This window comes from Eulemur rufifrons, chromosome 7 (assembly GCF_041146395.1).
Source record: "Eulemur rufifrons isolate Redbay chromosome 7, OSU_ERuf_1, whole genome shotgun sequence".
NCBI classification, from domain to species: Eukaryota; Metazoa; Chordata; class Mammalia; order Primates; family Lemuridae; genus Eulemur; species Eulemur rufifrons.
The window spans coordinates 145817541-145889629 of NC_090989.1; the positions used below are offsets into that span (position 1 = coordinate 145817541).

At 45.6% G+C, this 72089-nt stretch overlaps 1 protein-coding gene and 2 pseudogenes across 1 annotated transcript; all 3 read left to right on the forward strand.

Moving 5' to 3' along the window:
- Positions 1–15556: 15556 nt before the first annotated feature.
- LOC138385817 (pyruvate kinase PKM pseudogene) lies at positions 15557–16671 on the forward strand (annotated as a pseudogene).
- Positions 16672–20596: 3925 nt separating this feature from the next.
- LOC138388875 (U6 spliceosomal RNA) lies at positions 20597–20695 on the forward strand (annotated as a pseudogene).
- A 28333-nt stretch (positions 20696–49028) lies between these two features.
- Positions 49029–53887, forward strand: CCR8 (C-C motif chemokine receptor 8). The gene is made up of 2 exons (XM_069473472.1): positions 49029–49147; positions 52535–53887. The coding sequence occupies exon 2, from the start codon at positions 52549–52551 to the stop codon at positions 53614–53616; it is 1068 nt and encodes a 355-aa protein (XP_069329573.1). The 5' UTR covers positions 49029–49147; positions 52535–52548; the 3' UTR covers positions 53617–53887.
- The last annotated feature ends 18202 nt before the right edge of the window (positions 53888–72089 follow it).

Below are 72089 nucleotides of genomic sequence, written 5' to 3' on the forward strand. Positions count from 1 at the left end.
GAGGAACCTTCAGACTGTCGTGCCTTCTCCACCAAAAGCAAGCTCACGGTGACCATGTGGTTCCCTTTGTGTGGAGAGGCTGCCACCACTCTAAGCAGTACACCCGCATCAGGGTGAGAGTCGAGGCCCAGGGCTCCACCACGCTTCTGGTGATCTACAAACACGGCCTCAGCCACCTGAGTGCCAGGATCACCGTCGCTGCCTACCTGCCCCTAAAGGTGAGCCAGGGGCCCTGCCCTTCACCACCCACCCTGCCCCCTCCTTCCCTGATGGGAATCATTCACTTGCTCTGACAAATCTGTATGAAAACCCAATTGTTAAGAATAATTTGGAATATTATTTTGGAATAACTCCATCTCCCTGTGATTTTCTGGCTGAAAGCAGGAATTGATGTAGAAGGACCAGAGCCTCCCCCACGGGGGACAGTGTTTGGTGACATCCATGTGAGCACACGAGATAGTGCTTGGCAGGCTTGGCAGGGTGCTGACCTGCCAGGCTTTCCTTACAAAGGCAGGAGTGTGGGCTCCAAAGGCTTCAAAATGTTTCCAGCAGGGGTCAGTACACAGGGGCGCTTCTGGTCCACTGCAGAGTTACCCTTTAGGGTCCCCACAGATCCCCAGAATTGGGACAGTGGCCTTTGGTGTGTTAGATTCTTGGGCCTCCCAAGACTGGGGATGGGGTGGATTCTGACACTTTACTGACATCTGTGAATCCCTCTTCCCACTGAGGAGGGAGGCGGTCGTGGCGTGTTCATGCGGAGCACACGGCCTCAGCCACCACCCCGGCCTCCCCAGGCTGAGTCCAGGTGTGACACGCAGCAGCTCTGTACTCTGCTCATGTAATTTCTCTGGCCTCACATTCCCTGCCTGTAACATGGGGTGGACAGCACCTACCCCATAGGCTTGTGCTGAGGATGAGCTGAACTAATAAATGGAATGGGCTGGAAAGCAGCCTGGGAGGGAGTGAGCGCTCGGTGTTATTTACTAAAACATGAATAAAGAGAAGTGGGCCTTCCTCCAAGGGTGACTGTGAAGGCTTCGCCCAAGGGCTGCCGCACAGTAGGCTGGCGACTACAGTGGTTACTTACTGTGTTTGAACCCTGCCTCGTCCACAAGAGGCCCAGAGAGGGTGAGCTGGTGGGGAGTTCCTGCTCCTGGAGGAGCCCCATCCTCCCAGCCTGGGCCAGGCGGCCCTTGCATTTCCCTGCCACCCAGAGCCAACTCGCAGACAGTGCTGGTCCCCATGGTCTGTAGTGTTTTTTTCTCCCTCTCTCCCTTTAGAAGCAAGCTCAGTGCCCTTAGGATCTTCCCTGTCTGCCCCTCTAGGCCTGGGCATAGTGCCTGGCACAGAGCAGACATCAACCAAGGGGGTTTTGTTTAGAATGAACGAGTGAGGAAATGTTTCCAGGGCCACTCACCCAGAGCTGACACCAAGGCCTCCTGACCTCCAGAGCAAACACAGCAACCTTTGCAGTCGTCTGCTGGTGACCAGAGGCCCAGCCCTGCCCCTCTTGCTCACCCATCCAGTTATGCAGCACTTATCTGTGAACACCTTCCTGTGCCAGTCCCTGCTCTAGGCCTGAAGATATTCCAGAGCAGAAAATACAGACACCTTTGTCCCCATGACCTGACATTCAAGCAGAGAGAGAGAGAGAGAGAGAGAGACAGAAAGAGGCTGTAAACTATGCAAAGACGTAATGTGTGTTGTCTCTGCTTGCCATGGACAAAGCAAAGCATGAAAGGGTGATGGGGGTGACAGTTTAAAATGAGGAGGTCATGATCCCCTCCCTCTGGAGCAGGTGTGAGTGTTCTGAGAGTAGAGTTGAGGTGATAGAAATCCCAAAGAGGACGGCAGGCATTCTTGGAGACAGCCTGACACACCTTCCAAAAGATGGAGCATTTCACCAGGAGCCTGGGGAGCAGGTTCTTCAGGGCCCTTGCTGGCTGCTCGGCTGGAGCAGCGGAGGCCAACGCTTGAGCTCACCGTTGTGAGCTGGGACAGAAGGGTGAAGAAAAGTAGACATGTCCCTTAGCAGGGTGGCTTCCTGAATTGGACAAATTAGAGGGAAAGATAAGTGTGGGTCTCATTTCTTTTATACTTTCTTCTTCATCAATAGCAGTTAACTTACAGGGAACAAAACCCAGAAAGACAGGGGTTTAACCAATAGAGAACTTTATTTCTCTGTCACACATGAGATTTCATACAGGGGTGGTTTGGCTGCTTTATATTCATAAGGGATCCAGGCTTCTGTGCTTCACACTGTGGGGCAGTGTGAGCTGTGCACTAGGGAAGTCCACAGGGGTCCTAGAGCTCCAGAGGGTCCCTCCAGAAATGGGTCGCTCACCCATGGGGAGGTGCAGCCCACTGCAACGGAGGGACAGGCTGGGGAGGACAGCCCTGTCTCTGGTTTGATCGTTTGGCATTTCACCAAACCTTCCCAAATCTGTGCTGTGCCCTTCTCTGGTTAGGGAAGAACTGGTCACAGATTCCGCTACACGAAGGAGGCAGAAAAGCTTCCAGGGGCCATTCCTCCTCCTGGGAGGCGGTGGACACAGGGGCCTCGCTTCTCCTGCAGTTGCCCGTCTCCCTCACCTGGATCACCAACCACCGGAACCCTCTCTCCCTTGGCAGTGCCGTGCCAGTCCTGACCCGTGTGCTGGTGCTCTACCCACTGTATCTGACATTATCACCACAACTGTGGGCCCCTGCTCCGGGCCAGCTCAGTGCCTGGAACATGGTCAGTTCTGAAGAGCATCGAATGATGTGTTCGGGACCTGCCGTACAAATCATGACATCCGAGGAGTTTCTGTAGTGTAGTGGTTATCACGTTCGCCTCACACAAATCATGACATCCAGTGCAGCTTTGAGAGTGAGGCGGCCCGTTTTACAGATAAGGAAACTGAGGCTCAGAGTGGGACTGACCTGCTCCAGGTCGCACAGGTGTTGAGAGCCAGAGTCTGCCTGGCTCTAGCTTGCGTCCTTTCGTCACATCACGGCACTCCTCTCTGTGTTCTGTGCTCCTGAGAGACGGGACCTTCCTGTGCGTGTCCCTGGGTCAAGTCCTGGGTTTTATGCTGAGTGGAATCTTCTCTCCATGTCTCACTGGCCCCACTGTCCGAGCCCTAGATGACAGAAAGTGCACGCCCGCTCAAATTTTTAGACTTTGCCTGGGCACAGGCCTGTGTCATTCATTAATGTCTTTTTGTTTCAAGGTCTGCGCCCGGCAGGGACCTCCCCCCACCCTAGTTTTGAGTGACTGAAAGTGACTGATGGGTCGTGCTATTTCAACAAATATGCATTGAGTGCTTGCTGTATACCAGACACTGGACCACTTAACTTTGTTAAAGAAATTTGTACTTTGGGGGTGATACCTTTTTGGCCAGCATAGTTTTTTACCTGGAATCAGAGAACCAAGGCTGCTGTATATGGAGCTTGGGTCCTTTGGGCTCCAGAAACCACATTTTCCTCCATCCCCTGGTCACTGCGTGCACGTGCCAGCCCTGTTAATGCTGCTTTGCAGTCCAAGAGGGCATCGATTCTTCTTTAAACACCCTGAAAGGCAGGTCCTCTGTAGAAACTGGACATTTGCAGCCCGGAGGCCCTTGTTTGTGATTTGAATAACAATCTTATTTTTCCAGGTGGCGGATTTTGACTCTCCTGGGTGGATTTTCCTGCAGTGAGGCCGGCCCACTGTGTTGGGAGTGGGAAACTTGTCATTGGGTTGGGCCACTCTGGGGAATGAGCCTTTCCTCTTCTCGTGAGCCCTAGGTCAGTCCAGCCCCCAGCTGCTCCTGAGATGGGGACCTTCCAGGGACAGGGGTCTCCTCCTTGGGACGTGGGTTTCCTGGGAGCCAGTCCCCAGTGCTGAGTCATCATAACACCTGCTCCTTGTCCCCCAGGTGTCTCCTGTGACTTCCTGTGGGTTTCCATGAGCCCCGTCCTGCACACCCAGAACAAGGAGGCTGTGGAGACCCTGCCTTTGGCAATGACTGTGACTTTCACTGTCCACTTCCATGACAACTCTGGAGACATCTTCCAATCTCACACTTTGGTCCTCAACTTTGCCACTAACAGGTTGGGTGTGAGCAATGCTCATTTCTCCTGCAAAGGCCTACTTGGGCGGTACCCAGATCTGATCGATAGAGGAGACTGGAGGTGGCACAGAGAGGCTGGTGCCACCCAAGGAAGATGGCCTGCCACACCACACCACGCTATGCAGGGCCACAGAGGGGGAGCACCACTGCCCGAGGGGGCTGCAGCCCAGCTCAGAGAAGACACATCAGCACTGGTCCCAGGAGGAAGGAGTAGGGTGAGGGCCGGGGCTCCACGGAGTGCTCCCGAGGGCCAGAAGATTGTGTCCAGGTGTTGGTGACCCTTCCAACCTGGGCTTTCCACAGGCCCTGGGACAGATGTGTTCCAGGGACAGGTTTAGGGCATTGCCTTATGGGAAGAACCGGGGTTTGGAGTCAGGCCTGCTGCTAGCCCCAGCTCTGCCCTTTGTGGGGCTGTGAGCTTGGGCAAGGCAGGTCAACTCCCAGGCCTGTTTCCACACCTGTCATGTAGGGAATGTGGCCTAGTCCCCAGGGCCTTCAACTGAGGGGGTGGTCGTGAGGCCCTTTGGCATCTGCAGAGCTCCGTACTGGCAGTAGTGGCTCTCTGTCAGCGTGGGGCCCCTCAGCACCCTGTAGCAGTCCCTCTGCCCTCTCGTGGCAGGTGCCCCTCCTAGAAACCCAGTCAGGGCTCAGGGTCAGAAGGGGGTGGAGGTGAGGGAAGCAGCCAGGGAGAGACCCCAGCCCGCTCCCACCCAGGCCGAGCTCCCGCACCAAAGCAGCCGAAGCCGACGCTGACTGAGCACGTGCCGTGCTCCAGGCGCCGTGCCAGGTGCTTCGCCCCCGCTGACGTCACTCATCCGCATGCCGGGCATGCGCACAGTGGAAATGGGCAGAGGCTGAGCTCCTTGTCCTGGTTACACAGCTAGGCGTGACCTGTGCCTTCCTAGCATGTCCGGTTCTCTGCTGGCAAGAGGGTCAAGAAGCTTTCTGTGGACCACGTTGCCCCCCGCGCCCCCCACCCCCACCCCGGGGCCTCGGCTTTCCCTGCCGGAGTGTGGGGACGATGATGCCGGCAGTTCCTGGCCGAGGGCTGCGGGCTCCGTCAGGACAGACGACTGAGGAGGTCCGGCTTGCTCTGCCTGCCCTGGGCGGGGTGGGGGTGGGGGGTCTGTCCTCTGGGGCAGCCACTTGGTAAACTCGAGTTGGAGCCACATCTGGGACCTCAGCCAGCAGAAATCTTCGCTCAGCAGAGAACCTAGACTGTGTGTCTCTCTCTGGAGTTGGGGGGTTCTTTCTGGAGACTGAGAGCCCTCTTTCTCCTGTGCCCAGAGACGACTGTGCACATTGGGAAGGGCCCCACCAACAGCATCTGGGCTGCCTGCGCAGTCAGCGTGTGCCTGACGCTGCTCCGAGTGTGGGACACAGAACACCTGGGCCCCTCCGACTTCCTCCCACTGCCAGTCCTGCAGGCCATCTTCCCAGGGCCGTCTGGAGGCTTATTGGTGGGGGGTGTCCTCCACCATGTGACCACTGTTCTGGTCAGCCTAGGAGGTGGGGAGATCCTGACCCAGGGAGATCTGTGCGTGATCGGTGCTTGCAATTGCAGGGGCCCTGGGGAGGGGCTCAGTGCCCGTCACTGCTAGAATCCGGCAGTGGAACCTAACAGGTGGCACATTTAGTGCTGTGGCTCTGCAGGTTGGGCCAGCTACTTTCAGAAGATGCTCCCCGTGACTGTGACAATAAAGCTGTGCTGTCCCAGAAAGAGCCTGTGAGAGTGGTCAGGGACAGGATGGCATGGGCTACGGTGTGTGGGGTTCAAAGGCAGAGCCTGGGGGGCTAGAGCAGAGGGTGTGGGGGGAAGTGGGGTCTGGCTTCGTGATCAGATCACGAAATGCAGTGGATTCTGGGCAGTCCAGTGCAGGTTAAGAGTGTGACTCTAGAGCCAGGCTGCCTGGGTCAAATCCCAGCTCTGCCACTGGGAGGCTGTGTGACCTCAGGAAAATTAGTGAACTTTTCTCTGCCTCTGTTTCCTTGCCTGTAAAATGGAGATAATAGTGTGTTGACTAAATGAGTTAATGTGTGAAGCACTTAGAACGGTGCTTCACACATAGCAAATGCTCAATAGATTTTATCTGCTACTGTTGCTATTCCAGGGTAAAGAGGTTGAAACTGACTAAGCTAGACTTCCTTCCTGGATTCTATTTTTAAGCAAAATGTGATACAGGTGAGGGGTGTGTTTGGAAAGGTTACCCAGCACCAGGCGGAGCTTGAGAGAAAGGGAGTAGTTGCAGGGGAACCAGCCTGCAGACTGAGGGTGGGCCTGCGCTAGGACTGTTGGATGGGGCAGGTGACCATCTGGAAGTGGGGCTTGAGGGGAGGGAGGGCTTGGGTGACCAGGTTGACGATGGACCTTCGCTGGGCGGAGGGGTGGGGGGGCGGACAACAGAGATGGGGGCTGGCATGGGGAGAAGAAGGTGAGGAGTCTGGGCCCAGGGAGTTAGAGGTGAGGCTGGCAGGCCCCCTTGGCATGCTTGAGGCAGGGTGGGAGACGGGGAGGAGCCTCCAGCCCAGAGATGGCCTTTGAACCCCTGGGAGGGGGGTGCACCCAGGCTTGTGCAGGGCAGGAGAGGGTGACCTTGGGGAGGAGGAGCTGGGAGGAGAAGGAGCAGCTGGCAGGAGGAGAAAGGAGACCCTGGTACAGGAGAGCCAGGGCTGGGGAGGCCTGGGCAAGGGAGTGGGATGCAGGCTCCCGTCAGACCTGGGGACAGATGGTGGTAGCCCATGGCAGGTGGCGGTGCTTTGGCAGCAAGAGCCCTGGGTAGGTTCGCAGATGATGGAAGCCCAGTCACCTAAGGCTCTGCATCGGCTTCAGCCCTGGGAGCTGCTGGGGCTCCAGGAGGAGTGAGACCCCGTCCCTGCTCTCCAGGGGTTCACATCCTGGTAGAAACCAGAGCTGTGGGAGGCAGGGAGTGCTGGTATCTGCTGAGTGGGAGGTGGCCTTCCAGCTGGAGGAGGTGGCCTTGGGCCTGAAGGGTGTACAGCTCTGGGCTCTGCAGAGGAGGCTGGGGGATCCAGCAGAAGGGAACACAGGCAGGCCTGCAGCGTGGGGAGGTTTGGGGGTGGGCCGGGGACCTGCTGGGGGAAATCTGGGCAGTCTGGGTCCTGGGGGGCCTTCACTACCTGGGTTGTGTGAATTCACGTTTTGGTCATGTGGACTCGTTCTGATCAAATGACAATAAAGGAACATGGATCCTTCTCTCTTTGCTGAGAGATTAATTAACCAAATTCATGAACAAAGAAGAGATTATGGCTGTCGCAGAAGCCAAAATCCACAAAATCTGCAGCCCACCCAGCTCGATGGAAGAATTCAGCTCCTTGATCTGCTGTTGGGAGAAGCAGCTTGTTCAGTGTGAGAACACTGGGCAGCGAAGTCTGACCAGCCTCAGCTCGAGCCCAGCTCTGCCATGTTCCAGCAAAACATGTTGGATTTGACCCTCAGTGTTGTCACCTGTGAAATGGGTAACACTGTCCTGGCACACAGTGGATGCTCAATCGAGCTGTCTTGGCTCCCTTCCCAGATGGCGGTCGGCATCCCTCAGAGGATCACGGCCCGTTACATCCGCCCCATCCAGACCAGCAGGAGGCCGCAGGCTCCAAAGTGATTGTCCCTGTGGGAGACAGAAGCTCTGCTGGTCTTTAAGGGACCCTGTGTGGCTCCAGGGAGCAGGGAGCTGGCTTCTTGTGCCCTTCTGATTTTGAACTCCTGGTCTCAAGTGATCCTCCCACCCTGGCCTCCCAAAGTGCTGGGACTACAGGTTCAGCCAGTGCTCCCAGCCTTGTCGGGCCCTTGTTAGGGGATTTTATCAGCTTTTCCAGTTCAAACTGACACCAAGTCTAGAGAGGGCATTTACCCACCTCCTCCACGCCTTTCAGCCTTTTAGGAATCTGAGTCCTCCACAAGCCCAGCCAGGGACAGGAATCGTCATAAAAGAGTCCAGCTCCTGAAATTGCCTGTTTCTGAACTGGAAATGGGATTTCAGCCCTAGGTCGCCATACCAAAGAAAGCCACAAGTTGCCACCGTTAATCCCAGAAACTAATGACTTAGCAGGACTAGTCACTGATTTTGACTTTTATAATTCCTCTCCCAAGTCGTGCATAGCACTTTCAACCCCATGCCCAGCCCGTGACAGCCCTGGACAGCAGCTGCCAGAAATAAATTAGTCAATATAGGCTATTTTTTAAAAACCACTTACCTGGTAGAATTCAATACCACCATTCTCGTTCTGAGGAATAACGCAGCTTTATTGTTTCATGGGAACCTCTCTCTTCCTGCCTCAGGGCAAGGGGACAGCACCCTGCTGCTGCTGAAGTGACACTCACTGTATTAGTGGAGAACCGGTGCCCACCTAGCGTGCAGAGTCAATGTGCCTTCAGCCCCTGCTGACAGGGACAGGAGACACACGTTAGTGGGCCTGGCCTGTCTGCCATGCCCCTGGATGCACGCTCTAGAACAAACACTGAAATTCTGATCTGAAACTGCCTGTGATTCAGAATGACCCCCTCCTCTGTGTAATTTATCCCTGGCTTTTATCAACTATGGCTGCATCTCCAGTCTCTGGGCAGCCCTGGGTTCCTGCGTGGAAGGCACGTGGGCGCAGGTGGCATTCTCAGCCCAGGCAGCCTCATGGGGCCTGCTCTCCTTCTGGGGTTTTGGGTCTCCTGGGCCTGGGCATGGTGGCCCACAAGTCTGGCCACACCCTCTCACTCCCTCCCCCTCTCTAGGTGAGTGCCCCGGCCCAGATGGAAGTCACAAAGACCTTGCACCCAGAGTCCCTCCTCAGCTGCCAGTGGCAGTTCCAGCAGGCCCTCTCGGATTTCCCAGCACGTGATGTTTTCACCGTGGAGCCAGACTCTGATGCTGCTCTGGGTAAGTTTGCCAGGACTTGAACGTGATAGTGGACTTAGAGAGAGTCTGTGCCTTGTGGACATCTCAGGTTTGCTGCGCCTTCAGCTCACAGTGGCCATCTGTTCAGTGTAGCAGAGGTTGTCAAGAACCCAGCCCAGGGATTGATGCCAGGGCCCTGGCCTCTGTGGCTCCAAGTGGCTGCCAGGAGGGATTGGCCTTCCCGAGCTGGGTCATGGCTGTTCTCAGCACCACCTACACATATCAGAAAGGACACAGAGTTCAGAGTAGAAAACCCCGGATCGGAGTCTTCCTCTGCTGTTCCTGCCATTCTGCCTGTGGGTGTTGAGGCTGTTCCCCTCTAAGCCTCCTCTCCTGAAATGGGTATGATTTGGCCTTGCCCTGCCTACATGAAGCAAGTGAGAGGTAGCCAAAGTGTCCTTACTAAATAGTCAAGGGCTATACCATGGCAGGAGCATAACTGCTGCATGACCGGGAGACCAGCGCAGTGGCACTGAGGCTGCACCATCGGCTGCTGTCGGAGTCCAGGAGATGCGTCCTGTGGGCACACTCAGTGCTGGGCCTACGCTCAGGGCCTGGCACAAAGTGGGTCCTCAGTTGGTGGTCCCACTGCCCTATTTAGTCCCTAATGCTTCCGCAGGAAGAGTGAAATGTTATCCCTCTGGACCAAGAGAAACCTAGGGCCAGCTAGGACGCCAATTCATTGGTGTGGCCGTGAAGGGACTCCACCCTGGCACCCAGGTTCCAGGTGTTCGGGGCTCCCCAGGCCCTGCTCAACAGTGCTCATCCAACTTCAGGCCAAGGAGGCCAGGACAAGAACCAAAATAGTGATAGTCCTTGCCTTCCTGGAACCTCCCACTGCACCTGGGTTCATAGGACATTCCGGAGTCAGCCCTGGCTCGACCTGCAGCCCAGTGTCAGGTTGTGGTATCTGCCATTTATTCTCCCTCATTCTGGGCCAGACTGGCTGGGTCCTGAGATGCAGAGCTGGCCCTGACACACTCCCTCTCACAGAAGTGCCACTCAAAGGAGAATCTTGTGACTAGAGGATTCTGAGACACTGAGGGGGGCTGCTGGTCACAGAGAGGGTGTCCTAGCTGGGCTGGGGGGCCCTGGAGGAGATGACTTTTCACCTGGGCTCTGGAGGATGCATAGGAGTTCCCTAGCTAGAAAGGGAATAATAACATCAATGTGTGGGTGGGAGAGGTGACAAGGCGGGACACCCTTGTCTCCGTAGGCCAGTACCTCTGCTCGGTCACCATGCACAGGCTGACAGACATGCAGCTGAAGCACATAAGTATTAAGAAGACAGCGCTGGTGGTCACTGCCTCTCTCCCACCAGCCACTTCTCGGCAGAACATATTGGGGCTGGGGTGCCCTTTAGCCCAGGTCTCTACACTGACCCGACTGAAATCCTTTTGAGCAACCACTACACCAGCTCCGAGGTCAAAGTCTTTGGTGCCCTGGAGGTTCTGGAGAACTTGGAGGAGAGTGGCATCCACGTGCCTCCCATCAGGCATGAGTCAGGGGCAGCGGGAAGAGCCAGGAGGGAAGGGGGGGACATGATGTGCACATTCTGGGCCACCTCTCCTTAAAATTAAGACTGCCAATTAGAAATTTTTAATAAAATGCTACACATCCGATAAAGGGCTGATAACTAGAATCTATTTAGAACTCAGGAAAATCAGCAAGAAAAAATCAAACAACCCTATCAAAAAGTGGGCAAAGGGCATGAACAGAAACTTTTCAAAAGAAGACAGAATAATGGCCAACAAACATATGAAAAAAAGGCTCAACATCTCTAATCATCAGGGAAATGCAAATCAAAACCACAATGAGATATCACTTAACTCCAGTGAGAACAGCCTTTATCAAAAAGTCCCAAAACAATACATGTTGGCGTGGATGCGGAGAGACAGGAACACTCATACACTGCTGGTGGGACTGCAAACTAGTGCAACCCCTGTGGAAAGCAATATGGAGATACCTTAAACAGATACAAGTATACCTATCATTTGATCCAGCAATCCCATTACTGGGCATCTACCCAAAAGAACAAAAGACATTCTATAAAAAAGACACCTGCACTCAAATGTTTATAGCAGCATAATTCACAGTTGCAAAGATATGTAAACAACCCAAGTGCCCATCAATACATGAGTGGATTAATAAAATATGGTATATGTATACCATGGAGTACTACTCAGCTATAAAAAACAATGGTGATCTAGCACCTCTTGTATTTTCCTGGATAGAGCTGGAACCCATTCTACTGAGTGAAGTATCCCAAGAATGGAAAAATAAGCACCGCATGTACTCACCATCAAATTCGTTTTAACTGATCAACACCTAAGTGCACATACAGGAATAACATTCATCAGGCTTCAGGCAGATGGAGTTGAGGTTGTGCTCATCAGCGTATTCTTAAATGGAGGCATTTTAAGTTTGTATGTTTTTTTTTTTCCTTCCAAGTCTTGCAAAGCTAAGTCTTTCTGGCTCATTCTCTTCTGCATGGTTGTCTAGGATTTCTGTTGTGTTTTTACTTTCTATTATCACTAAAATATCCCCCTTCTCAAGACTTTGAGCAGCTAGGAGCTCCCTTTAGTTGTCTGTAGATGATGTTACTATAGTGGTCTGGGGGAAAGGATTGTCTAATTACTTTGGGGTTTTTTTTTTTTTTTTGGTGTTTTTTTCTCCCTACAAAAGCTTAATTTTCCTCTAGTCTGGAGGCTGCTAGGAAATTTGGGGAGCAAATGGACATGAATGTCCTGTGCCTGCCCCTCCACTGCAGGGGAAGCCTCAGGAACCAGCGCCCTGGGGCCCTTGACAGCTGAGCCCTGTGGCAGGCGAGATGCTGGGAAACCGCGTGAGCTTACACAGGGCTGCTCTCCCCGCTCTGTGGGCCACTGTGAATAGACTTCAGTCCTCTGCGTTTCGTTGTTGCATAAGCTGATGAAACATCTGGTGGACTTGGCTTCGTCCCCACAGGGACGTCCCGAGTGGGGGTCCCTCTCTCTCTCCCTGTCCTGTCCTGTCCTCTCCGGGACATGCAGAATCATCCTTAGGAAACATCCTTGAGATGGTGGCAGGATCTTCTTTTCCATGTGTTTGTTTTGAGAAGCCGCTATATTCTGCCTCAGCACAGAGACCCAGTGTTATTTGTTCCTCCTTTCTGTACGCTGCTCCAGCACCTCAGCAGATCTGCGCCACTGCCTGCCCGCGTGAGCGACAGCCTCTCCAGCGGTCAGCCCACCAAGCCCAGCCCCCGGGCAGCTTCCCAGCAGGCCCCAGAGCCCAGCGTGGGCCAGCGAAGAGGGCGCTGGCACTCTAGGGCCTGCCCACCACGAAGGGGCTCCCTGAGGGCTGGGGAAGGAGAAGACCACTCAGAGAACTCTCCCAGCTCCTTGCTCCAGATCTGAGACTCTCAGAACGCAGCCCCTCTGCTCTAGGCTGAGGCGCTGTGCCACTCTCAGGGAGATCCAGAGACTCAGGCCCCAGAGCTGTCCACGTGTGGACACTGTCTGTGGAAAGTGCTGTCTGACTCTGAGGATCACATGCGAATCCACCTCAGTACCCTGGGGCCGGCCATGCAATTGATTTTTCTGAAGCTGGAAAAAGAAGAATTGTGCCTTGCTTGTTACTTGAGCTCAGCTGACAACCTGGATATAAATAGAAGCATTTCTACTTGGTTTATTTAATAAAGCTCGGTATAATTTCTTAAGAGGGGGTGTGATCACTGCTGGGATTTCATGCATCCTGCCTGGGAGCGACCAAAGCCTTGGTGACAGGGCTCCTGCGGTGCCGGGGTTTGGGGAGCAGATCTCTTCTGCTGCCCTGCAGACGTCCCTGGGACTTCCCCTCTTTCCCCAGCAGCCAGGCCACCCCTCCCACCTCATAGAGACCAACCCAGGCAGGAGCAGGTGCCTTCCCTGTAGGAGGACAAGGCAGCCCCACCTACATGTCACCTGGTGCCACCTTGATCCTCTCTCCCTCTGCAACCTCTCCTTCCTGCCAGCTTCTTCCTTGGCATCACCCAAACATGTCTGACTCTTCTCCACAAAGGAAATCCCCCTCTCTTCCCTGCTCCCTTCCCACCTGGACTGCTGTGGCTGCCACTCCCTGCTGCAGCACTGGCTCCCGCCCCGCCCTCCCAAAGCTGTTCTCCCAGGGCCACCAGCCCTCCGCTTGGCCACTGCCCTCTCCGTAAGTACCCTGCAGCCTGGACACCTGCATCTCAGCCCGCTCACCTTGCTGGTAGCTCTTCGGGTTGTCCTGTGCCGCCCTCCCTGGCTCACCTCCCCACTCACCTGCTCTCAGGCCCCCACTTGAGCCCCTAGCTGGTCTCTACTGAGCGCTCGCAGGGCATGGCCCCTGGGACGGCGGCTCCACTGGTGTCCTGAGTTACAGGTGTGGCTGTGGATGCTGAGGGAACTCAACCTGCCCAGGGTCGGTCAGCTGGCAGGAGCCTCTGCTTCCAGTCATCCCCGACATCCACTCCCCTTTTTCCTAAGGACCTGGGCCCTGACTTTGGGCTGGGCAAAAAGCAGCCAGGATGTCTACTGCATTCCCCAGGTTCATTTGCTGCTAGAGGCCAACGTGTGACAATGTTTTGGGCACAGGAGCTGAGCAGAGGTGCCCCATGCAGCTCAGGAAGGGTGTCCTAAAGGGAGGACGGTGCCATCCTCACCCCGTTCCCTATCCAGCCAGTCCCCAGGTCCCATAAACCCATCCTCTCCTTGTTTCCATGGCCCAGGGAGCCCTGTCCCAGACAAAGTCCCAGCCTCGCTGCCCTCCCTTCCAGACCCTTGGTGCACACCCAGCAAACTGCGGTTTCCCACAGGCTCTGCTCCTCTTACACTCCCTTCACCCTGCTCTGTCCCCTCCCCTGTCCCCACCCAGGCTTTGAGATCAGACAGAGCTGGGGTCAGTCTTGATCCAACTCCCACCTGTGTGCTGCTCTGGCTTCTTCTTCACTCTGGGCTTCAGTTTTCTTCTCTGTGAAATGGGCACAGCAGTGCCTGCAGTTACTGTAAAATCAGATGAGATGCTGTGTGTGCAGCCTGGGGATGTCCTCCCCTCCTGAAGGGAGTGGCTGATGTGACTCAAAGGGGAAGACAGGGCAGGAGAGGGTGAGGAGGAAGCCTCAGTTCCACCGGGCAGACTGGAAGTACCAGTATCCCGGGCCCTGGAGAATGGGGAAGAGGAGGTGACGGCGCAGAAGTGCTTGGCGGATGAGTGACAGCATGAGGACCTGTAAGCCCTTGGTGTGGCCTGCCTGCATTGAGCAGCTACCTGAGTGGCCCAAGGACCCCTGCAGGCACTGTCAGTGCATTGCTCCTGGTTTCCCTGACTGGAAAATGGGGAGCATTTATCCCACAAGGATCCATGAAGGGTAAGTGAGCTAATTGATGCAAGGTGCTGTGGCCACATACACCACTGTCACTGTCATTGCTACTGGACAACACTGGCACTTGGGCCGCACAAGGAGCCTAGATGGAGAGAGACTTGTAGAGTGATGAGGTGGAGAGACAGCAGGAGGGAGGGTGCTCCCCCAGCCCCCTGGGCCTCTGTCATCACCGCATTCCTCATACAGTGTGGCTGTCATCTGACTCTATTACCCTTCCTGGCTTAGACCACCGTGAAGGTGGGAACAGGCCTGATCCTACTATGTCCCCAGGACCCTACACACAGGAAAACCTAGAAAGTGTTCACCAATGTCAAATACTCAACACACGGCTGCTTGGCACCTAGTTAACACTCACTGTCAGCATTACCCTGAGGCAGCCCCCTCAGGAATACAAGACGGCTGCCAGGATCCGGCATCACATCACATCCAGACACGGCAACATCCAGAAGAAGAAGAGCTGCAGAGAGACAGGCTCTCCCTCTCCCTGGGTCCTTCCAAGGACTAAAGACATCTTTTTGGAAGGCTCCTCGGCAGGCAGCTCCCCCCATCCCGTGGCTGGGGTTGTCTCGTGGCCATTCCTGGCCCGTGGCTGGTGAGAGCAGTGGGGCAGTCAGGCCTGTGCACACTCATCCTTCAGGGTCTGCCGGATGTCAGGAAGCCGACTGCCTCAACTTCTTTCAGATAAAATAGGAAGGTCTCAGCAACTACCTGGTTGGTTTTTTCTCTGATGATGATGGGGTTCTCCCCCTCACCCACTTTGGATGAACCAGGGCCTGACAGAGCCGAAGTACTATCATTTACAACAACATGGATGGAACTGAAGGACATTAAGCAAAATAAGCCAGGCACAGACAGACAAATTTTACATGTTCTCACTCCTATGTGGGGGCTAAAAATTAAAGCAATTGAACACATGGAGATAAAGAGTGGAATGATGGTTACCAGAGTCTGGGAAGGGAAGCAAGGGGGTGGGGACAGAGTGGGGATGGTTAATGAGTGCAAAAATACCATTAGATAGAACGAATAAGATCTAGTATTTGATAGCACAGCAGTTACTATAGTCAACAATAATTGTAAATTTAAAAATAACTAAAAAAATGGAATTGAAATGTTTCTAGCACAAAGTAATGATAAAATTGAGGTGATGGATACCCCCCCAAAAAAGGATCACACTGGATAATTCCCACATGGAAAAGTGTGAGGAGAACTTCCCATGGCTGGACTACAAGAACATTTTCAAGTGGTAGAAGTGGGCAGCAAGATCTACGTGGATGATAGACTTATTTCTCTGGAGGTGAAGCAGAAAGGTGCTGACTTTCTGGTGACAGAGGTAGAAAATGATGACTCCTTGGGTGGAAAGAAGGGTGTGAACCTTCCGGGTACAACTGTGAACCTGGCTGCTGTGTCAGTAAAGGACATTCAGGATCTGAAGTTTGGGGTAGAGCAGGATGTAGATACCGTGTTTGCGTCTTTCATCTGTGAGGCATCTGATGTCCGTGAAGGTAGGAAGGTCCTGGGAGAGAAAGGAAAGAGCATCGTGATAATCAGCAAAATCAAGAATCATGAGGGAGACTGGGGGTTTGACAGAATCCTAGGAGTCTGCAGTGTGCTCATGGTGGCTCATGGTGATGTAGGCATTGACATTCCTGCAGAGAAGGTCTTCCTGCAGGAATAATCGCCAGAAGATGATTCTTAGGTGGTGCAATTAAGCCTGGAAGGCTGTCACTTGTGCTATACAGATGTTAGAGGGCATGATTAAGACGTCCCACCCCACCCAGGCTGAGGGCAGTGATATGGCCAATGCAGTCCTGGATGGAGCTGACTGCATCACGCTGTCTAGAGAAACAGGCAAAGGGGACTCTCCCCTGGAGGCTGTTCTCATGTAGCACCTGACTGCTGGTGAGGCAGAGGCTGCCATCCACCACTGGCAGTTACTTAAGAAGCTCCATTGCCTGGCACCTGTTACCAGCAACCCCACAGAAGCTGCTGCCATTGGCACATGGAGGCTTCCTTCAAGTGCTGCAGTGTGGCTATAATCGTCCTCACCAGGTCTGGCAGGTCTGCTCAGCAGGTGCCCAGGTAGTGCCCACGTTCCCCCATCATTGCTGTCACACGGAATCACCAGACAGCTTGCCAGGCCCACCTGGACCACGGCACCTTTCCGGTGGTATGTGAGGACCCAGGCCAGGAGGCCTGGGAAGAGGATGTGGACCCCTGGGTGAACTTGGCCATAATTTTTGGCAAGTCCTGCAGAATGCAGAATGAGGAGGTCTCAGAACTTTTCTAATCACAGTCTCAGAAGATGAGGGTGGGCAGGCTAAGACGGCCCCAAGGATTCCTGCCTCCTGGTATTCACACCCCTGTGGGATTACCTCTCCTTGAGTACGGGCAGGACTTACTACTTCCTTCCAATCAACAGAGTATAGAAAAGGTGATGGGATCCCATTTCTGTCGATTATGTCCTGTAAGGTTGTAACTTCCATCTTACTGGCAGACTCTCTCACAAGACTCTCTCCCTGCAAGGTGTGATCAAGAATGGCAGCTGGTGCATCTTGGAAACTCACACTCTGTGCTTGAAAAAAGTGTACAGGAACAGGAGAAGGTGAAAACTGCCTTGAGTCTTAACCTGAAGAAGTCAGAAGGAGATGTTTCCTGGTGGGGAGAGAATAGGGCAAGAAATGGCTAATATACCCAGTGGCATCCCTAATGTTTCAGAGCCACGAAACAAACAAAAGATTGAAAAGGATGAAGAGGTCATACTTTGAAAGAGAATCAGAAGAGAAACAGGATGAGGTGTTAAGCCAAGAGATTTCCAAGGCCAAGTGCACTCACAGACTTCTGCTCCCTGGCAGGAAAGACTAATCATAGCAACGAGTTGACATTTAACAGGTGGGGCTCCATTCTGCTGTCCAGAGGCAACTGCTAATATCACTTTGGCAGAGTGCCGTTGGTGGAGAAATATAATTAAAAAAACTAAAATCTTCTCCCAACCCAGGAAAACCTCTCCAAAAATGTAGCAAAGGAGGGAAAACGATTTTATTACTGAATAAGCATTAAACATGTCACACACAATGTGCTTAGATTGCAAAGACGGAAGGGAGATGCCACCATTGCATACATGTTCTCAGGGTACACAATAAGTAGTCCTCAACTAAGAGGGCTTGACAGCATCTTCTGTCACACAGAGTTGTCCTAATTTTATTATGAAAATTAGAGAGACCCTCTGTGTTGGTTTTACCTGGAGACGAAACAAACCTTTTTGCAAATTGGAACAAAGTGCCGCCTTGGCCACCAAAGTTAGGCTTTACCTTCTCGCAGGAACTGAGAGACAGAGGCGCTCTCTCCCTGATGTCTGCGTTTCAAGAAGGTGGCTCCCAGGTCCTTGAGGAATCATTCCTGAGTTGTGGGACTGGTGAGAGGCTTATTTAGTCATTACAGAGATTTAGATCCATCATTTTGAAGATTTGGGAGCTCTCTCCCAAGCCTGAGGATTTTTTGAAGCTTTTCTCCCAGGTTGCACCATTACTATACCATTATGGCCTGGAACTTTATCACTTCTCAACTGTCTGACTTACCCAGAAAGTTCCTTGCTTCCTGTGCAGGTCAGGACCACGTCTCAACAGCGATGCAATATTGTGCAGCACAATAGTGCAAATCACCCCAGTGCTGAAGGGCTTGTTCTATGAAAGGTATTATTTCTTCTTTTATGTTAATAAGAAACCCTCTTATTTTACACGTTGCTCACAGTTAGTTTCTTATTGATTCTATGGGACTGCCTCTTCTTGTAGACACTGATTTTGCAAACGTGGCAGTTGGTATCGACGTATGTTTTCGGTAAAACAGAAGGAGATTAGTTGCTTTCAAGGAATTCTGCTATTGTATGTGCATTTTTGTAGAAATTGTTACTGAACTTATATACTTAACTATAGTCAGGTTTCTGTAAAATTTAAATAAAGCCAACTAAAAAAAAGTTCTTCTCCTTCCCTCCGCTGCCACCTGCCTGGCCAAGACCCCAGCCGTGGGAGGAGTGGGCAGCGGCAATGACACCAGGTGAAAAAGACAGAGAAAGAAATTCTGAAACAAAAGGGAAAGGGGAGAGAAGTCTCTTCCCTTGTTTTCACCAGGGAAAATTAAGCCTCTTATTTTTATTTTTGTATTTGCCTTTACACCATCCAGTATATTATCTCTGCATTTTTTTTTTCTTTGAGACAGAGTCTCGTTCTGTGGGCTGGGCTGGAGTGCTGTGGCATCAGCCTAGCTCACAGCAACCTCAAACTGCTGGGCTCAAGCAATATTCCTGCCTCAGCCTCTTGAGTAGCTGGGACTACAGGCATGCACCACCACACCCGGCTAATTTTTTTCTGTTTTTAGTAGGGATGGAGTCTCGCTCTTGCTCAGGCTGGTCTCGAACTCCTGACCTCAAGCAATCCTCCCACCTCAGCCTCCCAGAGTGCTAGGATTACAGGCATGAGCCATTGCATCCGGCCAATCTCTGCATATTTTTTAATAAAAGTTGACAACATACTGTATCTAGACTTCTAAGTCCTAAGAATATTTTTAAATCTAACTTTACATTATGAATATTTTTACATCATTGAAAATTTTCTCATAAATGCCATTTTAATACATATGACCTCCTCATACGGAAGTGTCTAAATTTATTTAACTGCTTCCTTATTTTGGAATTGGAATTTGAGTTGACTCTAATTTTTTCTATTGTAAATAATGTTGTAAAAATACATTATAACATATATTTTTAAATGTTTCAACATTTCTTGAGATTCTTAGATGTAAAATTAATGAATCAAAGTATATACATGTTTCTAAGATTTTTGATAGTCCCTGTCAAATTGCTCTCGGAAAAGCTGCAACAGTTTTTGCTCCCACCGGAAGATCTAAGACTTTGCCAGTACTGAGTGTTGATCCAGGAGGTTCAACATCTGACTATAGGAGTTCCAGAAAGGAAAAAGAGAAAACAGAAGAAGAAAATTATCAAAGATTTTGGCTTGAAAAATATGAAATTGCTCTTTTTATAGGTCCAAAAAAGCTTAACTAACAGTACTTTCATATGCTTCAACCTACTAAATTACAGGAAAGATTTCTCAGAACTCAAAGGCAAGAGCGTTCAGCTTGAAAATGCCAAATGAATGAAATAGTATGAACAAAAGAGTCACACCAAGGCATGATATCAGGAAATTTAAGAACACTCAAGATAAAGGAAAGATCCTGGAGGAGGGGAATAGAGTCGAGAGAGGCAGAGAGAGACACAGAGAGGCAGAGAGAGGCAGAGAAATAGGTCACTTTAAAAAGATGAAGAATCCTAATGCCACCAGACTTCTCAACAGCAAAAGTTAATGCTTGAAGGCACTGGAGCAATGCCTTTAAAATTCTAAAGGAAATAATATTCATCCTAGAATTCTTTACCCAGAGAATGATCAACCAAGTGTAAGAGCAGGATAAAGATTTTTCAGACATGCAACAACTAAATAAAACTACCTCCCAGGTGTCCTTTTGTGGGAAGTTACTGCAGGGTGTGCTTCAGCACAACAGAGAGGAAACCAAGCAAGCAGGAGATGTGGAGTCTAAGAAACAGGAGCTCCATCCCAGGAGGATAGAGAAGAGAACTCCAAGGATAGTAACGGTTGCTTAAAGAGCAGAGTAGAGGGGAGGAGAAATGAGGGCTGGGGGTAGGGAGTGGTATGGCCTAGGGGAGGAAGGCGGGAAGGGACCAAAAAAAATTAGGCATTTGGAGAAATTACTAAAGTCACTAATTAGGCAGATCTACAGGAACATTTGGAAAAAAATTAATTATAGGCACAAAGAAGACTTAGCAAATACTTGAAAAGAAGATAAAGGAAAAATAAAATAAGAAAGGAAGCAGCAATATCTTTTGTGTTGTAATTATGTTGAGAGACTGAAGAAGCAGGAAGGACAAGAGAACTAAATTCTCAACCATCTCAACAGCAAGTCAACAGAAAATAAAAGTTCTGAACTGGAAAATTATAAGATAAGGATACTATTTAGAAATTTTGATGGTAAATTCCAAAGGGGGGAAAAAAGCAGCTAAAAGTGATACTGAGGATCTTTTCTGGAGTGTAAGACTAGTGTGAGAGTTGGGGACAAGAGACAGCTATATTTTGTTATAAATTTTTAGTGCTGTTTAATTTTTTGCATACATTTTTTAGAAAAAAATTAAAACATATTACAATTTAGTGCCTGCTTTGGCAGCACATATACTAAAATTGGAATGATACAGAGAAGATTAGCATGGCCACTGTGAAAAAATTTTTTAAAAAATTATTACAATTTAAAAATCCCCTACATACCACTTTTCCTACCACCCCAGAAAAAGCATGTGAACTAATCTTAATGTGTTTCATAGGTCAGATAAACCATTTTAACTTCTGCTCTGATATTTATCTGGAAATAAAACTATTTTGGTGTTCTCAATGAACCCTCTGACTCATACCTGGAGACGTGTTAGCATTTGTGACCTCAGAGATTTTTAGATCTCTTCTGTTCATGTGAATGATGTTGTGGTTCCCCTCTCCCTTCTTTGAATTTTCCACCTCCTGGCCGTTATCAGGGCCTGGAGAGAATGCTGGTTCCACACCCGAGAGTGGGCATAGTGTTTTGGTAAGAGTATTGGGACATGACTTGGTTATAAAAGGGTTGATTAGGGTGAGGGTTCTGATCTGCAGCAGGTCTACTAATGTCCCCTGAAACCAAGCATTTTCATAGAGCTTTGGTGCCACAGTAGCTGAGTTTGAGCTGATCCTGCCATTTATTAGCTTCTTTGACCTCGAACAAGTTATTTAATTGATCTAAGATTCTGCTTCCTCATTAAACAAAATGGGGACAATAATGACCTCTTCTTAGAATTGTGATGAGGACTAAATGGGACACTGTATGTGATAACGTATGTAGTGCGCTTATCTGGAGTGGTCAATAAATTAGCTATGATCAGTATGATTTTTAAGAACAATGGGGACCCTATGCAAATCATAGGTATACAGGTAGCATAAGTAGTACTGAAAATAATGTAGCACAGTAAAAAAAAAATCATAGGGTTGGTATCAGATAGATTAGAGTTCATATCTGGGGTCAGTTACTTACCCTCTGTATGATTCAAGTGAAGTGATCAGACAAAGGTGAGGTGGTCAGTGCGTCACTCTGGGGCTCATGTCAGTGAGGGCTTCACACAGCTGTGTCTAGGATGACCAGACCAGAGCACACTTGCTAAGATTTTCAACATTTTGATGAATAGAATTTGAAAATCAGCTGTCATTTTAAAGCCATATAAACAACATATACAGTGCCGTGATGTTCATAACATATAAACAGTTCCTACATTTTAATAAGAAAAAGGTAACGAAATAGAAAAATGGGCAAAGGATATGTCAGAATAAATAGAACAGAATAATACCTATATGAAAATATTCCTGATATTTAATATTCAAATAAAATAAAACAATGATATAACTGGTTGTTTCTGGCATCCAGGAGCTGTGGAGGCTAACGTCACTCCATCTTGGGTGGTAATCTGCCATCTTGGCCTTGATTAACCCCTGTCCCAGGAGCGCCTACAAGATTTATACTTTATTTACTGTTCCCCTGTAAGCCAAAATGACCTTGATGTTATCATAAACATAAATCTTGCCCTTAGGCAAATTACAGGCTATGAGGCACATAGCATTCTTGCTTTTTCCTAAAGGTTCAACTTACATTGTCCTGCACATTCCTTCTGGAGTACGTGTATCCTTCCCCTGTGGTACATAAGCCCTGGGTCTGGGGGGTAGTGGTACAGAGATCTACCTGTCTTGGGGCTGTGCAAGACCACGCTTCTGTTTGTAAGTTTCCCAATAAATCATCCTCTACCGACACACTGGATTTGTCTGCCTAGTTCTTTGGTTTCTCAGCTCCTTCTGTGTTTGGAGCTCGCTTTGCATATGTGGCCCTTTCACAAGACAGAAACCAAATTGATATCAGTGTATTTATTTTTATTTTATTTAGAGATAATCATGCATTCACATTGAGTTATAGGTAGTAATACAAGGAGATCCCTTTACCTAGTTTTTGCCAATAGAAATATCCTGCAAAACTACAGTACAATTTCACAACCAGGATATTGACATCAGTACAGTCAAGATACAGAACAATTCAATCACCATTAGGATCAGTCATGTCGTCTTTTTATAGCCACATGCAAGAATGTTATATAAGTGAAATATGTAACCTTTTGGGATTGGCTTTTATTCACTCAGTCTAATTCTCTGGAAATTCATCCCAGTTGTGATGTGTCTCAATAGTTTGTTCCTTTTCATTACTGAGTAGCGTTGGACGGTATGGATGTGCCATACATGCGCCCATTAAAGGACTATTAGGTTGTTTATAGTTTTTGGCTGTTACAAATAAAGCTAGTATGAACTTTCATGTTCAGGTTTTTGTGTGAACTTGGGTTTTTATTTCTCTGGAATAAATGCCCAGAGGAGCAATTGCTGGGTTGTGTGGTAGTTGCATGTTTAATTTTTTTAAAGAAACTACCAACCCATTTTTCAGAGTGGCTATGTCATTTTACATATCTATCAGCAGTGTATAAATGATCCAGTTTCTCTGCATGCTTACCAGTATTGTTAAATTTTAGCCATTTTGATAGGCATATAGCAGTATTTCATTGTGATTTTAGTTTGCATTTCCCTAATGACTAGTAATGTTGACTATATTTCCTTGTGCTTATTTGCTATCTATGTATTCTCTTTGTTGAAGCGTGTCTTCATGTCTTTTTGCCTACTTTCTAATTAGATTCCTTGTGTTTTTACTGTTGAGTTTTGAAAGTCCTTTATGTATTCTAGATACTAGCCCTTTGTTGGATATGTGGTTTGCAAATCGTTTCTCTCATTTGGTAGCTTGTTTTTTTCCTCCTCTTATCAGTATTTTTCACAGAGCAAAAAAGTTTTTTATTTTCATAAAGTCCAATTTATCAATTTTCATTTTTTTAATTGTGCTTTTGGTATCAAGTCTAAAAACTCCTTGCCTAAACCTTACATGTGAAGTTTTTTTTTCTCTAAGTTTTATAATTTTGAGTTTTTCATTTAGGTCTATGACAATTGAGTTAATTTTGCATAAAGTGTAAGGTTTAGGTGGGTTCATTTTTTTGCTATGGATGTCCATTGGCTCCAGCACCATTTGTTGAAAAGTTATCCTTCCACCATTAAATTTCTTTTACATCTTTGTAAAAAATTCACTGGGCATATTTATGGTATGCTATTTGTTAGTTATCTAGTCTGTTCCATTGATTTATATGCCTGTTTCTCCACTAATACCACACAATTTTGATTTCTGTAGCTCTATAATAAGTCTTCAAATCAAGTAGTTATTTTTCTTATTGTATTCTTTTTACAAATTGTTTTCACTATTCTAGTTTCTTTGCTTATCCTTATGAAGTTTAGAGTATCAAAGTTGTACAAACTTCATAAAAGGAATTGGGAAATGTTCCCTCCTATATTCTGGAAGAGAATATTTAGAATTGGTGTTAATTCTTCTTTAAACATTTGGTAGAATTCTCCAGTAAAACCAACAGGGTTTGGAGATTTCTTAATTGGAAGTTTTAAAATTATGAATTTAATTTGCTTAATAATTATAGGGCTATTTCATATCAGATGAGTTATGGTAGTATGTGCTTCCTGAAGAATTAGTCTATTTCATCTAAGTTATCAAATTTATGTGTTTAGAATTGTTTGTAGTATTAGTTTATTACCCTTTTGATGTATTCAGGGTCTGCAATGATATCCCCTGTTTCATTTATGATTTTGGTAATTTGTGTCTTCTTTTTTCCTTGGTTAGCCTAAGTAGAGGGTTGCCAACTTCATTCATCTTTTCAAAGAACTAACATTTCCCTTTGATTTTATCTATTGTTATTCTATTTTCAATGTCATCTTCTTCTGTTATTATCTTTATTATTTCCTTCCTTCTCCTTGATTTGGGTTTATTTTGCTCTTCTTTTTCTAGGTTCTTGAGATGGGAAACTAGATTACCGATCTGAGACTTTTGCTGTTTTCTAATGTAAACATTTAGTACTTTAAATTTTCCTTTTAGCACTGCTGTAGTTTCATCCCACAAATTTTGATAGTTTGTACATTCATTTTCATTCAGTTCAGTGTGTGTGTGTGTGTGTGTGTGTGTGTGTGTGCACTTAATTTCCTGTAGGGAAGGAACAATAATTTTCTCTCTACCCTTCATAAGTTCTAATTAGAATGGACTCCTGTAACAAAAGACAGATTAACAATAGAAAAGCAAATAGCAGTTTTAATAATGTGTACATTAATAGGCAGTCTGGGCTAAGTGTGCATCCCCTAGTCTCTGCCCTCCACCTCGTCTCTGTGCAACAGTCTGCAGAAGATGGACCTGAGAGCAGACGGTGTCACCAGCAGGGACAGGAGAGCAGACGGTGTCACCAGCGGGGAGGATTACGAAGGAATGAGTGACTGGGAAGTGTGGGGAAGCTATCACAGCAGTTCAAGTGAGGGCTGCTGGTGGATTCTGGATATATTTTGAGGGTAGAAGCAACAGAATGTACTAATGGATTGCCTGTGTGGTGTGAGGGAAAGAGAGGTGTGAAGGATGAATTATGAACTTGGCCTGAGCAACTGAGAGACACAGATGTTATTTATGGGGAGTCCCAAGGGGAGGACCAGGTTTGTGGGATATGACTCAAGAGTTTTCTTTGGGAAACATTATACTTTAGATCCCTCAAATGGAACTGTCGTGTAGGCAGCTACACGTGCCAATCATGAGGACTAGAGGTATGAGTGTGGGCATCCCTACCCTGTTGATGACATCAAAGCTATGGGAATGGACACCTGTATCTAGCGGGGTCAACACAGAAGAGACGAGGTACAAGGGCTGAGCCCAGGCTCTCCTGATATAGACTGAAATTAGATAAGGGATGGCAGCGTGGGAAACTACTCCTTTGACTGATTCTGTTTTCTTAGTGAAACCAGAAGCAAGGCCAGCATCTGAGAATAAGGACAGAGGATCAGGTATGAAATGGCCATGTTGGAGGCTGAGGCCAAATTGACTAGGACACCATGTAGGATCACCAGGCAGTGTGGACATCCTACTTGAGGTTTGCTGTCAGGAACTCAACACGCACCTCGTCAGGAGGGTTATGTGTGTCTCAGCCAGGGGCTGCTGTGTGGGTACAAATGTGGAGCAGGCAGAGGTTGGTTTAGCAGAGTTGAGATTTGGGTGGGTGCACATGGCGGGGAGGGAGACGGTGGGAAGTCCAAGGCTTCCCTGAATCAGTCTCCTCTCTGCTCCCTACTGATGTTGGTCCTGTTTACAATGATGGCTGAGTTTTCACTGGTACCTCCCCTGTCCCTCTGCCCCTTTTCCATCTCTCTGCCATGCCGCCTGATTCATCCCTCTGGGCCTCAGCCTTCCTCCTCCTCTTCCCCTCCTGCCTCCTCCTCCTTTAGTTTCTCATCCTGCCCACAAGCCACCTCAGCCAGAAAACCGGCACCAGCACTTCAAAGGCACAGTCATAGTGACTTTCCCTGTTTGACAGAGATTCCCACCTGCGTGCCAAGGCCTGAGCTGACTTTCTTAGAATGCAGGCCCACTGAGCCCAGACGGAGCTGCATGCAGCAGAGTCCAGCCCTCAGCAAACGGGCTCCAGGCCCGCTGTATGTTAGGCCCCCTGTGAGAGGTGAAGGCAGTCTCTGAACCACTTGTTTCACTGTATTCTGCTGTAAGGAGCTTTGTTGTCTGGCAGAGGAGGGAGCCGGCCCAGGTGAAAAGGACTGTGGGGGACACTGGGATGCCCTCCCCATGGCCCGCTTCGGGCTGAAGGACTTATTCTCCCAGCCCCGGGGAGTGCTGCCGTCAGCCCTCTCAGAAATTGCTGTGGCTGAAAACAGCCAGCTACTCAAAGGTCAAGTCACTTCCTGGGGCAGCCTGCATCCCACGACTGGTCAACACCGCATCATAAAGGCCTGGCTTCCTCCCCCAGCTCACGACATCTCAGAAGTGTCATCCCAGCCCTAGAGCTCCCTATGGGGTGAGCTGAGGCCTCTACTGAGCAACACAGCTCAACTTCTGTCTTTCCCCCGTCCCTGCTGCTGTCCCCTCCCTTCCCAGGTATTGGCCATCATAAGCTCTCTGCCCTCTAATCTCCATCTCGGAGTCCGCCTCCTGCGGAACCCAGCTTGCAAGTTGATACCAGGAGCCAGTCAAGAAAGCAGATGCTAAGAGGATATTTCATATTCTTTAGAAATTTGTTTTCTTGGCATAGCACTAAACCCACACTCGTACTCTAAAACAGTCCCTTCACTGGGCTCTTCATTTTCCACAAAACCATGATTGCATGTGTCACCTTGTGGTTTTCAAGCTCAAATCTTTCATCAAATGTAAGTTGCACCTACACTTTCTCCTCTGTGGCCCCAATCTTCATACCAAGGCCCTGTTTCTTGGATAAGTACGAGGATAGTAGCAGCTGCACCTACTTATGTCATGCTGGGGTCTGGTATTTGGGGCTGGGAGATAGAGGACAGAATGCAGGGCTGCAGAGCGGCTGGAAATTGAGGGCAGCAATGTCAGGAGCGATGCTGACACAGCAGGTGGCCAGCAGCACTCCCAGGCGCTGGGAAAATAGGTCCTTCAGGCTGAAGGGGTTGTGGGGGTGCATCCCAGTGTCCCCTGCAGTCCTTTCTACCTGGGCCAGTCTCTCTCCTCTGCCAGACAACCATGGCGGGGCAGCAAGGTGGGGAGCTGGAGGGCGCACACTGAACTCTGTGGGAAACGCCGCTCACCCTCTCGACCTACCCCTCAACATGAGGGTATTTCTTAAAACCGACAGAAGACCACATACTGTGTGATTCTGTTCATATGAAGGTCCAGAGTGGGGAAATCTACAGGGATATCAAGTATATTAGTGGCCACTTCAGGCTGGGCAGGGGTGGGGGAGTGGAGGAGGATGGGCTTTATAGCTAAAAGGTGTAGGGTTTGTTTTTGAGGTGATGAAAATGTTCTAAACTTGACTGTGGTGATGGCTGCACCTACCTGTGAATATATGGAAAACCATTGAATTGTACACTTTAAAGCGGTGAGCTGTGTGTGAATTATACCTCAGTAAGGCCGTTTTTAAAAACGGCAGGAAGAGTATGGGTGGAGCGGGGCAGCCAGCCGCAGGGACTCCCCGTCTGTTGACTTTGCTCCTGTGCTGGCAGGATGAGGGCTCAGCAGCCTCAGTGGCCACGTCCCTGCCACCCGAGGACAGATTTGCTAAAACACCCGGTCCCACGAATGTTAGCACTCACCCACCTCAACGGTCAATGGGGTGAGGCTGAGATTGATAAGGAGACATGGGCAAGGGTCTTAGTTTGTGTTCTCAAGAAGCAGAGCCTAAGACAAGAACCAGTGGGCAGGTGGTTTATTTGGGAGGTGGTTCCAGGCAGCAGGAATGAGCAACTGGGGAAATGAGACAGAGAAAGGAAGGAAGCCGGTCAGAATGTTACTGAGTAGCTTCTGCTGTGAACACCTGGGGACCGATCCCTCTGGGGACCCTATGAGACAGGCAGGGCCAGGACTCAGGTGAGGCAAGTAGGGCACTCTGGGTGCCACACTGGTGTTTGATCGCTGTCAGACACCCATCCTGCTCTCACACACCCCCGATGGTAAGTGCCTTGTATCTGGCACCCTGAGCACCTCTCTTGCCTCATCCTGTTCTGAAAGACTCTAGAACTCACCTCACATCGTCCCACCAAGCAACGAGGAAGCTGGGGTATCCAGTCACTGACCCCTGCCCCCGCTGATTGGGCATTGCCCCTGGGTTATTAACCCTGGCATTTCCAGCCCACTGGCAGAGACCCAGAGGAGGGACGCTGCTGTCCTTATAGGAACAGTCCACCACGGATGCAGGGGAACTCAGAGGTCGGCTGAGGCCATGGGGGTCTGGCATCCACAGCATCTGCACTAGAGAGTGAGCACCGGCTGAGAAACAGAGTTCAAGGAGGACCGTAGTGTCTCCCCTCCTCTTCTGCTCCTCCCACCTCCTGCTGCCTGGACATTTGAAACTAGTTTAGGAGTCACTTAGAGAAACTGGCTTATGTTTCCTGGAATCTGGGAGATGCTGGGGCTAGCGGCCTCTTCCTGCCTGAGAACTTGTCGAGGTGAGGTGCCTCTGTGGCAGAGCAAAGAGGTGGGGTTGCCTGGAGAAGGCCTACACTTGGAAAGCGGTCTGGGCACAGTGGGCGTGAGCTTATCGTGGGCTGAAGTGAGCCCCAAGGAGGGGAGCTGGATTCAGATGTGCCGAAATCATCCTACTCAAGGAGACACCTGGAGGGGCTAGGTGATCGGAGCAGGGGAGGCTGGAAGATGCACTGTCAGAAGCTAGGAGCTGAAAGGGAGTCATGAACAGCCAGGCTTGGAAGGCATCACCCAAGTCCATGACAGGGGTTTCTGAGAAACCCACAGAAGTGCTCCAAGGGAGAGAGTCAGTCTTGGGCATGGCACCTGGAGGGCATCAATGCCCAGTTATGGGAGCAGTCCCCTCACAGCCTCTCTGCTGCCTACCTTTCCTCCCTCTCCTGCCCCAAGCCTGGAGGAGGGAGAGGCAACAGAGTGAATCAGAAGAAGAAATGGAAGAACAAAGAAAGGAGAGAGGGAAGAAGCCACCCCCTTCCCTGTCTCCAGTGCAGTTTTCTAAGCCTAAAGAAGGCTCAAGCTGAAGGAGAGGGAAATTCTAAAGTAGATACAAGCTCAAAGTTTTCATATTAGATAGGAATGGACTTCTTTAGTATCTAAAAAAAAGGACTATTAATAAAAAGAGTATTAATACCCGAGTGTGACTCGGAAAGGTATGGGATCTGCCTGAGAAGTCATACGTATGGAGGGCGAGTCAACAGAGCCGTAGCGAAGGTCTGCAGGGGCCGTGGGAAGAAGGAAGTAGTCATTTTCTGCTGGAACCCTGCTGGATTCGCACAATCAATAAACCTATGGTCTCTGTTCTAGCTTTACCCAAATGTGCCAAAGTGGCACTATTTTAAAATTCCCTATGTGTTTCTAAAATTTGTTCAGAACCTACAACAGAGGAGGAATGTGATTAACTGGCACCCTCAAATCCCCAACGGGGAGGGCCCGTCCCCTGTGTGCTGATGCTGTCTCCAAAGCAAGGGGACTTGCCGGGAGCCAGCAGCCACCCAGCCGTGTGTGCTGTAGCCTCTTCCCCTCGGAGAGGCCCCAGACGCTGAGATATGATCGAGGCAGCCCAGACAGGAAGCTCTAAGAACCAGAATATTACCGGTAAGGCTGGGATTGGCATGCGGGCAGGGCACGGTGGCCAGCATCTGTTATTAAATAGCTTGAACATCATCTCTGAGAAAAGCTGGACTCCGCAAGCTCATTGATGGCTCGGTGATGGGTGGCAAGGGATTCTCCTTCTAACCCAAAGCCATAGCCCAGGGCCTTGAAAATTCTATGCACTCATCAATCACTTTGGCTCTGGTCAAAATGCAGAGTCTGCTTCATTGGGTCTGGGGTGGGGCCAGGATTATGCATTTCTAACAAGCTCCCAGCTGATAGCAACGCTTTGGTCCAAGGACCCTATCTACAATAGCAAAGATTTAGAACAGAACAGTAGTTCTCAATCTTAGCTGTGCATTAGAATCATGCGGGGGTATTTGCAATAAACTCAGAGATTCAGACCTCATTGAGCTGGAGTAGGGTCCTGGCACTGATATTTTTTTTAAACTCCTCATGACTCTATAAACCAATAAGGTTGAGAAACACGGATTTAGAATATATGTTATTATTTATTTATGGAAGATAAATGTGGCTGAGGAGTAAATGGAGGAGTGTATACCTGAATGGACAAACGATTACGATCAAATTAATTCTCTACATGTGAGGTTGAAGAAAGCCAAGGGCCTAGTTCGTACCACTCCCCATCTGCACCCCTGCTCATCACACCAACACACGAGATGCCCACTGATAAAGGCGCCCTTCCACCCTAACCACCATCCAGCTGCAGATACCACTACACCGTCAAGGCTAGAACTGGTTCCACTGGATAGATTGTGGTTGCCTTGAACTGTCTGCAGAAGGAAGGGAAGATGCACGAGATATAGCTGCACATCTGTGATAAAGTTTGGTGTGAACACATCTACAGAAATTTCCGTAGGTACTCTGATAAAGCCTTCTTCTCTCAAGTCTCAGGTTTAAATTTTTTCATTTGACACAAGTCAATGATGGCAATACCTTGCGACCAGTCACTCTGAAAAATTCTTAAGTGCTTTTTATATTAGTTTCCTAGGGCTCCTCTAACAAATTACTACAAACCGAGTAGCTTAAAACAACATAAATTTAATCTCTCAGAGTTATGGAGGCCAAAAGTCCAAAATGAGGGCCTTGGCTGGGCATGCTCTCTCAGCGGTTCTGGGGAGGATCTGTCCTGTGCCTCTCTCAGCCTCGGGTGTTGTTGGCAGTCCCTGGCATTCCTCGGCACATAAATGCATTGCTCCAATCTTTGCCTCCATTATCACATGGCAGCGTTGTACCTGTGTGTCTGCACCTCTGTGTCTCTTCTTGTAAGGACACCAGTCATATTGGATTCAGGGCGCACTCTGGTATGACCTCATCTTAACTAATTACATCTGCAACGACCCTATTTCCAAATAAGATCATATTCCAAGATTCTAGGAAGAAGATGAATTTTGGAGGAGACAATATTCAACCCAGTATACTCTTCTTAAAGATGGAAAGATCCCTAAGGCCGTCACAGGTACAGCCAATTCTCTGAATCCATGGGTTCTGCATCTGTGGATTCAACCAATCTTGGATGGAAAATATTCAGGGAAAAAAAAAGGATAGTTGCATCTGTATTAAACATGTACAGACCTTTTTTTTTTTTTTACCTTGTCATTATTCCCAAAACAATACAGTCTAACAACTATTCACATAGTATTTACATTGTATCAGGTACTATAAGTAATCTTTTAAGACACTGTATTAGGTATTAGGTATTGTAGTAATCATAAGTAATCTAGATAATCAAAGTATACAGGAGGATGTGCCCCTATGTGCACCCGCCCAATCCTTGCCAGGCTGCATTCAAAACTCCCTATGGAGCTAACAGGAGTTAGTTACAAAAAACAATGGTGGGCCAGGCACGGTGGCTCACGCCTGTAATCCTAGCACTCTGGGAGGCCAAAGCCGGAGGAGGATCGCTCAAGGTCAGGAGTTCAAGACCAGCCTGAGCAAGAGCAAGACCCCCGTCTCTACTAAAAACAGGAAGAAATTAGCTGGACAGCTAAAAATATGTGGAAAAAATTAGCCAGGCATGGTGGGGCATGCCTGTAGTCCCAGCTACTCGGGAGACTGAGGCAGGAGGATCGCTTAAGCCCAGGAGTTTGAGGTTGCTGTGAGCTAGGCTGACACCACGGCACTCTAGCCCGGGCAACAGAGGAAGATTCTGTCGCCAAAAAAAAAAAAAAATGGTGAACCAGCACCTCTTATATTATCCTGGATAGAGCTTGAGCCCATCCTTCCAAGTGAGGTATCATAAGAATGGAAAAATAAGCACCACATGTACTTGCCATCAAATTGGTACTAACTGATCAACACTAAGGTGCTCACATGGTAGTAATATTCATTGGGTGCCAGTCAAGTGGGGGGGTGGGGAGTGTAAACTCACAACTAATGGGTGCAGAGAATACTGTATGGGGGAAGGGCATGCTTGTAGTCCTGGCTTGGGCGAGGCAAAGGCATTATATGTAACCAAACTGTTTGTACCACCATAACATTCTGAAATAGAAAACAAATAAATAAAAAATAAAATAAAATTTAAGGATTTCAAAATTGATATTAACATTTAAAGAAAACATAAAGAAAACGAATAGAAGAGCCCCGCTCTGGGTTTGAAGTCTGTGTGTATTTCCTTGCTCTCTTGCAGAATTTCCTGTTTCTGCAGATTTTCCCCTCACCTCATTAGCTCTGGAAGTCACTGGGCACTCATGCAATCTGTCAGCTACCACAGAGCGTCCTTGTTTTGCTCTCTTCTTCTTCTTGGCCAGGGCGCTCTCCATTGAGGCTGGTGTGTCCTCCTGGCACAGTGGACACTTCTCGTGGGCTCAGCTGCCAGACTTGCTAGGTGTGGCCATTGTCTTTAGGCGTCAGGCAGTGGAGACACAGGGGATTCCACTTGTGGTTTACTGGACAAGCCCTGGAACATACCGTTTCCACAATACCAAGCCATTATGTTTTTAAGGAGCAACAAATTTTCCCAAGCATGTTTACACATATCTCATTAAGTCCCAACATGCTCATAGAGGCTTTATTCCCATATTACACATGAAGATACTAATCCCTTGTCAAAATGTGACCTACAGACCAGCCACACCAATATCCCCTGAAAGCTTGTTAGACATGCAGAACGGCAGGCTCAGACTTGCTGAATCATAACCTGCAGCTCAACATGTTGATCTGTGTGCACGCTAAAGTTTGAGAAGCACTGGATTAAAACTCAGAAAGGTTTAGGGATTTTCCCGGTGTTCCAGAGCAACGTGCTGGTTCAGCTGGGACAAGGCTTTGAGACTCCCAGAGAAATGCTTTTCTGACAGTAACGCTTCACTCCTTGCTCAAAGGCACACCTACCCTGTAAGGTCAGCTCCACGCTCTACCTTGAAGACCCAGGCAGAATCAGGCATCCCTTCTTTTGCTCCATAGATAGTCTTCGGTGTGCTCCTCTGTCACAGTAATGAATGCATTTGGCCTGTAACGAGATGGAGAAAATCAAATCACCAAGCATCTTCTTGGAGTGGTCATTGGATTCACCTGGAAGAACTACATCACTTGGGGTGGGTATACCTCAGTGATGGCGGGGGATTGTTTAAGAAAAATCTTTTAACAGCATAGAAAAACCACCCCCCAAGTTGAGAGGGTGCAAGACCAAAGCATGACTCAGACAAGTCCAGATCGACAAGTTGGATGAGTTTATTAGAGGTTACTTACAAGGGCATTTGCTCCCGGACAGCACAAGAACTTCTTGCACAGGGGTTTTCTTGCATGCAAAATCCACCTCTGCCTGCCCTGTGGTGTTGCCTTAAATCTCCTCCCAATGAGTAACAGAGTTTTTACATTGTGTCTTTGCTTGTTTACAGTGAAACACACAGGTACAGTACCATCACTATACACTGTCAGGAAACCCATGTTGTCGATGATATTACAGTTTTCCACTAGGCGGGAATTTTAGTATTACAGTTAGCTAAAGGGACCTACAGGACAACCAAAGCAGCTCTAAAGCAGTCAGGGCCAGGTGGAGCTAACCATTTCAAGGCAGGAAACTGCTGAGGCGCCCAAGAAAGTGTTGGGCACATTTCCCAGGCCCAGTAGTTATCCTGACACCTGCCTAGACTACTTTGTAACAATGTTGCTGGGCACTCGGGGAGTTTCTGTTAATGTGGTGGGGAACCTACATTTTTCCCTCAAGGGAACAAATTGCTGTGCAAAAGAAGGAATTTGTATTGAACCTGAGAATTTCTGTCTCCACAAAGGTGTGGAGAAAAGAGAAGAGGAAAGTATCAAAACATTGTGAGAAGTAGTGCAGCAGGTTCTAAACTCCTGCTGGAAGTAGATTGCTTTTTGCTTTGTTTTGCTCTTTGGTAGAAACTGTTGAAAAGACTATGTTTTGCACAAAGCGGAGGCTTTCCGTGACACACTGAAGCAGGGCACTGACCTGTGCCATAGAGGCGAAAATCCAGCAGGCCCTAGGACTGGTATTTGGACCAAGTTGTAGTTAGTTCTTCTTGGAATCTCCAGGACTTAGCCCAGTGCCCCCAAAATGGTTCCTGTAGGAAGGAAGGGAGGGAGGGAAGAAAGGAAGGACATCAGAGATTTAACACTGTGGGGGGAGAGTGAAAAACTCACATCTTTTGATATTTGGTCCTCTAAAACATGAACATCACATATCTCTATACCTATTTAGGAGTTCTTTAATGTCGTTAAATAAAATTCTATAATTTTCTCTGTAAAAGTTCTTGCTCATTTTGTTATCTTTATGCCTAGAGACTTTGTATTTATTGATGCTATTATAACAGAAATCCTATTTTTTTTTATTATTTATTTATTTTTTTATTTTATTTATTTATTTTTTTTTTTTTGAGACAGAGTCTCACTCTCTTGCCCGGGCTAGAGTGAGTGCCGTGGCGTCAGTCTAGCTCACAGCAACCTCAAACTCCTGGGCTTAAGCGATCCTACTGCCTCAGCCTCCCGAGTAGCTGGGACTACAGACATGCGCCACCATGCCCGGCTAATTTTTTGTATATATATATTTTAGTTGTCCATATAATTTCTTTCTATTTTTAGTAGAGACGGGGTCTCACTCTTGCTCAGGCTGGTCTCGAACTCCTGACCTTGAGCGATCCACCCGCCTCGGCCTCCCAGAGTGCTAGGATTACAGGCGTGAGCCACCGCGCCCGGCCCTATTTTTTTAAACTATACTTTAAAGCTACTTTTTACTGAGCTATACAAAAGAGCTATAGAAATGCATCTTAACTAAGTGAACATTTGTGTATTATCAACTTTTCATTCAGCAATCTTCATATATTCCCTTGGTAACTTTAATGTTTTATCTATAGATTCTTTGGGGATTTTCACATTTGTCCATCCACATTTGTAGATTGCTTTGAGTTTTTTCCCTAGATCATCTGTACATAATGACATTGTTAGCTCTTCTTTTCCAGTCTTTATGCCATTTATTTCTTCTTCTTGACTTACTGTACAGGTTAGTAACTCCAGTACTAGGTAGCAGTGGCAGAAGAGTAAGCATATTTTTCTTATTTCTAATTTCAAAGGAATTACTTTCAACATTTCCTTGTTGATAATGATATTTGCTATACGTTTTTATACTATATTTTCAAAGAAGTTCCATCTTTAAAAATTTTCATGAAGAAATGTTGAATTTTTTCTCTTAAAATTTTTAATGAAGTAAAATATGCACGCAGAAAATGCCTCTATCATAAGTGCATGAATTCCCACAAACTGAATCCATCTGTATGACCAACACCCAGATAAAGGAATGGAATATTATCAGTCCCTGAGAAACCCACTTTCCATCCACCACTCAGCCCACAGAGGTAACCAATACCACACCTATAATAGAAGAAAAGAAAAAGATACCACACCTGTTTTACCTGTTTTTTGGTTCCTTATATAAATGAACTCCTACAGTATGCTTGTCTTTGTGACTGGCTGCTTCTGTGCAACATTAGCTTTGTGGGAGTCATCTATACTGTTTTGTGTAATTGGAGGTGATCCATTCTCCTTGCTGTAGTGCATTCCATTGTGAGAATATACCGGAATATGTTTATCCATCCCACTATTGATGGCATTTGGATGGTTTCCAGGAGTCTATTATGAATGATGCTGCTATGAATATTGTAGTACATGTCTTTTGTGAAATGTATCCATTTGTATTAGATATATACTTTGGAGTAGAATTGATAAGGCATATAATATGGTAATGTTCCACTTCAGTAGATAATGACACACCATTTTCCAAAGTAGTTGTGCCAATTTACACTCCCATCAGAATTGGAGAATTTTACTTGCTCCATATGGATTTTACCAAACAGTTTTCCTGAATCTGTTGAGATGATCATGTGATCATCTGATTTTTTTCCATACATCTTTTAATGTGCTGAATTAAACTTGTAGATTTTTCCAGTGAAAACCAATCTTTTATTCCAGGGATACATTCAAGTTGGTCAAGATGTACATTTTTGTACATTGCTTGATTCAGGGTATTGCTATTTTATTTAAGGTCTGTACCTGTTAACTTCATCAGTGGGTTTGGGCTGGACAGTATTTTTATTGTTCGTAATAATCCTGGCCTCCTAAAAGGTTATGAATGCTAAGATAAACCCTCCATCTCTGGCAATCTTTGACTCCCAGGTTCTCCCATACAATTCAGAAAACTACAGATCTGATTTCCTCCCTGCAAATGTGACAAATGCTTAGCCCAGGCATTCCCCAGTCAGAAGAGTGAACCACAGCTCCTCCATTAACCCTCCAAGGGATCCTTGTTACGTGTGCATGTCTGCTAAAGCCCCTGAATTAGATGAGATCTCTCATCATCATAAGGACTGGATGAAGGCAAGGTTGCAGGAACATAAAAGACACCGTATTCATGAGCCTGAGGCCTGGCCTATGGTCTAAAACGCCTACAGTTTGCTGCTGGGAGCTCCTCACCTGTTGCCCTGCCCCCACCCGCTCTCAGTGCTGGTGCAGGATAGTGACCTGCTGGATCACAAGTCCTGAACTCCTTCCTCTTCTCTCCCTGGTTGCCAGAGATACTAAACACAATGGCCTACACAGGAAATAGGTGAAAATAAGCATTCATGCCTCCTCAACCAAGCCAGTCCAGACATTTTTCTATTTTTCATCTTGGAGAGAACTTCTGCAAAAGCTTCCCAAACAGCACCCCTGAGGGTTTAATGGGGAATGGGATATTTACAAGGTCTCAAAGACTTTCCCACAAATGGGTTATAAGTTATAAAGGGAAAAATAGTAACTTTACTATTGTTGGACATCTTAACCAAGTGAAACAAGACTAATATGACCAATATTGTATCCCCTGAGAAAGATGTACAAGTTTTTTGGTGATTTTACCAAAAATGTTAAACCTAGACCTAATCACAAGGAAACATCAGACAAACCCAAAATGAGGGACATGCTACAGAATAACTGGCCTGGATTTTTCAAAAGTTGTCAATGTGTTGAAAACAGAGAGGCAGGGCCACAGTTTGAGATCAAAGGCAAGTAAAGGGGCTTAATCAAATGTGATGAATAGGCCAGGCGCAGTGGCTCCCCTGTAATCCTAGCACTCTGGGAGGCCGAGGTGGGTGGATCATTTGAGCTCAGGAGTTCCAGACCAGCCTGAGCAAGAGCAAGACCTCGTCTCTACTAAAAATAGAAAGAAATTATATAGACAACTAAAAATATATATAGAAAAAATTAGCTGGGCATGGTGGCGCATGCCTGTAGTCCCAGCTACTTGGGAGGCTGAGGCAGGAGGATCACTTGAGCCCAGGAGTTTGAGGTTGCTGTGAGCGAGGCTGATGCCACAGCACTCTAGCCTGGGCAACAGAGTGAGACTCTGTCTCAAAAAAATAAAATAAAATAAAATAATAAAATAAACGTGATGAATGGCTCTGGATTGGATCCTGGACCAAGGAAAAGAAGTTCTATAAAGGACATTACTGAGATAATTGGTGTCATTGTAAAATGAACTTTTTAAGGTAATATGATTGTGTCAATGTTAAATTTCTTGATTTTGATAATAGTACCATGGTTACATAAGAGAATATCCTTTTTTTTTAGAATATTTATACTGAAGTGCTTAGGGAGGAAGGAACATGATGCCTATAATTTTTCTCAAATAATTCAGAAAATAAACTACGTGTATGTCACATATAGAGAGAGAAAATGATGAAGTGCGTGCAGGTATGTGCCACATAATGACATTTCAGTTAACACACGCATATATGACAGTAGTCCCACAAGATTACAAGGCCACTGAAAACATCTAGTGATGTCACAGCTGTCATAATGTCATGGCAGAACACATTACTCACGTTTTTGTGGTGAGGCTGGGGCTCGTATACAACTGTGCTGCCAGTCATATAAAAGTATAGTACATGCAGTTATGTACATACATAATACCTGATAATGATAATAAACGATTGTTACTGGTTTATGTATTTACTACACTATACTTTTTATAGTTATTTTAAAGTGTACTTCTATGTATATTAAAAAAAATTAACTGTAAAACAGCCTCAGGCTGGTCCTTCAGGATGTCCAAAAGAAGGCATTGTTATCACAGGAGATGACAGCTCTGTGTGTGTTACTGCCCCTGTAGACCATCCAGCGGGACAAGATGTGGAGGTGGAAGACAGTGATATTGATGATCCTGACCCTCTGTAGGCCTAGGCTAATGTGTTTGTTTGTGCCTTAGCTTTTAATGAAAAAGTTTAAAAAGTAAAACAAAATTTTTTTAAAATAGTGAAAAGCTTATAGAATAAGGATACATAGAAGGGAATTAGTTTGCACAATTGTACAATGTGTTTGTGTTTTCAGTGTTATTATAAAAGAATCAAAAAGCTTAAAAATTAAAAAGTTTATAAAGCACAAAGTTATAGTAAGCTAAAGTTCATTTATCACTGAAGAAATTTTTTTTATAAATTTAGTGTAGCCTAAGTGTACAGTGTGTATAAAGTCTACAGCAGTGTACAGTGATGTTCTAGGTCATTCACATTCACTCATCTGTCACTCACTGACTGACCCAGAGCAATTTCCAGTCTGCAAGTTCCATTTATGATAAATGCCCTATACAGGCTTACCACTTTTTTTCTTTTATACTATATTTTTTCTGTACCTTTTCTATGTTTAGATACGTTTACATAAACAAATGCTTACCATCGTGCTACAAGTGCCTGCAGTATTCAGCGTAGCAACATGCTGTACAGGTTTGTAGCCTAGGAGCAGTAGCCTCTACCATACAGTCTAGGTGTGTGGTAGGCTATACCACCTAGGTTTGTGTAAGTGCATTCTGTGATGTTCACACAACAATGAAATCATCTAACAGTGAATCTCTCAAAATTCACCGTCGTTAAGTGACTTACGACTGTATGTCAAAATGTTAACACTTGGTGAATTTGGGAGAATATACCAGAGTTCTTTGGATAGTCTTGCAATTTTTCTTTTCTGGATATTATTTCAAAACAATGAGTAAAAAAAAAAAAAAAAAAAAAAAAGATTTTCACTTCTAGCAAATGGGAAACTACAGAGGTAAAATAATAAAGATCACCTTGGTGGTTAGGAATATGAAGTGTAGTTATTAACACATGCTCGGTTCTAAATCTCTTGATGGGAGATTGCTCATCTTCTAAGCAACCCCTTGAGGTAGAAATCATCACCCCCTTGTACAGATGAGAATGATGAGGGTTAGTGAGCTGAAATAAGTCACCCAACAGCTCAACAAAAGAGGACATAAATGCCACCTTCTCTTCTAATCAGGGCCACATCCCCAGGGAATTTGTGGCACATGAGGGCTTCAGAGTCACACAAACTTGAGTTAAATGCATTTTCTGAGACGTATCTCAGCAGAGGTGCTACTTTGGGCATGGTGAGCAGAGAAAAAAAAAAAAAAAGAGCAAGATGTGATTACAGCGTGGTGGGGGAGATTGCCCAAAGAATGCAAGGGTGGACATGGACAAGATCTACAGTGAGAAACAAGAATTTCTGGGAAATTTCCCAAATGGGAAAGAAGTTACTTCTGACTGCCCTAGTGGCTTTGGGTGGCTTCAAGTAGCTCACTCTGTTTCTGGTGAGGATTGATAGGAGTAAGAGAACGGGCATTGGTGTCCAAGTGGATGTTGTTTTGACCTGGACTGGTGCCAGTTCTGCCCCTTAGGAGCCATGCAGATTTGGGGAAAGTTATCTAAAATACCTGCAGCGTCATTCTAAGGATTGGAGTTCATGTAGGTGAAATGCGGTATGGCCCGTCCAGGATCTCTTTTAGGAGCTGTGGCCCTTGGGACCCCTGTGGGTAGGTAAAAAGAACACAGAATCTGATAGCAACCATACTGATGTTACTGTGTCCTCCGGTCATCAAGGAAATCAGGACAGAGGTGGCCCCAGCCTGGCTCCAAAATGGACATTATAGGAGATCAGAATATGCCACCCAAATGTGCCACTCTGACATAAGGATTATTTTGAGCTAAAGGCAATTGAGAAAAATCAGACACAGAATAAGCTCTCTCCCCTCCTCCTACCTACCTGGAAGCAAAACATAAATTCCCTTGTGAAGGTGCCCTCACCTTCCCATGTCAGGAGGGGTAGAACAACCTTATCGACAGAGACTAGAAGCATTCCAAAGGAGTCTAAGTAAACAAATCTTTCTTAATAATCCTTATCTACCATTAATGCCCCCCATATATTTACTCTCCCATAATCCACTGCCCCTAAAAAGCCCAGAAGCCCCTTCCCTTTGTCTTATCACTTCTTTTTTTTTTTTTTTTTGAGACAGAGTCTCACTCTGTTGCCCAGGCTAGAGTGAGTGCCGTGGCGTCAGCCTAGCTCACAGCAACCTCAAACTCCTGAGCTCAAGCAATCCTCCTGTCTCAGCCTCCCAAATAGCTGGGACTACAGGCATGCCCCACCATGCCCAGCTAATTTTTTCGATATATATTTTTAGCTGTCCATATAATTTCTTTCTATTTTTAGTAGAGATGGGGTCTCGCTCTTGCTCAGGCTGGTCTCGAACTCCTGAGCTCAAACGATCCGCCCACCTCGGCCTCCCAGAGTGCTAGGATTACAGGCGTGAGCCACCTCGCCCGGCCTGTCTTATCACTTCTTTACAAATTTATCATCTTTTGTCTGAATGATATAAAAGCCTCCAAGCCTAGCCACTTCTTTGGGGATTGTTTCTTCTTTTATGAACACCCCCCCACTCCCAGAAGCCACAAAAAACTTTTTAAAAAATTTTTGCTCTTAGCCACATCAACCAAGATACATAAAACTTTTAACATCAAATAAAACGCGTATGTTTTTCTTTTCTTAATGTTTTTTTTAAGGTTATTTTGCAGGCGGAGCTACTGAACCTAAGAAGGTAGAGGAAAATTTTCCCTCCCCTACAACATTCTGAACCAAGCTTCAATAATTAATATAGAGGAAAAGGAGGAATAAAACAGTATTTCACAAACCCCTCTTCTCCACAGGGAACAGGATGGATATTATCAGGAGAAAAGAAGAGAAGTATCTTGACACTCTACTTTTACCCTTAGCTTGGGAGTGTTTTTCATATGACTCAGGTGCTGATCATAAAATAGTAGAGGAAAAGTTTTTTCTCCCCAATATATGCTTCTTTTTTTTTTAATTTAAGTTTTTAAAAGAATTTTTGTAGAGACAGAATCTCACTATGCTGCCCAGGCTGGTCTTGAACTCATGGCCTCAAGAGATCCTCCCACCTCGACCTCCCAAAGTGCTAGGATTACAGGTGTAAGCCACCAGGCCCTGCCCCCCAATATACGCTTCAGAATAATAAACTCAGGCTTCCCCTGTATACCATGTTTGCAGTGTAGATGCTTTTTGCTCTGCAAATTTTGGGGGGGGAGGGCATTCCCAGTGTGGATTAGTAAATTAATCTACAATTTAATCAGCAAATCATTCACAAAATGCAAATGTCTCTGCTTTGAACTAGTTTTTTTTTTTTTTTTTTTGAGACAGAGTCTCGCTTTGTTGCCCAGGCTAGAGTGAGTGTCGTGGTGTCAGCCTCACTCACAGCAACCTCAAACTCCTGGACTTAAGTGATCCTCCTGCCTCAGCCTCCCGAGTAGCTGGGACTACAGGCATGCGCCACTATGCCTGGCTAATTTTTTGTATATATATATTTTAGTTGTCCATATAATTTCTTTCTATTTTTAGTAGAGACGGGGTCTCGCTCTTGCTCAGGCTGGTCTCGAACTCTTGACCTCGAGCGATCCACCCGCCTCGGCCTCCCAGAGTGCTAGGATTACAGGCGTGAGCCACCACGCCCGGCCTGAACTAGTTGTTGATAGCAATTTTCTGTTTCCTAAATACTTACTGAAATAAGAACATGTCTTTATTAAAGAAAACTTTAAGAATAAAGAGGAATAATCTAACATAGGACAGGTTTTGTTTCCACCCCTTTTATTCTGGGATGTGCTCACCCACATCCATGTTTGGCATAGAGATAGTCATAGCATACACACCACCTTACTCTGCTTTTTTGATCATGAAGATTTCTCTGAGTTTCTACATAGTTTCATTATGATTGTTTTTCTTTCATTATTCATCATTCTTCAAGAGAGCCATCACTTTCTGAGACTCCTGTGACGAAAAGTGCCATGATTAAGCTCCTTAGGGTGGAATCATATGATTTCATCTTGTTATCCCTTCTGTAATAAAAGCAGTGCTGGGAATATGACACTTAATATACGTTAAGTGTTAAGGGAGTGTTTGCAAAAGATAAATTCTTGGAATAAAGGACCCTCAAAAGGCTAAAAGATCTAATCAGTTCCTGCATACAATGTGTGATGTTTCCTGGAAATGCAACTAAAAATACAATATGCTATTCATCACACCTTTCTCCATGTTCAACCCTTCAAAGTGATGTGGTTATACCTTTGATTGCATGCAGGCAACGTTCTTGACTCCTCTTATGGAAGAAATAAATATTTAGTAGTAAGAAAAAAACTGCTTATTGTAGCTTTTTTTGGTAATCCACAATGGGGAACTAAATTTTAAGGGTGGCAATAACTTTTCTGATAAGCTGGTTTTACTATTAACAACATTTAAGCTTTTATGAAACTCAGGCTTCTAACACTTTCTGTTAAGCGAGTGCTCTTTTACCCTACAAATCAGTATGGGATGGCTATGAGGTTATTAAGTATGAAATGTCTGATTTTCTTAGGTACTAAGTTTGACAGTTGACATCTCTGACATTTCATTTTGACGCTCTTGTTTTATGTTTATTGTGAAGGTACATCCTCAGTCTTTCAAATACAGATTTTGGCTTGTGATTATCTTTCAAAAATTTTTTAAAGCAATTTTTGTGAAACCATAGGTAAGTCAAAAATTTGTGTTATTTTCGAATAAAAGTTTTATTGTGGAACCAATGCAGCGCAGACAGCTCGAAATATCAAAGAAGTCTTTGAGAAGGATGTGGCTAATGAATGTATATAGTATGTCGATGGTTGGAGAATTTCCGTTCTGGTGATTTTAATCTTGAAAATGGCCATGTGGGCGATCTGAGGCCAAGGTGGATAATCCTGAGCTGAAAGCTGTAGTGGAAGCGAATATCTCAATCTACACATGAGTTAGCAGCAAGGTTTGATATTATTCCAACACTACTGGACCATTTGAAACAAATCAGCAAGGTACAAAAGCTGGATAGATGGGTTCCAGGTGAATTAAATGAGCATCGCAAGAGAAATTGTCTGGAACTTGCCTTTCTTTGCTGTCAGGACATAAAGGCGAAACATTTCTATACCATAGTGTTATGTGTTATGAAAAATAGATTCTTTTTGACAATCACAAGCATTTGGTTCAATGGTTGGATAAAGATGAAGTGATGAAACACAGTCCAAAACTGAATATTCATCCAAAGAAGTTAATGGTGTCCGTTTGGTGGTCCAGCACTGGTATTATCCACTACAGCTTCATGAAACCTGGTCAATCAATGGATGACAGTGGATGTCTGCTGCAACCAATTGGACAAAATCATGAGGATGCATGCAATGACAGGCCAATCCTCTTGCAAGACAATGTTCAACCACATGTCGCACAAACAACACTGCTCAAACTACAGAAGCTGGACTTGGAAACTCTGTCATCCACCATATTCACCAGACCTTGCATCAACTGACTACCACTTCTTCCAGGCTTTGGACCACTTCTTGCAAGGAAAAATATTCAATTCTCAACAAGCTGTAGAAAACGTCTTTCATGATTTCATCACCACTCACTCTCCAGGCTTCTTCACTGCTGGCATAAGCAAGGTACTGTTAAGATGACAAAACTGTGCCAATAGTTTAGGCACATACTTTGATTAATTGTATTGCTTCTCATTTGATATATAATAAACTACACTTTTGATTTAGAATTGGACATTTCCTACTTAATGACCTAATAGTTGGAAACTGTAGAAAAACCAGAAAGATTTCCCCTAGCCTTACCCACAACTCTTGTTAATGTTATTAAATGAGAATTTTTAATGCAGTGCAATGAGAAAAGCATCCTAGGCTGTGCTTCAGAAGATGTGAGTTCTGGCTCTGGCTCTACCACCAAATCACTGTGTGATTTTTGGTGAGTCTCTTCACCTCTCTGGACTTAAACATTCCCACTTGGAAGGAGAGAGAGAGAGAGAGAGAGAGCAGCAAGATGACAATCTATGACAAGTATCTGTGATAGTAGTAATTTACACATTTATACTTAGGGTTTATTAAAATAGAGCCTTTTCTTTCTCTTCATTTTAGAGGAAAGGAGGTAGGATGTACTGCTGATCTCTTTTTCTTTCTGAAGTGAAAGATGATCTTCTGAACCCTTGGAGGGACCCAGTGGAGTTGAATTTAGGTGGGATGCTCCCAGTAGGTCTGATCCAGCGTTCCAGAACCCACTGAATGAATATCTGTGCAGCAAAAGGTGGACTTGGAGAGGCCATGGGTTCTGGAGGCCTCCAGACTTCGGTTTTGCAGTTTGCTTTCCACGACCTTCTGATAAAGTGCCTGGATTCCTGATGTGGGCCCAAAGGTGAGGAACCAAGGCTTTTCTTTTTTAGTTATGCCACAGTCTGTCTGTCTTCAGAGCCAGGATGTGGTAGGTTAAATAATGGCCACCCAAAGATATCAAGTCCTAATCCTTGGAATTTGTAAACATTACTTTATTTGGGAGAAATGCCTTTGCAGATGTGATTAAGTTGAAGATCTTGAGATGGGGAGATTATCATGAATTATCCAGTGGGCCCTAAATGCAATCCCAAGTGTCCTTATAAATTAGAGGCAGAGGGAGGTTTGACACAGAGATGGGAGAAGGAGGTATGAAGATGGAGGCAGAGGTTGGACTGATGTGGCCACAAGCCCAGGACTGCTGGGGCAGCCAGCAAGAGCTGGAAGAGGCAAAGAGGGGTTCTTCCTTAGGGCGTCCAGAGGAGGGGCAGCCCTGCTGGGTTACAGCCATCTAGGCTCCAGAACTGTGAGAGAATAAATTTCTGATGTTTTAAACTGCTGGTTTGTGATGATTTCTTATTGTGGCCCCAGGAAACAAATACACAGGGCAAGGGCAGGTGGGTGCCCAGTTCTGCAGGGGCCCATGCCAGTCCTCCCATCTGGCCCAGGAACCACCCACCGGAGGAGGGTCATCCTTCAGTCCTGGCTGTGCAGGCCTTGTCCTCACCTCCTCACCTGACTCCCACATCTTCATCTTCCCTCACTCTCCATTCAACCATTTATTAAAAAGTCGCTGTGCACCAGGCATTGTGCCTAGTATGGAGGAACGGCAGATAAAAGGATCTTAGGAACTCACTATAAATGGGTTTTAAATCGGCCCAACCTGGAAATTGGGCTCAGGGAAATTCCACCGTGGTCCTTTGGGCCTTGCCTAGCTGGGCTGAGGAGGGGAAGTTGGCTGCCCCCGCCCTCACCCCACCGCCCATGAGGCAGGTTCATAGTTTCCAGTATGACGACGGGGATCAGCAACACCTGAGAGCCCTCAGCGCAGGGCTCTTTGCTTATCACATAGAAAACAATCACAGAGGAGCTGGAGTTTTCCCCAGACTGCGTCAGAAGGTGAATGACACTGCTGAGGGGAGTTACCCAGGTGCTAATTCAAGCACCAGCGGATATTTCTAAGAAATGAAATTACTAGTCAAAAGGGATTGGTTTCAGGGGCCACAAAGCAAGAATTGAGAGGAATTTAGAGCCATTGCACCTGAAGTGGAACAAGAAAATGGATGTCATCTGTACTTGGAATATTCTGTCTTCCTCACTCTAATTTCCACAAAGAATTTCCACACACCCGTAGGAGGTGGCAGGAATAGAAGGAACGATTCCACTTCCTCTTTACCCCCCACTTGCTGCTCCTCTTTGGAGGAGGATAAGATTCTAAGATTGGCAGGTTGGGGAGAGTTTATCATGTCATCCATTAGACCATGTTAGCCAGAGGGATGGGCCTTACCTCTCTGTTGCCTTCTTGGGATAGCCGGAATCTCTGTTAGCCAGAGGGATGGGCCTTACCTCTCTGTTGCCTCCTTGATATAGCCGGAATCTCACAGTAAGAGTGCTCATGCCTGCAGACCTCCGTGGTAAGTTGACCAAGTGGGTCTGTTTCTGCCAGGCCTAGTTAGGTCCCCGCCCTCGATATCCAGGCAAGATACCCTCCTCCACACAGGTGGCCTCACGTACCCCACTGGCCTGGTCTCAAACAGCAGGAATAAAGGGTGTGCTCCTCAGTTCACAATTCTGTCCCGGAAATGCCCACTGCTCTCACTGTAGGGAAGAAAGCACAAAGGATTAAGTTAGATGAGGCAACAGCCCAGCCAAAATTCAGATAAAATGTGCCATTTTTGTTTTTTTCCATCTAACATTGTACCCTTCCAATGACTTAATATTTGTGCAGGTACAATGGTAGGTTTAAGCAGTCTACTTTTTGTTTTGGGGGTTGTTTTTTTTTTTTTTTTTAAGTCCTTTCCAGATTGTTTCTATGATGCTATTGTGCTATAGCTCTGCTAACATTTCTTTCTCTCCTGAATTTTAGATTATTACCTTAGGTTGGATCTCTAAAAGTTAGCCCCACGGTCCTCCGTGACACTTTATATGCTCTTCTCAGACTCCCAGAGTTCACCCGTAGCTGAGACCTGTGTCCTGTGCTCAGATGCTGTGCTGCACCGTGGAAGAGGCACACAAAGGCTTTCTAGGTGTCTGGGTGGTTTTCCTGCTACCTCCTGTTTTCAGCATGTTCTTTGACTTTCATGGGTTCTGTCTTAACACATTCTTTTGGGACAAATTTTCATTATTATGTCCCAAGGAATGGTAACAACTCCTACTTGCCTTTACTCCAGATTTGGTATGAAAAGGCAGGTGCGGTAATTCTAACGTGAGAAAGAAAAGTCTCTGCTATGCTACACCCTTCATGCTGATAGCCTATATTTTTCCCCACAAGCACTCTATAAGGAAGCTATAATCCTTATTTTCCATACGAAGAAGCTAAGAATGGGGGACTCATGAGCTGGGAGCGCAGGTGCATCCCAAAATTCAATAGCAGTAATGTTGGCAATCCTCATTGCTCCTATATTTTCCATACACTTTTTTCTCACTAACTCCCCTAAGAAGTTCTCTTCGGACACCCAAAGAATGTGTTCAGTCACAATAAGCTTCCCTGCTATCTAGTCTGGCAAGACCACTTGAATCATCTTGTTTTTGCCATAACAATGCTGCTTAACAGACAGGCATGAACCTCAGTTATATTTAATAATGACAAGTGTTTGTTGCACATTCATCTGGGGTGGTCAGCGGGGCAGCCCTGTTGATCTCAGATGGGCTCACTCACACGTCTAGAGCTTTCTGGCTGATCTAGGTTGGCCATGGCTAGGATGACTGAGGTAAAGGGCTGCCCCTCCAGTTGACTAGCATGGGCATGTTGTCAAGGCAGTGGAAGAGCTGCAAGAATGAGCACGTTCAATCAAGCATGTGCCTTTCAAGCCTTACTTGCATCGCATTTGCCTACATCCCACTGGCTAAAGAAAGTCACATGGCTGAGGCCAGAGTCAGAGAGAAGAGGCACTACAAAGTTATACAGCAAAATGTGTAGACACAGGAGGGATGAAACATTAGGGAGTTAAATGTAATGAATCTACTGCGTCCCTCCAGGAATGAGTGCATTGGAGATGGGGAGATTCTGGAATTTCAATAGTGCCTTCCCAACGATTCTGGGACTCATGTTCCCTCCCCTGGGCTAGGGGAAATTGATCTAAAATGATTTCCAAAGGGCTTTCCTATTAACAGAGAATCTTATGCCCAATTTTTACTGAACACAAACTATGACCCAAAGACTCTGACACTTCCCAATTTTAAAATGATGACATTAAGAGTTTGGGCTTTGCAATCCCTTGAACCTGGACTTGAAGTCTAGGCTTCAGTGTACTAGTTGGGTAACCACTAGCAAGTCAACTAACTTCTCTGAGCTTCAGTTTCCTCAAACAGGAACAATAATAACTACCACGCAGAATTTTTGTAAAACCTAATTAGGATGAGGTATATAATGGAACTGGTACATAAAAGGCATCCAATAAACAGAAACCATAGCATTAGTTTCAACTCTTTTAATTGTGCCAGAAGGTATGTATCCAGCTTCAGGCATGGCTGAATCCAGGGGCACAAAAAATTTCATCAAAATTTTACATTCTCTTTATTTCTTGGTTGTAATTTTCATTGGTTGGCTCCATCCTTCAAATAGGTTTCTTCCATGTGGAGGTCAAGATGGATGATTCTCTGAACCAATCATGACAGACAGGGAGATGAAAAATTCTCATTGACCAGACCTGAGTCACAGGCCTCCTTTTTAACAGTGTGTAGCAGTGTGATTGGCAGCACAACCAGTAATGCACGGAATGGAGCGGAGACGAATGTTCCCTCATCCAAATATTCATTTAAAGAAAGCATGTTAACAGACATATGCAACATGGCCATTACATTATTATTCTTGTCACTATAGGATGAATAGATGTAATTTTTAATAATGAATATGGCATTTTCCATGAAAAATATGTGAATAATGGAATCACTCTGATAGAAGTTATTGCTGCTACCATTACAATTCAAGTAGAAGTATATATGCACATATGCATATATACACATTTGTGCATGTGTGGAAAGCCAGTCCAGGTATAAATCATACAACTCCAATATAATAATAAAATTATTATTTCCTCTTAATACAGTTTTTAATTTTTAAAAAATTCTAATAGACTATTTTTTAGAGAAATCCTAAGTTTACAGAAAATCTAGGTAGACAGTACAGAGAGCCTGCTGTGGTTTGCTGCCTCTCTCGCTGCTCATCATCACTCACGTGAGTGAGGGCACCTCCAGAGGAGCTATTATTACTCACCGAACTGCACACACACATGAAGGTGCAGACTCTAAGAAGAAGGAATTAGCAACACTGAAATCTCCAGAACAAAGGCTCTAATTAAGGTATGTATGTTAAGCATTTTGGGGGAATGAATAGGCAGGGACACTTTCCTATTCTTGAGGGTAGACACAGGGAAGACCAATATTTCAGAGGTCTGGGTACAAGAGGTGAAATTTTCTTTGATTTTTGCATTTTCTCAGAGACCACAAACTCTGCCTGTGTTTTAGTGGCTGCACATGGCTGTGGCTGAGGGGAGAAAGTCATGCCACTTTCTCTGCAGGGCATCAGGAGGGAGTCAAACCTCCTGTAAGTGTAGGACGGTTGATAAGAAAAGATCCCTTATATCACCAGGCATCTGAGGGGATCTGTCCTTGAACGGGGCACAGTGCTTCTATCAGATAACTGAAGGACATCTGGGGATTGTTTTCAAGGAAGGAAGCTAGAAAACCAAACATTTTTATTGTACCCATAAGATATAGAAATATGAGAAAGAAAAGTGTTTGGGGCAGACAGATGTGATTTCAAGTCCTGGCTCTATTGCTTCCCCCTCTGTGTGACTTAGGCACTGAACTGAACTCTCTGAGATTCAGATATAATCACAACTCCAGAAATAGAAAGGAGATATTAGTGCCTGCTTCACAGGGATTTATGAGAAATAAGTGATGCATCTAAAATTTCTGGTCCCCCTTAATAAATGGTAGGAATATTACTAATGCTTTCCGTGGATTTTAATAATGAAAGAGGATGGAGAAGTGTGGATTGGGTATCAGTAGGAAGGAGCTGGGTTGAGGATCTATTGTTATTCTAGCATGTTAGGAGAGCAAAACAGAAGGTGAACTAAAAATTGTTTTAAAAAAATAACTGAAGGCCAGGCATGGTGGCTCACTCCTATAATCTCAGCACTCGGGGATGCCGAGGCAGGAGGAGTTTAAGACCAGCCTGGGAAACATAGCAAGACCCCGGTCTCTACAAAAAAATAAAAAATCAGCCAGGCATGGTGGTGCATACTTGTAGTCTTAGCTACTTGCGAGGCTAAAGCAGGAGGATTGCTGGAGCCCAAGAGGTGAAGCCTGCAGTGAGCTATGATGGCACCACTGCACTCCAGCCCAGACAACAGAGCAAGACCCTGTCTCAAAAAAATAAATAAATAAAAATAAAGTAAAAGACAAGCAGGAAGGCAGATGTAAGGGAAACTATTGTTTCTAGATAAAACTTGCAAAAAAAAAAAAAAAAAAAACCCACTGCACACTTAAGAAACTATGTTATTTAAATTTACTTTGGGTGCATACTTAAATAAAATTAATATCTTTAAAAATTAGCTGGGTGCAGTGGCTCATGCCTGTAGTCCCAGCTACTCAGGAGGCTGAGACAGGAGGATCACTTGAGCCCAGGAGTTGGAGGCTGTAGTGTTCTATGATCGAGCCTGTGAATAGCCACTATACTCCAGCCTTGGCAACACAGTGAGACCTTCTCTCAAAATAAACATTGCTTGCTTGTTTAGCATTTCAAATTATAGAAAGGTGGCATAGTGGATAAGGAAGTCTGAATGTAAAGCAAACAAATCTTGGAAAAATAATATGTCGGGACTGAAATTGCATTGAATGTATATAACAATTTGAGAAGACTCATCATGTTTTACATGTTGAGTCTTCCCTTCCAAGAATATAGTATATTATTTCTTTTTAATCATGTCTTCTTTTATGTCCTTCAACAAAGTTTTATAATTTTTTACAGAACTCAATTGCAATTTTTTTTTTTTTTTTTTGAGACAGAGTCTCGCTTTGTTGCCTGGGCTAGAGTGAGTGCCGTGGCGTCAGCCTAGCTCACAGCAACCTCAAACTCCTGGGCTCAAGCAATCCTCCTGTCTCAGCCTCCCGAGAAGCTGGGACTACAGGCATGCGCCACCATGCCCGGCTAATTTTTCCTATATATATTTTAGTTGGCCAGATAATTTCTTTCTATTTTTTTTAGTAGAGATGGGGTCTTGCTCTTGCTCAGGCTGGTCTTGAACTCCTGACCTTGAGCAATCCACCCGCCTCGGCCTCCCAGAGTGCTAGGATTACAGGCGTGAGCTACCACGCCCAGCCCTCAATTGCAATTTTTATTAGGTTTATTCCTAGTAATGCTAGTAATTTTTGTTGCTGGTATGATTGAGATCATTCTTCTATTGCATTTTTAAAATTAGTTATTTCTGGAGCTTAAGAAAATAAGTAAAAGAATAAATTAAACTTATAAGTATCATGCAGACATATCTCTAAAATAATAAGCAAAATGCAAAATGAGAAACATGGTATCACATCATTTTATATAAGTTAAAAGTAAGCACACACAAATATATATATATTGCTTATGGATACATATAAATATGTAAAAGTACCAAGGAAAACTGTTTAGAATGATACATACCAAATTGGTGCTTTGTTTTTTGTGTTTTTTTCTTTTTGAGACAGAGTCTCACTCTCTTATCTGGGTGAGTGCCGTGGTGTCAACCTAGCTCACAGCAACCTCAAACTCCTGGGCTCAAGCAATCCTCCTGCCTCAGCCTCCTGAGTAGCTGGGACTGCATGCATGTGCCACCACGCCTGACTAATATTTTCTATTTTTAATAGAGACAGGGTCTCCCTCTCTCTCAGGCTGGTCTCAAACATCCTGAGCTCAAGCGATGCTCCCGCCTCGGCCTCCCACAGTGCTAGGATTACAGGCGTGAGCCACCGTGCCCAGCCCCAAATTGGTTTTAATCATTGCTTCTAGTATACGGGAATTAGTTTGTGTAGTTAAAGGGAATTTTAGCTTCATCTCTATTGGGAAGGGAAGGGAAGGGGAGAGAGAGAGAAAGAAAGAAAAAGAGAGAGAGGGAGGAGGAAGGAAGGAGGAAGAACCCAAAGCAAATATGACAATATGTTAGTAGTTGCTAATTCTGTATAATAGACCTATAAGTATTTATGTTTTCTTTGTAAATTTTGGCTGTTGTTATACCACCTAACTCCCCTGCACTAGCTTGGGCTGCCATAGCAAAATATCATAGACTGGGCGGCTTAAACAACAGAAATGTATTTTCTCATAGTTCTGAAGGCTGGAAGTCCAAGACCAAAGCCCCAACAAGGTTGGTTTCTGGTGAGCCCTTTCTTTCTGGCTTGTAGATCACCACCTCCTCACTGTGTCCTCATATGGTCTTTGCTCTGTGCACAAGGGAAGAGAAAGAAATTTCTAGTGACTCTTTCTCTTCTTGTAAGGACTTTAGTCCCATCAGATTAGGGCCCCACTTTTCTAACCACATTTAACCTCAGTTACCTCCTTAAAGGATTTATCTCCAAACAGTCCCACTGTGGGGGAGGGTGTCAACATATGAATTTGGAGGGGATACAATTCAGTTCATAACATCCCTATAAATTTTTTTAAAATAAAATGTTTTTAAGGAATGAATCTCTTTTACATGTTTCTGTGACCAGGTCCCCCTGCCTTGATGGATTATACACTTGAGCCCAACGTGACAGGAATTACTGACTACTACTATCCTGGTATCTTCTCAAGCCCCTGCGATGGGGAACTTATCCAGAAGGACAGCAAGTTGCTTCTGGCCATCTTTTATTGCCTCCTGTTTGTATTTGGTCTTCTGGGAAACAGCCTGGTCATCCTGGTCCTTGTGGTCTGCAAGAAGCTGAGGAGCATCACGGACGTGTACCTCTTGAACCTGGCCCTGTCCGACCTGCTCTTTGTCTTCTCCTTCCCCTTTCAGACCCACTATCAGCTGGACCAGTGGGTGTTTGGGACTGTGATGTGCAAAGTGGTCTCTGGCTTTTATTACGTTGGCTTCTTCAGCAGCATGTTCTTCATCACCCTCATGAGCGTGGACAGGTACCTGGCTATTGTCCACGCCGTGTATGCCATAAAAGTGAGGACAGCCAGAATGGGCACAGCCCTGAGCTTGGTAGTGTGGCTGACTGCCATTATGGCCACCAGCCCACTGCTAGTATTTTACCAAGTGGCCTCTGAAGACGGTGTTCTACAGTGTTATTCATCTTACAATCAGCAGACTTTGAAGTGGAAGATCTTCACCCACTTCGAAATGAACATCTTAGGCCTGTTGATCCCGTTCACCATTCTTCTGTTCTGCTACATTAGCATCCTGCACCAGCTGAGGAGGTGCCAGAACCACAACAAGACCAAGGCCATCAAGTTGGTGCTCATTGTGGTCATTGCATCTTTACTCTTCTGGGTCCCATTCAACATGGTCCTCTTCCTCACGTCCCTGCACAATATGCACATCTTGGATGGCTGTGTCATCAGCCAGCAGCTGATTTATGCCACCCATGTCACAGAAACCATTTCCTTCACTCACTGCTGTGTGAACCCTATTATCTATGCTTTCATGGGTGAGAAGTTCAAGAAACACCTCTCAGAAATATTTCAGAAGAGCTGTAGCCACATCTTCCTCTACATAGGAAGACAAATGCCCAGGGAGGGCTGGGAAAGGCCGTCATCCTTCCATCAGCACTCCTCCCGTTCCTCCAGCACAGACTACATTTTGTGAGGATCGGTGAAGGGGACATATAAAAACACTTTCTCGAGTAGCACGCTAGCAGCAGTGAACAGACATGTGGATGTGGAAGGTTTACAGAAAGAGTTCAGCGTGAAGGATATTGTATATGCTGTTGCCAACACTTGGAATGGTGACTAAAGACACAGTTGTGCATGCCTGGCCCCATCTCTGCAACCATGTTCAGTAATGATGATGGGCAAGGTGGTGACTCTAAAGGATTCTGTATGTCAAGTGAGAAAAAATGATGTCTGACCTTACATATACAAAAAATATACCTTCAGAGTCCATTTGTATGCTGGAAGAAGTGGATATTGAAAAGTTTTTAACATCGAAATGAGCCTCCAGTTGTGCATTCATTGACTGATGGTGAAACAACCAAAATGGTTCTGAATTGAGACAATAATAGTGACAACGGAGATGACATTATTTACACTGCAGAAAACGTGCCTATAGACAACATGGTGAAAATATGTGATGGGCTTATTGAAGGACTAGAGCAGTGTGCATTCATAACAGAACAAGAAACCATGTCAGTTTATAAAATAATCAAAGAGAGACTTCTGAGACAAAAATTGTTGATGGGGCAGATAACTCTGGGGGAAATGTTTTAAAAGCCATATAGCAGAATGGCTCCTCATTCCTAGAGGACCCACTTCCTGGTCCCTCAACTGTGTCTGATGTTTCTTCTCACCTAGGAAATAGAATACAGTGTACACAGCACCGTAGGTGGAGATTTGGAAACCTGCCATTGCTTGCTGTTGCTGCTTAACAGCTGATACAGTATTCTGCTGATGCTACTGTGCTGCTTAGTTACCCTGAACACATTATCTTTTGTTTTTTCACTGTATTAATGGTACTGTCACTTTTTTACTTCTCAGCACTTTTGTGTGAATAAATGTAAGAAAATGATTGTTTATCAGAAGCATAGAAATTCAGAGTCAGAAATGATGGTGATGTCAGACAACCACAGATATTCCACATTATCTGAGATAATGACACCTTAGCTTTCTGATGGCTCAGTCCACACAAACTTTGTTTCTTGCACAAAATTATTAAAAATGATGTATACTATTACCTTTAGCCTATGTGTAAAGGTGTATATGAAACACAAATGGATTTCGTGTTTAGACTTGGGTCCCATCCCAAGATATCTCATATGCAAATACTCCCAAATCTGAAAAAAAATCCAGAATCTGAAACACTTCTGTCCCAAGCATTTCAAATAAGAGATATTCAACTTGTATATTAAAATCTCTGTGATTGTGGGTTTGTCTATTTTTCATTTTAATTCTGCTATTTTTTGCAGTATATATCTTGAAGCAATGTTATTAGGTGCACACAAAATAGGATTGTTGTGCCTTTTTATTGAATTGACTGTTTTATCGTTATGAAATGCCTCTTTTTCTCTAGTAATACTTCTTGTCTTAAGGTCTACTATGCTCATCATTAATAGAGCCACACAAGCTTTTCTTGGATTAGTGTACGTGTTGTGTATCTCTATAGTCTTTTATTAAACACTTTAAACCAAACTGTTCTATATTTAAAATGTCTCTTTTGTAAGCAGACTTTAGTTGGGGCTTTTTTTCCCCCACAGAGAGAGAGGGGGTTTTTATTGCCATGAGGATGCACAGTATGGCTCCTCAAAAGCAGGCCTCAGGTGTGTAATCTAGGCTTCCAAGGCAAAATCCTTGGCCACTGGAGTCCAGCCAGTGGTGCTGACAGGCACCTGGCCTCTCTGCCTCACCAGTCACTTCCCTCTAGTCACTTCCTGACTGCCACACACACGTCCCCCCGCACATCAAGCCAGGGTGTACTCCTAGCACAGACTGTTTCCTAATGGGGAAGGTGACATGGAACTCCAAGTCCCAGCACATAGACTCTCACATTCACATAATATTCCAGGGTCATTTATGTCCCTGCACACATCGTCACTGGTGTCTCTAAGCAGTTGCTACACTTGGAGAGAGTTGGTTTATTCCAAGCAGAAGCCAAAGAGTACCACTATCTGTATTTTTAAAATCCAGTCTAATAATCTTTGTCTATTACTTGGAATGTTTAGTCCATTTACATTTAACAAAATATATAAAGCAGACCTAGGGGAAAATGGCGGATTGGTGGTGGCCTCCAAGCTCACTGCTCCCAGAGGAGGAGGCAAAGAACTCCGAGGGCTACACACGAGTGGATCACTCCACCCAGGCCCCGCTGAGAAGAGCACTGTGACTCTGCAGAGAAACAGTGTGGGACACGCAGCACAGGAAAAACGTGAAAGGGAGATACGTTGGCAAAGACTGGAGAGCGCGAGAAATACAGCAGGGAATAGGGTGCAGCGCAGGAGGGCTGCGCCTGCCCAGCCAGCCAGTGCTGTGCCATCTGCCCCACAGGGGGGTGCCCGCTCCCCCAGAGACCTCCACACCCACTCAGGGACCCACCTGAAGTCGGTGCAAAGTCGTGGCACAGTACAACAGGCTCTGTGGAGAGGGGACAATAGCGGGAAACATTTTGAACTCCCAGGTGCTCTGTGCTGGGACCGCACTGGGCCAGGGAGGGACTGGTCTGAGTGGTTACCGCACAGGGACTTTGGTGACTCGGTTCTGGTGGGCAGCAGGACCTGAGCGCAGGAGGTGAATGCCGAAAAGAGGGCTCTACCCCTGGAAACCGCTCGTGAATGGCCAGCTCAGGGCGAGGCAAAAAGACCAGGGCCCTCTGCTAGGCAGACAGGGGTGACAGCTGGCAGCCTGTTGATTCATCCCACAGGATCGACTTCTGCCAATTCTTGAGTGGCTGTCCCCAACGCTGGCTCTCTAGGGGCAGATGGCCTCCATTTTAGGGGTCCCCAGATGCGGCTGCACACGATGGTTTCAGGCAACACCCTTCCCCCAGCCCGGGGACTTTCATGCAGGGTGTGGAGGACTCTGCCCTTGGAGGTGGGGAGAAGCAAGAAAAGCCACTTTCTCTGTGCAGATGACGTGAATCTGCAGGACGCTAGTGCTGAAAACTAGGTGGTGACCTGTTGATTCTGCTCGCCAGACCAGTGTCAGCTGGCAATTCTTGAGTGCTCGCCCCTAATGCTAGTTCCACGGGGTGGTGGCCACCATCTTTGGGGTCCCCAGCCTGGAGACGAAGCTGCACATGGCCTTTTCAGGCAACACTACTCCCCCTGCCCAGAGACTTTTGTACCGGGCGCTGGAGACTTCACCCTTGGAGTTGGGGAGAAGCGAGAAAAGCTGCCTTCTCTGTGCAACTGGCGTCAATCTGCAGGACTTCGGTGCTGAAAAATAGCTGGTGACCTGTTGATTCAGCTTGCCTGTCCGAGGTGAGTCATCTAATGAAAACATAACTCCAGAGCTTTCTCTTCAGGTCTGGGCGGCCGCCAGCATTGAGGTTTGTGCACAGGGAAGGAAAAACCTAGCCAGAGACCTCAGCAATTGCACCAATTGACCTCTTCCATCAGGAGCCGCCTTCCAAGTGTGGTGGTGAAAGAGCACTAAATAACATGTTAGCAGCTCCCCCTAGTGGCAGCTCAAGCAACCACAGACGCACACATAGCCAGGCTTGTGTGCACCAGCTGCAATGTATCTTGGCCCTGCTCCCACCTTGGGAACATGGTCCGGGCAAACTTCGGGAGTGGCAATGCCCCTTCCAAAGATCGGGGCATTTGTATACCTGATCCAGGGGACCAGAACCTACCACAGAGACATCAGATTACCTCGATAACTGGCTCCTGCATGCAAACTGCAATCAACGACAGAGAGAGTAACCCAATAGCTTAACACAGTGCCTTCCATGTCAAACTATTAGAGGGCAGTGGAGTCATACCCACAAGGGCAATCCACAGCTTGAAGCTTAACTGTGCACCAAACTCACCAGTCTCCGTTGGCAAGAGATGAAGTAACAGGTCAGAGGTAACCCAAATTGCTAAAATCCCCCTAAGGCAACACAGGACCAGCAGCCTCTCCCCAGCTCTGTCAAGGAACAACCCTTGGGGACTTTGAGATAGGGCCATAAACCAGTCCTAGCACCCCCAGTTCCTGACCAAGAAGCCTGATGAGAAAGAATCAGTGAAAGAATGCAGGAAACATGAAAGATCAGAGAGAAAAGTCACCCCCAAAAGAATTCATTAGGTCCTCAACAATGGATGCTAACTTAAATGAAATTATTAAAATGACAGGAAAAGAATTCCAAATATAGACTATAAGAAAACTCATGGAATTGAAGAGAAAATAGAAACCCAACACAAAGAAGCCACAAGAACAATACAGGAAATGAATGAAAAATTCTCTAAAGAAATTGAAGTATTATCAAAGAACCAAACAGAAATACTGGAAATGAAAGAGGCATTCAAGGAACTACAGAACACAGTGGAAAGCCTTAAAAATAGGTTGGATCATGCAGAGGAAAGAATCTCAGAGCTTGAAGGTAATGCCTATATGCTAAACAAATCAGATGAAGAAAAAGAACACAAAAGCAAGAGACATGAACAAAACATACAAGAAATGTGGGGCCGGGCGCGGTGGCTCACGCCTGTAATCCTAGCACTCTGGGAGGCCGAGGTGGGCGGATCGTTTGAGCTCAGGAGTTCGAGACCAGCCTGAGCAAGAGCGAGACCCCATCTCTACTAAAAATAGAAAGAAATTATATGGACAGCTAAAAAAAATATATATAGAAAAAAATTAGCTGGGCATGGTGGCGCATGCCTGTAGTCCCAGCTACTCGGGAGGCTGAGACAGGAGGATCGCTTGAGCTCAGGAGTTTGAGGTTGCTGTGAGCTAGGCTGACGCCACGGCACTCACTCTAGCCTGGGCAACAGAGTGAGACTCTGTCTCAAAAAAAAAAAAAAAAAAAAGAAATGTGGGATTATGTAAAGAAACCAAACATAAGAATTATAGGCATCCTGGAGAGAGAAGAAGAAAATACACAAGGGCTGGAAAATCTATTTCTTGGAATAATGGAGGAAAACTTACCTGGCGTGGCCAGAAATCTAGATATCCAGGCACAAGAAGCACAAACAACTCCCAGGAGGATCAATATGAAAAGGCAATTACCATGTCATGTAGTTGGCCAAAGTAAACATGAAAGACGCAAACAGATGAAAACAGCAAATAACCTAAAAAGGAAAACCTATCAGACTAACTGCAGACTTCTCAACTGAAACCTTACAAGCCAGAAGGAACTGAGGACCCACCCTTAATCTTCTAAAACAGAATAATGGCCAACCTAGAATTCTTTGTCCAGCAAGATTAAGCTTCATATATGAGGGAGAAATAAAGATTTTTCCCAGACCAGCAATCACTGATGGAATTTGCGAAGACCAGACCTGTCCTGCAGGAAGTACTTAGACCTGCATTATACACTGATCAGTGCAAATAGACACCCACCAATGTAAAAACACTCAAGAGTTAAAGTCCAGAATCCTGATTCCACAGTAGCTTGAGGGCAAAACAAAACAATAAGAATTTATCAAACAGTATGAACAGAAATCTACCCCAAATATCAATTCTCTCAATAAATGGGTATGGCTTGAATTGTCCACTGAAGAGACACAGACTGGCTGAGTGGATAAAAAAACACAAGCCAAGTATCTGCTGTCTCCAGGAAATGCATCTTACCCACAAAGATGCTTTCAGACTCAAGGTGAAGGGTTGGCAAATAATCTTCCAGGCAAACAGAAACCAAAAGAAAGCTGGGGTAGCTATTCTTATATCAGATAACATAAACTTTAAAACAGCAAAAGTAAAGAAAGACAAAGATGGTCACTATATAGTAGTGGATGGAAAAATCCAAGAAGAAGACTTAACAATCCTTAATATTTATACACCAAACACAGGTGTGCCCAGATACATAAAGCAAACCCTGTTTGATCTAAATAATATGATAAACAGTAATGCCATAGTAGCTGGGGATTTTAGCACCCCACTGACTGAACTGGATAGATCCTCCAAGCAGAAAATAAGCAAAGAAACAGTGCACTTAAACAGAGCTCTAGAACAAATGGGTCTAACAGACATCTACAGAACATTCTACCCAAATAAAACTGAATATACATTCTTCTCATCAGCTCATGTAACTTTCTATAAAATCAATCACAACCTAGGCTACAAATCAGATCTCAACAAATTGAAAAAAATAGAAATTGTACCATGTATCTTCTAGACCACAGTGGAATAAAATTAGAGATAAATTCCAACAGAAACACTCACCACTTCACAAAGTCATAGAAATTAAACAATCTATTGCTTAATGACTATTGGGTTAAGGAGGAGATCCAGATGGCAATCAAAAGATTCTTCTAACTAAATGATAATGGAGACGCAAGTTATCAAAATCTTTGGGATACAAAAGCATTCTTGAGAGGAAAACTAATAGCATTAAATGCTCACATCCAAAAGACAGAAAGTTCACAAATCAACCAACTAATAAACTGTCTCAGGGAACTGGAAAAGGAAGCCCAAATCAATCCTAAACCTAGTAGAAGAAAAGAAATAACCAAGATCAGAGCAGAACTAAATTCAATTGAGAATAAAATAATGATATAGAAGATTAATAAAACCAAAAGTTGGTTTTTCAAAAAGATAAACAAAATTGATAGCACTTCTTGCTAGATTGACAAGAACTAGGAAGGAAAGGAAAGGACTCTAATAAGCTCAATTAGAAATGAAAAAGGAGAGATCACTACAGACATCACAGAAATATAAACATTATCTTTGAATACTATAAAAATCTATATGCCCCAAAACTACAAAACGTGGAGGAAATGGACAAATTCTTAGAAACACACAGCCTCCCTAGGCTCAATCAGGAAGAAATATAATTCCTGAACAGACCAATATCAAGTACAGAAATTGAAGCAGCAGTTAAAAATCTTCCAACAACAACAAAAAAAGTCATGGACAAGATGGGTTCACACCTGAGTTTTACCAAACTTACAAAGAAGAACTCATAGCTATACTGCAGAAATTATTCCACAATATTGAGAAGGATGGTATCCTTTCCAATTCATTCTATGAAGCCAATATCACCTTGATACCAAAGCCAGGAAAGGACACAACAAAAAAAGAAAACTACAGACCAATATCCCTTATGAATATAGATGCAAAAATCCTCAAAAAAATCTTAGCAAACCGAATCAAACAGCACATAAAAAAAAAAAATAATTCAGCCAGGTGTGGTGGCTCACACCTGTAATCCTAGCACTCTGGGAGGCCGAGGCAGGTGGATCACTCGAGGTCAGGAGTTTGAGACCAGCTTGAGCAAAAGTGAGACCCCGTCTCTACTAAAAATAGAAAGAAATGATCTGGACAGCTAAAAATATATATAGAAAAAAAATTAGCTGGGCGTGGTGGCACATGCCTGTAGCCCCAGCTACTCAGGAAGCTGAGGCAGAAGGATTGCTTATACCCAGGAGTTTGAGGTTGCTGTGAGCTAGGCTGACGCCATGGCACTCTAGCCAGGGCAAAAGAGCGAGACACTGTCTAAAAAAAAAAAATAATAATAATAATAATTCATCATGACCAGGTGGGCTTTACCCCAGAGATGCAAGGATGGTTCTACCTATGCATATGTATAAATGCAATTCACCACATAAATAAAATCAAGAACAAAGACCATATGATTCTCTCAGCAGTTGCAGAAAAAGCATTTGACAAAATCCAGCACAATTTTATGATAAAAACTCTTAACCATATAAGCATACTTGGGTCATACCTTAAAATTATTAAATCCATATATGATAAACCTACAGCAAATATCATACTGAACAGGGAAAAATTGAAAGCATTCTGCTTAGAACTGGAACCAGAAAAAGTTGCCCATTATCTCCACTTCCATTCAACATAGTGCTGGAAGTCCTTGCCAGAGGAATCAGACAAGAGAAGGGAATTAAGTGTGTCTGAATGGGGGCAGAAGAGATCAAACTCTCACTCTTAGCTGATGATATGATATTATATCTAGAAAATCCCAGGAATTCAAGCAAGAGACTCCTGGAATTGATAAATGAATTCAGTGAAGTCTTAGGATACAAAATCAATGCACACAAATCAGAGGCATTCATAAACACCAATAACAGTCAAGCCGAAAATCAAATCAAAGATGCAACACCTTTCACAATAGCATCAAAGAAAATTAAATATTTAGGAATATATTTAATGAAGCAGGTGAGAGACCTATATAGGGAGAACTATGAAACACAGAGAAAAGAAATTGCAGAAGATGTAAACAGATGGAAAATCTTACCATGCTCATGGATTGGCAAAATCAATATTGTTAAAATGTCCATACTACCTAAAGTGATCTACAGAATTAATGCAATTCCTATTAAAATACCATCATCATTCTTTACAGATCTAGAAAAAATAATTCTATGCTTTGCATGGAACCAGAAAAGACCTCGTATATTCAAAGCGATCTTAAGCAAAAAGAACAAATTGGAAGGCATCAATTTACCAGACTTCAAGCTTGACTACAATGCTATAGTAACCAAAACAGCGTGGTACTGGCACAAGAACAGAGATATAGACCTTTGGAACAGGACTGAGAACCCAGATATAAAACCATCCTCATATTGTCATCTAATCTTTGACAACATATACAAAAATAAACACTGGGGGCCGGGCGCGGTGGTTCACGCCTGTAATCCTAGCACTCTGGGAGGCCGAGGTGGGCGGATCGTTTGAGCTCAGGAGTTCAAGATCAGCCTGAGCAAGAGCGAGACCCCACCTCTACTAAAAATAGAAAGAAATTATATGGACAGCTAAAAATATATATAGAAAAAATTAGCCGGGCATGGTGGCGCATGCCTGTAGTCCCAGCTACTCGGGAGGCTGAGACAGGAGGATCGCTTGAGCTCAGGAGTTTGAGGTTGCTGTGAGCTAGGCTGACGCCACGGCACTCACTCTAGCCTGGGCAACAGAGTGAGACTCTGTCTCAAAAAAAAAAAATAAATAAAATAAACACTGGGGAAAAGAATCTCTTCAATAAATGGTGCTGGGAAAACTGGATAACCACAGGCAGAAGACTGAAACTGGATCCCCACCTCTCACCTCTCACAAAAATCAATTCACAATGGATAACAGACTTAAACCTAAGGTGTGAAACCTTAAGAATTCTAAAAGAAAATGTTGGGAAAACTCTTATAGACATTGGCCTAGGCAAAGAATTTTGGAAGAACACCCCCAAAGCAATCACAGCAGCAACAAAAATAAATAAATGGGACCTTATCAAATTAAAAAGCTTCTGGGCCGGGCGCGGTGGCTCACGCCTGTAATCCTAGCACTCTGGGAGGCTGAGGTGGGTGGATCGCTCAAGGTCAGGAGTTCGAGACCAGCCTGAGCAAGAGCGAGACCCCGTCTCTACTAAAAATAGAAAGAAATTATATGGACAACTAAAAATATATATATAGAAAAATTAGCCGGGCATGGTGGCACATGCCTGTAGTCCCAGCTACTCGGGAGGCTGAGGCAGGAGGATCGCTTGAACCCAGGAGTTTGAGGTTGCTGTGAGCTAGGCTGACGCCACGGCACTCACTCTAGCCTGGGCAACAAAGTGAGACTCTGTCTCAAAAAAAAAAAAAAAAAAAAAAGCTTCTGCACAGCCAAGGACACTATCATTAGAGCAAATAGACAACCTACAGAATGAGAGAAAATATTTTCATGCTACACATCTGTTAAAGGGCTGTTAATAAGAATCTATATAGGCCGGGCGTGGTGGCTCACGCCTGTAATCCTAGCACTCTGGGAGGCCGAGGTGGGCGGATCGTTTGAGCTCAGGAGTTCGAGACCAGCCTGAGCAAGAGCGAGACCCCATCTCTACAAAAAATAGAAAGAAATGATCTGGACAGCTAAAATTATATATATAGAAAAAAAATTAGCCGGGCATGGTGGCGCATGCCTGTAGTCCCGGCTACTCGGGAGGCTGAGGCAGAAGGATTGCTTGAGCCCGGGAGTTTGAGGTTGCTGTGAGCTAGGCTGACGCCACGGCACTCTAGCCCAGGGAACACAGCGAGACTCTGTCTCAAAAAAAAAAAAAAAAAAGAATCTATATAGAACTTAAGAAAATTAACAAGAAAAAATAAAAAAAAAACATCAAAAAGTGGGCAAAGGACATGAACTGAAACTTATCAAAAGAAGACAGAAAATTGGCCAGCAAACATACAAAATAGTGCTCAATATCTCTAATCATTAGAAAAATGCAAATTAAAACCACCATGAGATATCACCTAACTCCAGTGAGAATGGCCTTTGTCAAAAAGTCCCAGAACAACAAATGCTGGTGTGGACATGGAGAGATAGGAACACTCTTACACTGCTGGTGGGACTGCAAATTAGTACAGCCCCTGTGGAAAGTAATTTGGAGATATCTCAAAGAACTAAAAATGGAAATACCATTTGATCCAGCAGTCCCACTACTAGGCATCTACCCGAAGGAAAAAAAGATGTTCTATAATAAAGACATCTGAACTTGAATGTTTATGGCAGCACAATTCACAATTGCAAAGATGTGTAAACAACCCAAGTGCCCATCAATACATGAGCGGATTAATAAAATGTAGTATATGTATACCATGGAATACTACTCAACCACAAAAACAATGGTGAACTAGCACCTTATATATTATCCTGGATACAGCTGGAGCCCATCGTTTGAAGTGAAGTATCACAAGAATGGAAAAACAAGCACCACCTGTATTCACCACCAAATTGGTACTAACTGATCAACACTAAGGTGCTCACATGGAAGTAATATACACTGGGTGCCAGTCAGGTGGAAGGGGGTAGTGGTGAGTATTCACAACTAATGGGTGTGGAGCACACTGTATGGGGGAAGGACACACTTGTAACTCTGGCTTGGGCAAGACAAAGCATTATATGTAACCAAAATGTTTGTACCCCTATAATATTCTGAAATTAAAAAAAATAAAATATATGTGTATATAAAAAGCAATGGCACAAAAGGCAGGAGGCGATAAATGGAGAAATAGATGGAGTTAAACATTTGCATGGTCCTTGTATTACTCAAAAAGTCTTTAAGGTCCTAATTTAAGATTAACCATAGTAGGTTAGAGATGAGTACTAAAATTTCTAGGTCAACCAGTAAAAAAAGTACAAAGGCCGGGTGTGATGGCTCACTCCTGTAATCCTAGCACTCCGGGAGGCCGAGGTGGGCGGATTGTTTGAGCTCAGGAGTTCTAGACCAGCCTGAGCAACAGCGAGACCCCGTCTCTGCTAAAAATAGAAAGAAATTATATGGATAGCTAAAAACATGTATAGAAAAATTAGCCAGGCATGGTGGCACATGTCTGTAGTCCCAGCTACTTGGGAAGCTGAGGCAGGAGGATCGCTTGAGGTCAGGAACTTGAGGTTGCTGTGAGCTAGGCTGATGCCATGGCACTCTAGCCTGGCCAACAGAATGAGACTCTGTCTCAAAACAAACAAACAAAAAAAAAAGTACAAGAACATATAACTAAAAATCTAATGGAGAGAAATGGAATTAGAATAATACTTGATTAACACAAAAGAAACCAAGAAAGGAACAGAAAACAGGTGTGACAAATAGAAAACAAATAGCAAGATGGTAGAATTAAACGCAACCATATCAGTAACAGATAGCAACCCAAAGTTCTCATATCACTGAATTGTTAAGCCAACCCTAAAACCTCCTACCTCTAGATTCCTTTTTCTAAAATTAAGGTAAAACCAGAGGCATGACAACTCACTGAAATACGTGATCCTGAATTGGATTCTGGATTGCAGAGAAAATGCTGTGATGGACAGTTTAGGGACAACTGGTGAAATTTGAATTTGGACTATTTATGAGATCATATAAGTATTAAAAGAGACAAAACACAGAAACACTTAGAACAGTGCCTGGGATATAGAAAGCATGACAATTAGTATTAAGTGTTATTACCGACAGGATGTAAGCCCCATCTGTTTTGTTGGCTGCCATATCCCCAGAGCCTGGAACACATAATACATGCTTAGTTAATATTTGTTGAATGAATTAATGAATAAGCTGGGCTCCTGCAACAAGACAGAGCTAAGAACTAGGGTGAGGTACCCAGGGCCAACTGTCTTCACATGCAGGGACTGACAGTGTTCACTGTGGTGCCCAGTCATTGTTGGTTACCCCAGTGACCCTTGGCCTGCAAAACATTCTAAGATTGATCCAATTGTTCCAGGAACCTGGTTAATACAACCAAAAATCCCTCTGGTAGCTCTAAAAGTCAAATGCATTTGTAATTTACTGACTCACAATTACTTAATACCCCTTCTAGTTCTGCTCCTCCCTGCTTTGCCTGGCAAGGGAAGAGGAAGTGGATTGTGCTGATGTCCTCTCCTGCCCGTACGGGGAAAAAGACAGGCTGTGATTGGCTGAGGCAGAGCCCCGGGCCAGTGTTCATCCACTAGGAGGAAGGCTTGCCTTTGTGAGAAGGTTCAGTGGGCAGTTCTCAGCTGGACACCATGCTGCACAGACGTCTCAGGTGGCTTGTGGGGCACGGACAGGCCACACCCCTTCTCCAAGCGCTGGCTGGCCAGCACCTGCCACCCGGGTCAGCCTGGGTGCCAGCCCAGCCCATCACCATGAGTATCCTCATCGCTTGCCAGATGCCGGGCCGCAGAGGCCAGTCGTAGATTCTCAGAGTGAGAAAGCTGAAAGAGACCTTAGATATCATCCAGTGTGCTGCTCTCCTATGACAGATAAGGAAACTGAGGGCTGGAGATGCAAGCTGGCCTGTCCAAGGCCACAGCAGTTAGAGGCAGAACAGAGACTTAGGGCCAGGGCTCCTGATCCTTAGAAAGTGCTCATTCCACTCGGCTCTATTACCCTATATTGAGGGATGGGGCTCTCAGAGTGGAGCTGTCCAGGGCTTAGAGAAAGTACCTGGGGGCCTCTTACTGTGTGGCCACCGTGTGGTTTCTCCGGAACGTTTCTGATGTGGGAAAGTTAGATTGCCAATCCTCAGAGTGGGCAGAAGTGGGGAAAGAAAATCTGAGCAGCGGCAGCTCAAGGGATAGCAGTAATCACATTTTAATGAGATATTTTTGGATAAAAAATATAGTAGCCAAAATTAAGAATAAATTGTGTGCAAATTAAGTGCTAATAAGAAGCATCAATTAGATGTCATCCCTTTCATACTTTCATGTGAAACCACATCCCCCCAAAAATTTGAGTCCGGGCTTTATTTAATATGATCAGCACTAGGAAAAAAAACTCTTTGGGCTCAACTAGAGGAGGGGAGATTTTTTCTGTTGGATTCAGATGACACTAACATCTTGGAATGCTTGCCCTGGCAGGTACTGAGTCAGGTGCAATCATCTTGTCACATATATCAGGTGGTGATGTGCTCATGTGACAGATTTGTAAACTGACGCTCAGAGCAGTTAAGCAACAGCAGTAAGTGCAGTGTATTAATGGGATGAAGTTTTGGAGACTGAATTCCAAAGCTATTCTACCATCTACTAGCTCACAAGAGAAGAGACCCCTGCAGGAGGGTAGTAACAATCTCGATCTTTCCTGGGTATTAGGTTCTCCCCACCCCACCCACCTTCTCACCCCCTATCCCCCACTCCCCACCCTTAAGAGCCTATCCATTTATAAATAATTTAAGCATCCATATATCTCTCCACCTGTTTAGGTAGGGAAGGGCATATGCAGGGAACTGTGAGTAAGCCAGATAAATGCACCAGAAAAAGTAGAAACTGTATCAGGAATGGCTGATTGGCCATTTGGAAGGGTTGATTGGCACCAGTGAATACAAACAATAAGCAGGAAAAATGTACAAGAAGGTGTTGGCATGTGACGGATTATCCAAAATTCCTGGGAGGGCTGGCTACTTGGGCTCAGTCCTCTCTGCCAGAAAAAGGAGTCTCTGGTTGAGCCTTCCAATTATAATGTGACAGCAGGGAGATAAAATAACAAACTAAATAGTCAAACAAGGTGAACCATCTCCAGCAGAGCCTGGAGGACTTGGGGAGCAGGAGAGGAGGCACAGTGGAGTTGAAAGCTGAAAGAAAGAGGCAGAAGAAAACTGTGTCTTTGAACTGTGTATTAGCTAGACTCCCTGGTGTCACTGACCAGTTTGCAAGTTCCCATGTGCAAAAAGGGAGCCTTCTAACATGCAAATCTGACCATTTCATTCTCCTGCTTAAAACTCTCCAGAATAAAGCTGACATTCTTTAACCTGGCTGGCTGGGCCCAGGCTTTCTCCCTGGCCGCCTCCTTCCATTCATTCCCTCCCAATAGACATTCCCACCTGTACAGTTCTGGGAATCTGACATGCTCTCTCCTACCTCTGGGTATTTGCACATGCTCTGCTGCTGAAAACAGGCCTATTTATCATATAAGTGGTTGAGTTTGTCCGATTGGAATTGTACTGAGACAGTCCCCTGCCTCTTTTGGACATTTCAGGTCTCAAGCAGCAGCCACCTCCAGTCTGATATAAAGGATTATTCCCTCCCCAATGCCAGCTGGAGCCTCATCATGGTGGAGATGTATAATGAGCTCATGGAGAAGACGGTGGACGGGTCATGGACAAGACTTCCAGGTTGCTGGCGCACTCTGCAGTTTCTTAAAGAAGCAGACCTCGCTAAGATTGTTAAAGCTGTCCCTGGTATGTTCAAACCTTTGGCATCAGGAGCGTTTAACATGGGCTTGAGGGAGACGCTAAATGATCCAGAACTCTTGGCGAAACTTTGCTTATGCATGCACGTTTTCCTCAAGGCAGTCTGTGCCCCAGCCCATCTCCTAGGCCTCCTGTGTGGCTTGCACTAGCCTGAGAGCCAGGACCAAGGCAGTCTGGACGCCATGATCCCGGACTCATGTGTTAGATATTAGGCCAGAAAAGGAACTTGGAGGCCACTTAGTTCAACACCCTCATGGTACAAGTGAGAAAGCGGAGGCCTAGAGGGGTTACCCAGTGAATTTTTGGCAGAGTCTGGACTAGCATCAGGAACTCCTGACTCTTGGTTCAGTGCTCTCTCCACTCCTGTCCAAAGTCACTCCTGCAATCTCTTTATACCTGCCCATCCCATCTGGTCTCCTGTGTAGACCAGACAGGAGAAGTATGAGGGAAGAACTGGAAAAGAGCGGTGCTTGGGATTAAAGGCCACTGCCTTCACCGTGGTGTGCGGCAGGCAGGTAGCTCAGTGTCTCGCTAACCCTTGAGGCCGGAAGCCAGAACCTGCTGGGGACGGGACCCGTGCTCCCTCTAGTGGTCAGTTTGAGCTGAGCGTCTGAACAGGCGACGGGGAGGGGATGGGAAAGGATGGCAGGAGAGCGGGTACAGCAGTAAGAGACAAGAGCGCCAGAAGGAAGACTTCCAATTTACATACCAATCTGTCATTAGAAGTCCTGCTTTGAGATCTTGGTAAAAATGCAGGTGTTTGGTAAGCATTCGGATTGTATATACTGGAGGCTCCACTGTAATTAAGGCCCATAAACCCTCCCCATCTACCTTGGAAGCGCACTGTACAGAAATATCTTAAACAAATCTCATACCTGCTGGGGGTTAGAGGAGGGGCCACATTTGTTTATTTTACAGAAAGGGCTTTCTCCTGCTTATTCCTTGGTGTGCCAAAGTCAGTGCATTTCAGATTAGCATTTCTTATCCAGTAGATAGAATTAGCTGTATCCTGATTTCATGGGTGGGTCACTGCCTCTCCCCAACGCTCCCACACTGGGCATCTCTTCCTCTCCCTTGGGAGCTGCTCTTCTCCTCCATCCGAGGACAGTGTGGGGCCATGCCAGAGGCACAGAGGGTTTTCCTGAGGACCTCCTCTGGCCAGGTGCCTTCTGCCTTGGAGAGCTGCACCACTGGAGAGTCAGACTCCAGCCTGAGGTCCCACTCACTGATTCCACTCGTCTCTCTAGTGCGAATGATAGAAGATGCTCGCCTCTTTCTCAGGATCACAGAGGTGGAGAGACTTGGCTTTGAATATGTCATCTTCCACAATGGCTTGGAGAAGAAGTGTGTCTGTTCCAGCCTGGGCCCTTCCTGGAGGGTCTGCCTGGGTAAGGCAGGGAGGGCCATCCCAGGGACAGCTCAAGTGGGCTTTGATTTGGTCAAAGAGCAGCGAGGGGCTGTGAGGCCAGGCGGCCTGCCGCTGCCTCCAGCAGGTTCTTGGTGACTGAAGTGCAGAGGAGCACAAGTCTCATTCTACTGGCCCCTGGGCAAGGAGGCTCCTCCAGCCACCCATTCAAGGTGTGGCCTCTTGGCCTCTCCCTACTAGGGAATTCATTGACCTTCATCTGCCTAAGCTGCAGGGGAGTAAGCAACGGGCATTAAAAATGAGAGGTGGTAAAAGCTATCCTCGTTCAGTGGCTGGTATATGTCAGACCCTGTACCATGAGCTTTGGCTATGTTCATTTAACGCTCACAAAAATTCTTCTTTATTCTATTTCATAGATGAAGAAACAGATGCCCAAGTGGTTATGTGAGTGAGGCCACATGGTCAGAAATGTGGGATCTCTGCCTGCAAAGCAGATGCCGCTTTCACTGACCATTCTATTTCCATCTGAGATGAACCCTGGAGGGAGTCGTGTACTTATCAGCCTTTGAGGTTGAGGCTGGTGGTGGGGTGGAGGGCTACTTCTGCTACCACGCCCTCCTGAGCAGGTAGAAGTTGCAGTAGACAGCCTTGCTTTTGTTTTGCTCTCTCTCCTCTGCCCCACCCCGAGTGATGCCAGACTCTGGTCCTGGTTTGCAGGGAACTCGTCAGTATTTCACCGCCCCAGTACCTGGCTGTGTGGAGCAGAGTGACTTTATTTTCTCTTTCTTCCCTCATCTGGCCCCGCAGGATTCTCCACGGAGGTGCACTGGGGACCATGATAGACTCCACGCTTTTCATGACAGCGTATAACAGTGCCAATGCAGTCTTCACAGGGACAATGACCATCATCTTCAAGAGGTCTCTTTCCTTGCCTGGGTCCCAGTTAGGAATAAGCTGGTATGGGGTTATTCCACGTGTTATGACGGAAAATGTGGGTTCATGCAGCCATCCTAATTGCAAAGAGGAGTTTCTACTTCTGATCTTCACATGGACCAATCCAACCTTTTTTAGATGTTCCTTTCTCATCCAAGGACAAGATAACAAGCTTGAAGATGGTTTATGTGTTCAAACATAAAAATATTCTACATAAGATGATGATGAGCTATTGTTGGTCACTTCAGGTTTAAAGAAAGCTGACCAAGGTGCCTGTAAATACTTAAGTCAGATCACAAATAATTACACAAAGATCATTACCTACAATAATGATAATCCCTTACATGTTATTAGCCCTTTTATGAGAACACTCCATACACATTATTTCATTTGATCTTTACAGTAATCCTGGGGGTAGGTAATATCATCTCCAAGTTGACAGATAAGAAAGCTGAGGGGAATACACAGCTAGCAGGTGACAAAGCCAGGATCAAATGCAGGAATTGCTGCCTGATTCCAAAGTCCACTTGCTATATGTACAAGGCTACTGTGCCTCAGTTGTCTCTTGAGGACACACAGGAAAGAGCAGGATATAGCCTCTACCCTCATAGGAGGGGAACAAGGTGTATGTGTCAGGGATATATATATATATAATAGGGCAGGCTGTTGAGCTGGGAACTCTTGGGCAGGAGCTGATGTCGTAGTCATGAGTCAAAATTTCTTCTTCTTTGGGTTATCCTCATTTTTGTTTTTAAGACCTTTCAACTGTTTGGATGAGGCACACCCAGATTATCAAAGATAATCTCCTTTACTTCAAGTCAGCTTATTACAGATGTTAACCACATCTACAAAATACCTTCACAGCAACACCTAAATTAGTGTTTAATTGAAAAGCTGGGTCCTATAGCCTAGCCAAGCTGACATATAAAACTGACCATTGCTTATGAATAAATAGAGCCATTCTGAAGAAGATAAAGAAAACCTTTCATGTGTGGATAGAGCTACTTGATATGAAGCAAGTGGGTTCTGTTCACCCCTGTGGGCAATTCAGACCAGTCAGAACCTGGGGGAACTGTGACCAGAAAATATGTGCTTATGTTTATAAACTTTTAGCCAAAATGTTTTATATGTTTCCTCATTGGAAAGACAGCAGGAAAACAAGAGGTGCTTGGTTTTTCCAGAAGATGGGAACTGATTTGTCAAAATGTTGATGGAGTGATTCGTGGCTTCCATGTGATGACAAAACATAAAATGCCACACTGCCTGGGCTTGCTTTATGGCTCATCTTTCTTCCATTGCTCCTGACAACTTGGCCCTTGGAGTGGAATCTGAGGAGCCCCCTCTGGCAGGGGCACAGGCCACTCCACTGAGTCATTCACCCCTCCCTGGGAGACCAGCCCGTAAGCCGCTCTAACTCATTGCTCTCTCGTAGCCCGGTCACCCTCGGCTCAGTGGTGAGGCTAGAGGCAAGGGTCACTGGCACAGAAGGAAGAAAGGTGTTTCTTTCTTGTGAAGCCCAGAGCAGCGACAGGACCACTCTCTTTGCTG

Coding starts and splice junctions, on each gene's coding strand:
- CCR8 (XM_069473472.1), top strand. CDS start 52,549: ATGGATTATACACTTGAGCCCAACGTGACAGGAATTACTGACTACTAC.